Below are 72,089 nucleotides of genomic sequence, written 5' to 3'. Positions count from 1 at the left end.
TGACCTTCTTGACTTGACTTAAACTTTATCTGTGTCTTTTGATTGAATTGCTAAAAGGACTTCGAGTATCTAGTTTTGTTAATATTTACCTTTACTTTTCTCACACATGGAATGCACCTGAACAGCTGGGTGTGTCATAAACATTGATAAATCATGATCATAATTATGTTATGATGCAATGGTTTCCTAGTCTTTTTTTTTAAAACAGCAACGTATTTGAAAGGAAAATAAGAAATGAAGACATTCCCTATTTAAATTTAGCTTTGAACGTTCTGTTTTGCCCCAATATCTAATGAATAAGCTATAATTACGGGTCTTAAAATTTTTTTTTTTGATAGTTTTAAGAGCCAGTCCGCGAAAACCATGCAGAACTGTCCAAATCGAAGGTTGTCATATCTTAATGAAATTTGGTGGGTAGTTAGACTTTATAATATGTTATTAAAAATGACCAAAAAAATTCCCATCATTCAACATTGCAGCCGTAGGCAGCGCCACCTCCTTTTTGCACATTTAAGTGCAAATGCACTAAAAAATTCCAGAAAAATGGTAAAATTCACATTTGATTTATTTTACTCAAAATTAAACTTGCATTTCCATTAAGGTATTTTGAATAACATAAGACCATGTTCTTTCAAAATTGACATTTATCATAATCAAATATGCAATATATCAAAGGGCAGACAACTCTTGAAAATTGGCATGATGCCAATTTTCAAGAATTGCCAAAAGTATTACAAATTTAATGCCCAAAATCTTCCAAGACCAATCTTTTAAATTAATTTTTTTGATTTTATTGAACAAATATAACTCTTAACATTATCTTTGCCAAATATTGAGCTTGAGAAATAATAAATAATTGAGATATGGGGATTTACAAATTGCCAATTTTCGAAAAAATTGCTCAAACTCAAATGGGTTACAAAGTCAAATATAGTACTTTAAATTATAAACAATTGTTGTTAGATATTGAAACATGTAAAAAATTTCTTTGAAATAATAATTAAGAGTGAAAAATATTAAAATTGAAAATTAAATAAAACTAAATTGTCAGAAAATACCCCTAATATGAGGATTAGCATTTTGCCAATTGTTTAGAAATGAAAAAAAAAACATAATGAATTGTATTGGCTTACTTGCAACTTTTCAACAATCATATGAATATATATGTTCCTTACATTTTGTAAGTTACTTTCTTTATAATCAATAAAAGGGAAATTACAAGTATTTAAATTCAAACGGACTCGGTATCATTCATATAAATTTTGAGACTTGAACATATAAAATTTGAGCCATCAGTAAGTTGTTTGCTAGCTGCAGAACTGTAGCTCTCCGAAAAAATATATATTGATAGACTGGAGGGCTACAGTGCCACCTGTATATTTATTGCGCATAAAAAATGCCCTTGGTTCTGGATTAATTCTTCCAAATTCTTACCTCAATTGCAAAAACGGCTAGATTTCAATAAAGTCCATACTCCTTTATCAATTAACGGCATGGTTTACATCCCAGGTGCTTGAGGACAGGACCCCCCCCCCTAATATAGACCCCTGGGCCTGTTAGACTTTTTTCATATAAATTATATATGGATGACACATTTGTGATATAATCTATCCTATCAATTCAGAAAATTTGCTTAAACTTACATTTTATAAAAATATCTACCCTCTCTATATGATTTTTATATAGAGAATGTAGGGTAGATTTAATAGAACGTTTGTTTTAGGTAATTTTTCGATTTGCTGGTATAGATCTTATCACGAATATGGCAATGAAAGATATTTAATGAGAAAAAAATTGAAAAAGCCTAGGGGTCTATATCGAAGGGGGGGGGGGGGTCCTGTCCTCAAGCACCTGTGAAATTTGAGATGACAGTTTTAAGAACACGGAGAAATAAATCGAGAAACAGCGCACTGTAGCTCTCCGGTCTATCAATATATGTTTTTTCAGAGAGCTGCAGTTCTGCAGCTAGTTGTTTGCTTTCTGCCAATTTTAAATTGGTACAATCTTAAAAAAATACTGACAGGGGATATTATACAAAAAGCTCCATAAAGGAGTTTAAGAAAATGAAAGATGCTGGAGTTTACTCTTATCCCACCTCCCGAATCAAACAATTGTCTTCTTTTTTCGCCTGGCAAATTCTTTTCAGGTAAGTTTAATTTTACCCCCCCCCCACCCCCCGACCCTTTCAAAATCGTTTCTACGTCACTGCTATGACTGCAATTTTTGTGAATAAGAAATTTTATGAACATGAATAAATCAACTTTATTTAAATAATGGGGGATTGAATTTCTAAAATATATATTGTTTATAAATTTGTTTATGAAAGGTGATTTAATCTAAAATTAAAAAAAAAAATAATACGTTTTCCGTTCCTCGCTTTAGCAACACCCCTCTAGAACCCTTATCATTTTTCATTATTTTATCCATTTCAATATTAGTAAGTAAATTGTGGAGGGGTGGATGGGGTTAAACGATTGGGTACTAGATACACTCGTATATTTAATATCCTGACCTTGATCGACTGACACGCCCCCTCCCCCAACTGTTTTCAGTGGATACATATAACATTTAAAAAAACAATTTATCTCTGTCTGCAATGGTACATGTATTAATAATACCATTATGGTTATTCAGAAAAAGTATCAAATATTAATTTACACAGCCTTATACAATTTTATTAATAATGTTTTGAAAATAATTTTGGCAAAATTTGATAGCCCCCCTCCCCCCAATTTGAATAAATATGAATCCAGTTGTAACGTGAAGCAGTCACCCATCCAAGGGTTAAACAGGCGTTGCTTAACTTGCCTGAAATAGAGGGAGACTCACCGCATCACCAGAAAGGCTAGCTCACTGGCGGGGCAGTATACGTTCCCTATATACTAACTGTCCGCTACACTTCCCCCGCTCAGGGAAGCTTCGACCCGAAGCTTAGCATGAGTTCTCTCTGAGTATTTGGGCCTCTTCAGCTACGGCAACCAATGCCGTTCCTGGACACGAAGTCCGTACCTGGACCCAAAGTCCTAGTCTTAGAGCTTCCTGAAGCAGATCGGAACCGGACTTCAGATACGGCAACCCCTGTCGTCCACAGACACGAAGTCTGTATATGGACACTAAGTCCTAACTCTAAGACTTCCTGAAGCAGGACACCAGACACCCAGAGTCACTACGCTGCCACCAAGCGGTCACCCATCCAAGGGTTAAACAGGCTCGCCGTTGCTTAACTTGCCTGGAGGGAGACTCTACCGCATCATCAGAAAAGCTAGCTCACTGGTGAGGCAGTATAAGTTCCCTATATACTGTCCGCTACACAGTCTTTTATCATGTTTATAGCCAGTTTTAAATTTTTACCACTTTGTACTGCAAACTAGCAAAGTTTTGGCTGCAGTAACGACTCATATTTTCTTGGACGGGGGGGGGGGGGGGTTTTACCCTCCCCCGAATAATTTTGCCAATATTAATCGTGGAGGGTCCTATATCAGTGGGGTACCTAAATTGGTGGCATATCCTATTGAGCTGATGATTTTTAATGTGAGGTCTGACTTTATCAATATATAGAGCTACATATATAAAGTTTGTACTGCAAACTAGCAAAGTTTTGGCTGCAGTAACGACTCATATTTTTTTGGTGGGGGGAGGGGGGATAGTACCCTCCCCCCCAAATAATTTTGCCAATATTTATCGGGGAGGGTCCTATATCGATGGGGTACCTAAATTGGTGGCATCTCCTTTTGAGCTGATGATTTTTAATGTGAGGTCTGACTTTCCCAATATATGAATGTTACGTAACACAGTAGTTTAAATATGTAATGTAAAATTAAAAATATTCCTAGGAATGACGGTGTTTGGTTAACTCAAAAACACACTAAATTTATGAAACCTAAACAATTTACATGTAGATTGAAATTACAAATTATTTTTGAATTTGTTTAGAGTATGCAATCAAATACCTGTTTGTATTCTTATATTTTCTCAAATGATGACAAAACAAGTTGCTAAGAAACTAATAAAACTACGCGCGTTTATATTGAAAATATATGATTTTAGTTAGTCATTCTTCCATGATTTTTCGCTCCCTCGCTTAATTATTTCATTATTACATGTTTCATATGTGTTTTTCTTTTCCTTTTCATATTCTGATTATGTATATCATATACTTGTCCTCTGACCTGAATTTATATGTTGTAAATATTCTTCATTGTCCTCATGTACCTGAAATGGTTTGAGTGAATAAAATGATCTTGAACTTGAACGGGGTGAGGTGCCTTAAACAAAATATCAAATGTATATTTTGATTAAAAATATGTTATTATTTGATTTAATTCCTATTCAGTTGTACTTGTTAGGAAAAAAAATTTGGATCTGTTAATTACCATGAAATACATGTAGATTCCCCGAGGACAGAACACTATAAAATAGAAAACATACCTACTACATGTATATGCCCCAAATAAAAAAAAACATCTGATGAACTTTTATTTTTTTTCTTTCTATGGAATTCTTGGTATTTTTTTATTGTTGATAATGTAGGTTGTCCCCCCTCCCCCACACTGAAATTGCTTCCTATGGGCCTGTTACATGTATTTGTTTATTCAAGCTAAATTGTTATTTTTTACATTCAAATATCTTAAAATAAGTTTTCCCTCTTTTATAGTGCAATAATGCTCCACAACAATTCCCTATGTGAAGAAAAAATGATCATACATGACTTTCTTCTTTCCATATTGACATACCTGTCACTTTTTACCCAATAATACAAAAGAGTTCCAACAAGGGGAGATAACAATTTAACTCCAGCAAATTGGTAACAAGGGGGTAAAATAAGCAAAAGAAAGTTATATAAAGTATCCAAATCAGTTATTCCTCTTCTAAAAAATATATTAGATTAAGAATCTTCTCTTTTTCTTTAAATATCATAGAAATAATCCAAAAATATGGTAAAAGACTGTTATTTAAAATATGTGAAATTGTAGCAAAATATGGTATTTCAAAGTTAATTTACAGCATGTATATATTATTTCCCAAGCTCAATATTTTAATACAGAGTAGACCTTAGATCATTCTTAAAGTAACAATTAATTTGATTTAATTTCAACCTTGGTCTTGAGAGAAACGAGCATCTAAAAATGGCTAAAAAATCATACTCATTTATTTAGGATCTATAAATAGATGTGAAAAAAATAAAATATTCATTTGAATTAAGTTTTTCCTCATTAATTGTGTTAATTGGACCATGACTTTGAAAATAAAAAAAATTTGAAAATAAACTGATGACTAAAGGTAACTTTTTGACTTGATCAATTTGTATACATTTTCCATTAAATTTTGTGTGATTTTTGAGAAATATGCAAATGAGCTGTTACTAAAAATAAATGCAGGGTTCGACATTTTTTTGTGGATATTCTGACTTCTACCTTTATGTAGAAAATTTTAAGCCATCAAAAATTCCCAAGTTGCAACCTTCCATTTGGACGATTTTTTGAATTTTGAATGGTTTTCTCGCGGACTGGCTCTTAATTGTTTTGAAGTTACTTTGAAAAAGAACGGAAACTTGGCTACACTTTAGCATATTTATGACAAAAAAGGAAAGTTCAAGACAAGACACAACAAAACACGGAAACTTGACATTTTGTCCCAAAATTTCAACTTTTATTTAAATGGTTCCTAACAAGGAAGAGATATGTATATATTTTTAAGACAAAAATATCTGACACGGTTATTATTGATAATTTTACAAAAACCGTTAAAGATATAGTTTCATAAATGCAACAGTGTGTGCAAACAATTTGTGTCACGTGTGTTACTTTCAGAAAATAATGATGCATTGCTTTTATTAACATTCTTTAACTCTCTATCTTGATTGCAAATGTGATTCATTATTAAAACGTATGTATTTTCCTTCGTGTAAGCTGCATTTAATGGAAAATTCGACGTTACAATTTCGGGTCAATGTGAGCGTAATTTTTTTTTATTTTCACTTGTGACGCTACACTTCCTCGCCGTTCATCTGTTGTGACGTCAAGTCAAAACGCATGCTTTAAGTTTTTGGCACTCTGTCTAAAAAGATATCTTTTTTTAAGTTTCATTAGGGTATGATATGAAATCGGTCACGTGATCAAATTTCATAACGCCCACACAAAATTCTAGAACCAGAGGCCCAGGGGCTATATCGCTCACCTGAGAAATTGGTAAGGAAAAAGCACATATCAGGTCAGAACTGAAAGTTTACTGAGGTAAGGGGGTCTTGAATTTTAACCCCCAGGGGGTCATGATTAGAACAAACCAGAATCTACACTACCTGAGGATGATTGATTTCCCTATAAATATCACTGAGCATAGCTTTGAAGAATTTGAAAAGAAGATTTTTAAAGGTTTCCCTATATATTCCTATGTAAAACATTAATCTGCCATTTGGCCCCACCCTTCCACCGGGGGTCATGATTTGAACAAACTTGAATCTATACTACCTGAGAATGATTCCACAAGAGTTTCATCTTTCCTGGCCTAGTGGTGCTTGAGAATAAGAATTTTAAAGATTTTTACTATATATTTCTATGTAAAACTTTGATCGGCCATTTTGGCCTCACCGTACCCCCAGGGGTCATGATTTGAACAAACTTGAATCTACACTACCTGAAAATGATTCCATAGAGTTCCATCTTTCCTGGCTCTGTGGTTCTTGAGAAGAAGATTTTTTTTAAGATGCCTGTATTTTTTCTCTAATTATAATTATCTCCTCTTGGAAAAGGGCGTGGCCCTTCATTTGAACAAACTTGAATTCCCTTTACCCAAAAATACTTTGTAGCAAGTTTGGCTGAAATTGGTCAAGTGGTTCTTGAGAAGAAGATGAAAATGTGAAAAATTTACAACAACAACAACAACAACGACGACACAACGAATACAACGACAACGACAGACAATGGACACATTTTATCAGGAAAGCTCACTTGAGCCTATGGCTCAGGTGAGCTAAAAATGAAATTTTATTTCTTAAACTTATGTTTTACTTTTTTTATTTATGTTATAGAGAAATACAGACATTAATCAGACTTTGAATTTGAAATGCAACTTAAAGTATATACGATGTCATGTGACGTCACAGTCTGAACTTTCCTAATTCCTCTTGCAGTTTGCTCTCCATACGAAAGAATGTATGATCATGTGACCAACTGCATGACATTCAAAATTGAATTTTATTAACATTGTTATATTAGGAAAGAGGCATTAGCAAATGTAAATATGGTGTTATGAATGCAATTCGTTTGCATTCATTTTATTTGCAGAAAACCGTGTAAATGTGAACATATAAAAATAAATTAGATCTTAAATAGGTCAAAGAATCCCTAACTTTACAGTTACATAAAATAAAGGAAATTGACAAATTAGAAAAAAAAAATTAAGACTTATTGCAATGTAATACTGGTTCATTCAAATCAGATATAAATGGACAGTTAGACTTATACATGACACTAACGGAAGTAGCAGTAAGTGTTCTTTATCGTATCTACTCTGACCTCTTACAAAAAATACTATCGAAGCTACATATTCATTTTTTACTAGATTATTTAAAGTTCCCCCCCCCCCCCCCCCGAGAAAATAGCATATAGACAGATGTATGTGCAGAGTTATCAGTTTTATAAAAAATTAGTTGAGCAGAAATATTTTTATAAATAGTTTGTTAAGTTTTATTTTAATTCTTCTGACAATATTATAGAAGTTTATCAATCAAATCAACAAAACATGAGATTGTAATTTTTATGCTTGTCACACGCTAAAAATTAAACAGCCTGAGAGGCATTTCCGGCAAAGTAAAGGGAGAAAAATTAATATGCAATAAAATAAATCTGAAAAACTTTTTGCTTCAACTATAAAAGATAGTTAATTACATTGAAGTACGACTATTTGGGTGAGCAGAGAACTTTGATTCTAGTTAATTTAGCAGCTCGATCTGCCTCTTCAAATTTCAGTAGACATTAAAAACGTCTAGGCTGTGACTTCACTTGACGTAGTATGTTTAAGTATCATTCTGGGAGTCAAAAGTTTTACAAACTTCGTCCATGAACGATTAATTTTATATTCAAGATCCCATATCTATTAAATCAAGCTGTCTTTATTTTAGGTCAGCATTTCTTGTTACCACAAGAAATCAATTACGTATCTGTTGTGCACAACATAACATAACTGTTATCTTGGAAGATAAATTCAAATGACCAAATCTGCTAAGGTGTTGTTTTAAGGAGGCTGGTGGGTCAACAAATTAATCCCAAATTAACCACCAGATTTAACTATTTTTTTTTTTAGATACGGCATCTTTTGCTGTCAATTATCATTTGGCAAAGAAAAAATTCATATATTCTAGTTTTCAAATTTGATCATTTTTGTATATCTTTATATGGAGCTCTCCTTTTAAAGGAGATTGAATTTGTCTAAAAATGGCTGCCACCCCCAGCCTCTTTAAAAACCAATTAATGCTTCTAGTTGTTCGTTGTACTCGATTTTATTAATTCGTACAAAAACCCAGGGGATCAGTTTTTGATATGATTCCCCTGATGTAATGAAGATAGTGTCTCCTTACCATCTCAATTTTTCAATAAGAATTAATTCTTTAAACAATTTTGCCTGGATAATCGGTAACATGGCATGATCCCCGTTCAGTTGTCAATAAATATTTTTATTCATAAAACAATAGATGATTTTGTAATGTTTTTGCTTTACCTGAAAATATGTTATTGTTATAAATAAAACAGTGATAAGAATTTTGTTTTTCTGATAAGCCCTAATCATGGCACCTGATTAGTACCCTAATCTTGGAGTCTAATTAGTGTCCTACATGTAACATAGTGGCGCTTAACAGATGCCCTAAATGTTCTAAGTGTCTTGACACCAGCGAGGCTACAGATTCCCTAATACTTGAAGCTAATTGCCCTAACAATGTGTCATAATGGTGGAACCTAAAGGCCTAACAAACACACCATAGAGAAAAAAGCGTTACAGTTTATTATATATTAAAATCATGCATGGTTGTGTTATCGAAGAATACTGTGGAATCATTTTTATTCGTGGGGGTCAAAGTTCGTGGATAGACAAAATGTTTCTGGTTCGTGTGGACGTAATTTCGTTGATAACAAATTCTACTTCGTTATTTACCTTTAAATGAATAATAAAACAGTTGTTTGTGTATGAGTTCGTGGGAATGTAAATTCGTGGGTCAGGGTTACCCACGAAAGCCACGAATATTGATCCCCCACGAACAATGATGATTCCACAGTAGTGGATGGTTGTAGATATACAAAAAGGGTAGATGGCTGTATATATACAAAAGCAAAAGATGATTGCATATGTGTAATTTCAAAAACAATATAAAGTCATAACTGTACGAAAACAGAAACACGAGATGGCTCTACATGTTTATATACAAAAAAGACAAAACTTGTAAATGTTCGACGCTTTGTGTAAATGATTTCAATATCAACGTTTCATTTGCCTATCTATAGTATGGGTTACATTTCCATCGGCATATTAAGGTTCATTGATACTCTGATAAGAGAGATAACTCTTAATAACATAAATTCAATTATTCCTTGATAGATAAGTCAAGTTGAAGTGTCTTTTTTTGTCTAATTTTGCCTCGCAAGATATGCTATAATTGTTTGTATTATATTTAGAAATTAAATTTCTTTTGGAAATTATTAAGGTTCAAGCAACATATTATATGAGTGAGCAGAGGGTTTATGTACCTTAAGGCTGGTTTGAGTTGTTCTCTCTGTTTAATATGCGACTTTTTTGAAGCCGACAAAAGCGTATCTTCGTTTACAACCTAATTCCTCTTGCAGTTTGCTCTCCATACGAAAGAATGTATGATCATGTGACCAACTGCATGACATTGAAAATTGAATTTTATTAACATTGTTATATTAGGAAAGACATTAGCAAATGTAAATATGGTGTTATGAATGCAATTCGTTTGCATTCATTTTATTTGCAGAAAACCGTGTAAATGTGAACATATAAAAATAAATTAGATCTTAAATAGATCAAAGAATCCCTAGCTTTACAGTTACATAAAATAAAGGAAATTGACAAATTAAAAAAAAAGACTTATTGCAATGTAACATTGGTTCATTCACATCAGATATAATTGGACAGTTAGACTTATACATGAAACTAACGGAAGAAGCAGTAAGAGTTCTTTATCGTATCTACTCTGACCTCTTACAAAAAAATACTATTGAAGCTACATATTCATTTTTTACATTATTTCAAGTTTTTCCCCAGAGAAAATAGCATATAGACAGATGTATGTGCAGAGTTATCAGTTTTATATAAAATTAGTTGAGCATAAATATTTTTATGAATAGTTTATTAAGTTTTATTTTAATTCTTCTGACAATATTTTAGACGTTTATCAATCAAATCAACAAAACATGAGATTGTAACTTTTATGCTTGTCACACGCTAAAAATTAAACAGTCTGAGAGGCATTTCCGGCAAAGTAAAAGGAGAAAAATTAATATGGAATAAAAAAAAATCTGAAAAAAACTTTTTGCTTCAACTATAAGAGATAGATAATTACATTGAAGTAAGACTATTTGGGTGAGCAGAGAACTTTGATTCTAGTTAATTTAGCAGCTCGATCTACCTCTTCAAATTTCAGTAGACATTAAAAACGTCTAGGCTGTGACTTCACTTGACGTAGTATGTTTAAGTATCATTCTGGGAGTCAAAAGTTTTACAATCTTCGTCCATGAACGATTAATTTTATATTCAAGATCCCATATCTATTAAATCAAGCTGTCTTTATTTTAGGTCAGCATTTCTTGTTACCACAAGAAATCAATTACGTATCTGTTGTGCACAACATAACATAACTGTTATCTTGGAAGATAAATTCAAATGACCAAATCTGCTAAGGTGTTGTTTTAAGGGGGCTGGTGGGTCAACAAATTAATCCCAAATTAACCACCAGATTTAACTATTTTTTTAGATACGGTATCTTTAGCTGTCAATTATCATTTGGCAAAGAAAAAATTCATAAATTTTAGTTTTAAATTATTGTATATCTTTATGTGGATCTCTCCTTTTAAAGGAGATTGAAATTGTCTAAAAATGGCTGCCACCCGCCAGCCTCTTTAAAAACCAATTAATGCTTCTAGTCGTTCGTTGTACTCGATTTTATTAATTCGTACAAAAACCCAGGGGATCAGTTTTTGATATGATTCCCCTGATGTAATGAAGATAGTGTCTCCTTACCATCTCAATTTTTCAATAAGAATTAATTCTTTAAACAATTTTGCCTGGATAATCGGTAACATGGCATGATCCCCGTTCAGTTGTCAATAAATATTTTTATTCATAAAACAATAGATGATTTTGTAATGTTTTTGCTTTACCTGAAAATATGTTATTGTTATAAATAAAACAGTGATAAGAATTTTGTTTTTCTGAAAAGCCCTAATCATGGCACCTGATTAGTACCCTAATCTTGGAGTCTAATTAGTGTCCTACATGTAACATAGTGGCGCTTAACAGATGCCCTAAATGTTCTAAGTGTCTTGACACCAGCGAGGCTACAGATTCCCTAATACTTGAAGCTAATTGCCCTAACAAGGTGTCATAATGGTGGAACCTAAAGGCCTAACAAACACACCATAGAGAAAAAAGCGTTACAGTTTATTATATATTAAAATCATGCATGGTTGTGTTATCGAAGAATACTGTGGAATCATTTTTATTCGTGGGGGTCAAAGTTCGTGGATAGACAAAATGTTTCTGGTTCGTGTGGACGTAATTTCGTTGATAACAAATTCTACTTCGTTATTTACCTTTAAATGAATAATAAAACAGTTGTTTGTGTATGAGTTCGTGGGAATGTAAATTCGTGGGTCAGGGTTACCCACGAAAGCCACGAACATTGATCCTCCACGAACAATGATGATTCCACAGTAGTGGATGGTTGTAGATATACAAAAAGGGTAGATGGCTGTATATATACAAAAGCAAAAGATGATTGCATATGTGTTATTTCAAAAACAATACAAAGTCATAACTGTACGAAAACAGAAACACGAGATGGCTCTACATGTTTATATACAAAAAAGACAAAACTTGTAAATGTTCGACGCTTTGTGTAAATGATTTCAATATCAACGTTTCATTTGCCTATCTATAGTATGGGTTACATTTCCATCGGCATATTAAGGTTCATTGATACTCTGATAAGAGAGATAACTCTTAATAACATAAATTCAATTATTCCTTGATAGATAAGTCAAGTTGAAGTGTCTTTTTTTGTCTAATTTTGCCTCGCAAGATATGCTATAATTGTTTGTATTATATTTAGAAATTAAATTTCTTTTGGAAATTATTAAGGTTCAAGCAACATATTATATGAGTGAGCAGAGGGTTTATGTGCCTTAAGGCTGGTTTGAGTTGTTTTCTCTGTTTAATATGCGACTTTTTTGAAGCCGACAAAAGCGTATCTTCGTTTACAACCTATTATAGATAATTGATGGGGAATTGGAAAAATATAAGAATCGATTATCGGTAATAATCGGCTTTGTATAATCGGATATTAATCGATTATAACCCTTTACAACTTATAATAAATAACATTTTCATTTCTTTCAATATCTAATTGCTGTTTTTTAATGTAATAACACAGGGTTTTGTTTTGAAATTCCATTTTTAAACACAAACATTCATGTTTTGGAGGGATGGTGTTGTATTCATGAATTTACATTTATATATTAAACACAATAAGAATAAAATCAATTAAATTTCTAGTCCTTTTTGTTTAAATTTCAGGGTAGTGGTTTCTCATTCTAACATTAACAAAATAGGAACCCTTATATTTATGGACCTTTCTGTACTGTAGCATTTATCACAGAGTTTTTCTCATAGCATAATTGAGACAAAAAAAAGATTGTTGAACAGAATAATATATGCATGTCGAGTGTTAGAGTTCAAAATAATTTTTCTTGAATGATAAATGTGAGGAATATTTGTGTGTTTAGGAGAGAGAGATAGAGAGAGAATGAGAGAGTGTGTGTGTGTGTAAATACATGTTAAAATGAAAACAAATCGTTTTCATGCATATACTTTTTTCTTAACAATTCATTTCTGCCAGTTAAATCACACTATGCTTTACAGACATCCTTAAAAATGGTATGAAAGTACTTTGTCTAAACGAGGGGGTCCGAAATATTTTGTAGCTTTAATGGACAATTTAGGAACATTGAAATTGTAATCCCTACCTCTGTTAAAGAAACAACCCCCATATGATCCACCATCGAGTCTTATTCACGAAAGAAAGGTGATACAGGAAACCAGACTGTTAATTAAAAAACGAGAGGTACAGGTCATTAAATGTTTATTGTATTTGCTGTTTAACGTATTTCATATAGCGGCGTCCCCGTCTTGAAGAATTAAGAGAACAGAAATCATCTCACCTTTTACGAAGTTTTTGGTCTATTCTTCTTGTTTCTTTTGAAGATCTTCCCCCTCCTTAATTGAAATTTCTCACTTTTTCCGAGGTTTTATATTTTTTCTCTCTTTTGAAAATATCAGTTACCTAGCTGGAGCAAAGGCATACGACGTAGTTACAAATCTGATTTGAAGAAAAAGCTACCTCAAATGGACTACACAGAAAATGGATATATTTCATTGAAAAAAATGAATCAAAGGCAGGACATTAAAGTAAATCAACAGCACATAAACGTTAATACAGAGTCTTGGCATTCCAGAAGGAAACACAATAAAGCAGACTGTTAAACAGAGAGTGAGATGTAAAATGTAGTAAATTCATATTTTATTGTTTTACCTATAACATAAAGCCTGACGTGAAGAATTGAGAAAACAAAAATATCCCACCTATTACGACGTTTCTGGTGTCTTTTTCTTCTTGCTTCTTTTCAACATATCAGATATCAAACTGGAGCGGATAGATAAACCATAGTAACAAATCTGATTCATAGAGAACGCAGTATCAAATCGACTGTACACAAATAGAAATGTCTCATCGATAACTGATTAGAAAAGCTGGGGTGCTCAAGTACATCAACGAAACAATAAACGTAAAACTCAAGTCAATTTTATACATAAACAATAGTCAAATCGACTGTACACTAACAAAAAATGACACAGAGGTTGCACACAAAAGTGTATATCAAAAGTCGGCACACAAAATAAAATGTAACGTCGACTGCTCACAAAAGTAAATTGCTGACAAGGCAAAATAGAGAATATCAGTCGATTGTACATACACATACAATGTATATATCTCATCAGTTGAACACAAAAAAGTAAATATCAAGTCACAGAACACTAAGGTAAATATCACATCGACGACGTACAAAAGTAGATATCACCAACTGTACATAAAAGTAATCATCAATGCGACGGCACAAAAAAAGACGATTGCACACAAAAGGGGATGACAACCCGCACTGGTTGAAAAACATGTTTACTGTGACACGACTGATAGAGATAACACTGTGTCTCTTCTTTTTCTCCTTATGAGAAAATATTTCCTTGTTCTTTATCATTTGTCTAAAATACATCTTACTGTATAATTTCTCATGATTTCTCACAAAATATACTAAAGTAAACTATTTTTCAATTTATCCTACTAAGAATAAAAGTATTAACGATAGTAAATTCAGGTTTTACGAAATTATATCGTATTTTCAAAGGAATTTCACATTTTATGCCTGGATTTTGATTTGTTGTTGTTGACTTCTATTTTTGCGTTCGGGTTTTTATTATAATGCTTGTATATAATTAATCACATAATTTTTTTTTAATTGAACATGCCTAAGTTAATTTTGAAGTTCAATATGCCAAAAGTTTTTCCTTATTTTGCTAAAAAAAACTGTAAGACGTGGATAATATTCGTTACACGCTTATACTTTAATATTATAAAATTTTTATACTGAAACTACAGTTTACCAGTATGCTGATACTTTAATATAAATGGTTTTTACTTTTCCATTGTTTGCTGATATTTTTACTTTATATCATTATACTTTGAACAACATAATATGATGATATTTCAACATTATATATTCTGCTAAATTATAATAATTAAGTCAGACTTTAACGTTTTATGCTGATTCTTCATCGGGGTCTGTGACACTTTAACGTTGTAACATGATACTGTAAATCATGTTTTATTCAAAAGAACTTTTTCGACTTATTACGAAAGACAGTGGTGTAATTCTGGCGTATAATAAAATTCCTAAAGATTATACAGGAACAATACATGTAACCACAATTCGTGAAATTTTTTTCTCGCTAATAAAGAATCAATGACTATCTCACGAAAACAATCTTTCGCAAAAATTAAGTGATTCATAGTACCCAATTTATGGTGTTAAAAATCAATTTGTAATGATACTTGGATAAATATCGGGATCACAAGGAAGGATATTGAGAAAAAGAACAGTATTAAATATCTAAGTCCCCAAAACAAAACATAATAGGAGCAGAACAAACACAGACCTCCGACACATCAGAGGTGGGATCAAGTGCCATGGAGAAGTGAGCAACCCCTGCTGACTGATCACTTCCTCCGTGTGCTCCTGTCATGATCGAGAAATAACGAAAAATCCGTCATCAATTTAGTGCATAAATAATGGACTAAAATTACAGGTAGTATGAAAAACGTTACTTAGTAAGGGAAGTTGACAATAGAAAAGTTAAAGTCGTCACGTTTATCATACAGCACGGTTGTAAGGTAACCATTAACGTCTTTTTCAAGTAAAATATCGAAGTATGAAACAGATGTGTCAGACTCTGTGGTATCTTCTATCTCAAGCTCACCAGGATATATCGTATCGACGTAGGAAAGGAAATCACCACTGTTAATTGACAATACATTGAAAAAGACACTAATGGTAATCTAACAACCAAGCTAAATGATAAACGCGATGACTTTAACTTTTCAATCGTCAACTTCCCTTACTTATGCAGCAATATACCTTCATAATCTGCATACGGGTAAATATATCTTAGTTGATTCGATACGCAAGAGCATGCTCTACGTATGAACAATTTCCAAAATGAGGTAAATTATTGACAAGCAAGTTGACGAAACAAGAATATCATCAGTCATTATTTCATAAGTTCTATGGTCGATACAATGACCTTGTCAGCAAATACAATTAATCATTGAGTCAAATGCTGACTGACGCTTTTCATACCAGTTGTTAGTCCATTATTGATACACTGAATCAACGACGTATTTTTCCCGTTATTTGCTGATCATGATCTGGAGCACACGGCGGGTGTGACCGGTTGGCAACGACTGCTCACTCCTCCATGGCACCTGATCCCTCCTATGATGTTTCGGGGTCTGCGTTTGCTCTGCTCTTATTTTGTATAGTTTTATGGACTTTGAGATTAAAATTTGTTCGTTATCTCCATATCCTTCATCAAATTGTTTGTGAATAATTAGCCTTGTCTTAGGAACCATTCATTATCTTGCATAGAGCATGCTGTTGCGTATCAAAACAATTTATAAATATATAAACTCCGTATGCAGATGATGAAGATATATTGCCGCATAAACAACGGCAAAAATTGTTTGATAATTATGAAGATGTGATTGTGTAACTATTATGCCCCTGTATATCAAATTACATTTGACATTATCTGACATTATAGCTTTTGATGAAGGTGACAGTTTCGTAAAAAACAATTAAACCCAGAAGTCAAAAGTATTGTTATTAAGAAGAAGGTCTTTTCAAAAGAAATACTTCTGTGAAATAAGTTTTTAGTGGATTAACATTGGAGGTCAAATTCGAATGATTGTTTTAATGTTGGCAAAGTTATTTCAGTCAAACGTCTTCTTTGAATAATTTGGCAAACATTGCTGACCCTATGAACACTTACACTTTGGGAACAAAATGACGTCAAATCACATAGTTATCCTAAAAGGTTTCATTGTGACTAAAAACCTCTCCCAAACCAAAAGAATCATTGTTTATTTTCTTTTTGTTTCTAATAAAAAATTGTGATGAAATTAAATACACTAAAACAAAGACTTATTTATCTAAATATTAAGAGTCTTTTCATAGGCAAGCAAACTATTAAGCGCATGTGTCACGTGAAATATATACAGGAAAACGGTACTAAGCATATTGTTGTTAGAAAAATGAAAAATTGACACACATGCACGTATCAATCACCACTGCGTTACACTGATGTTTAAACATTTTCTTTATGCAAAATTCATAAATTTCAGCTTTTATGATGCAGTGGACGTGATGTACAGCTGATTTGAATTTTATTCTAATGAAAGGTCCTATTGATAGTCATGTTCGTGTGCAGTTCATTTCTTATTTACGTTTTTGAGGAATAAACTGGGCATTTGTGATTGTGCGTAGTCCATTTCATATTTTCTTCCTCTAGGAGTCAAAATTGATATTCACAATTGTGTGCAGTCCATTTCATATTTACTTTTATGAGGAGTACATTGGATATTTACGATTGTGTGGAGTCCGTTACATATTAACTTTTGTGCTATTCAATTCTAACTTTTGCTTCAAGTTGTTTTGATATAGATAACTGTACATGATACATGTTCTGTTGTTATCGACTTATTTCTTTTGTTGACTTGAATTGAATGCTTACTTGTAGAAGTCAATTTCTGCGCACCATCAATTTTATATTTACTCTTGTACGGTGTCGATCTGCCAAACACTGTGTATTCATTCAAAATTAATTTTTGAAGATCTCTTATTTACTTGTCATAAGCAACCCTTTGGATTGGGAAAATAAATATCTTTTTTTTGCCTTTCTGTGTAATTGATAACGTTCTGCGTGGAAAAAATCATGTGGACCATAAATTTACCATTCACAGAATAAATTCAATGACTCAAAAAGTACAGATTTCAGGAGGTAGGATACTTTATTCTCTCTCTCTCTCTCTCTCTCTCTCTCTCTCTCTCTCTCTCTCTCTCTCATAAGCTGCCAAGAGAAATGTATAAAAAAGTGTTTTATTAAAGGTTTTTAATAAAAGGTAAATTGATTTGATTCGTGCTTTGACAAAGATCCAATGGTAGATTCAGTCGAAGGTGCACGTCATTTTTTTATCCGGTAAAATGAACATTCAATCTTTCATTTTTTTTCCTGTGACATTCTAATGTTTGATGAAAATTATAAAGGAAGAATCCTCCGCTAAGAAAGAAAAATCCTTCACTGCAGCATAAAAAAATTTACATTTACCGGGCGTTTAAAAAAAAACATCATGGCACAAAGGCAGAAAGCAAGCTACATATACATGATTCATTATTGCATTTCTCTAAAATTTCCTTTTCTTATTCCCTGCTTTTTATCAAGTGTGACATCCCAGTATAATTTATCACCCTGTATGTTTCATAGATTTGGTTTGTGTCTTGATTAAAACCTCTTTAGGGACTACTTTTAGTTCAATAGACATCTTCCAGGATGCATCCAACCCAAGAGCAGCGGGAGGAATCTATTTTGAGGCCACACCTTTTTCTCCATCCCTTACATCTACATTGTGCAAGTATGATTCCATGATTCGGAGCGTTCCTTAGAAGAAGTAAGAATGAATGTAATTATGTCCAGTCTTATTAAGCATCCTTCAGAAACAATATTTGTTATGGAACTTATTTCTGACGGAATAGCATTGAAAATAATTTCATTCTGGTTAAAAAGGCATTTTTATTGAATGAAAACTTCGAACATTTTATATATTATATTAAAACATAAAGTATAAAAAATGAATTTGTTACTTCCGAAATTTAACTTATATAAGCTGGGATGAACAGTTTTAATACATTTCAGAATGCACTTTGCAGGTCATGAAGAGTAAACGCTTTTGATTCAGTTTATACAGTTCTCATGATAAATTAAATCTAAGCTTTTAAGATAATAAAAAGGATGCACCGCAAAAATCTTAATTCCATGTGATTTGTAATCTACCGTATTACTTTGGAGAAAATCACTTAAATTCTACACCAAAGTAATAATTTGAAGAAGGTATATATTAGCTTACCACTTGACTTACACTGACAGACACATTGTTGATGTATTATCAATAAATAATTACACAAAATATTCATACTAAAATATACACTACAAATATTCATATGTACAATCATGTTATCTGCGTTCGCTGGAAATAAGATTCACCACTCAGTCTCTCATGTATTTGGATGATTATTTTTTACTTGCGACGATAATATAATAAAAACACCCAAACACAACACAACAAAACTGAAACAAAACAATACAAGAGGCCCTTGGGCCTTATATGACACCTGAGCATCGTGCAACAACTTTCAAATAATTGAATTTGGTTAACGTTTTAAGCTAGATGATATGGCATTCACAACTTTGAAAGAGGCACCATTGCTCATCATACATGTAACTATACACGTAGCAATTGCTTAGTTTTGTTACAAAGATTTAATGTATTTTCACATTAAAATAAATCAATAGAGCCCCGCCCTAACACTGGTAGAGGCACTCTTACTTATCATAACTACGTACTTAGTTTATTTAATACCCAGAAGCAAAGTAGAAGATTCTCAAAGAATTAATGCATTTTCATTATATAATCAATAGAGCCCCGCCCTAACACCAGAAACACTGACCCAGAGGCCATAAAATTCACACAACTTTGGTAGAGGCTCTTTGCTTATCATATCTACGTACTTAGTTAGTTTACCTAATACCCAGAAGGAGAGAAGAGGATTTTTAAAGAATTAATGCATTTTCACTATAAAATCAAAAGAGCCCCGCTCTAACACCAGAAACCATGACCTTGGGGCAAAAAAAATTACAATTTTTGTAGAGGCACTCTTGCTTATTATAACTATGTACTTAGTTGGTTAATTTAATACCCAGAATCAGATAAGAAGTTTTTTGAGAATTAATGCATTTTCACTATATAATCAATAGAGCCAGGACGAAATACCAGAATCCCTGACCCTAGGGTCATAAAATTTACAATTTTTGTAGAATCTCTCTTGCTCATCATAACTATGTACTTAGTTGGTTCATTTGATAACCAGGAGCAGAGAAGAAGATTTTCATAGAATTAACGCATTTTCACTGTATAATCTATATAGCTCCGCTCTAGCACTAAAACCTATGACCCTGCGGCCATGAATTTCACAATTTTGGTAGAGGACTCAATGCTCATTATAATCATGCCAACAGTTTGACTACGTGATACACAGGAGAAAATATGTTTTAAAGATTGCACTAATTTTAGTGGTTTTGGCCCCACCCCTCAGGCCCCAGGGGTGCAGGGACCATTAAATTCAAATATTTTGTTCTCCTTCACCCACAGATGCATTATGCCAAAATTGGCTGAAATTGGTTGAGGGGTTGTAGAGAAGAAGCTGAAAATGTTCAAATGTTTACACACGACGCATGACGCACGACACACGACGACAGACGAAAACAGATAGCAATAGGTCACCTGAGTTTACTCAGGTGACCTAATTAAAATGAGGGAAGCATATTCACTTCATAAAAGAAGATCTTTGTAATTTTTCACCTCCCTTCTCGCCACTAAAATATGTGTTTCGGAAATTGAAACTTATGATGGATACAGACAACCCTCTTGATCTTATGTGCAAACCTGGAAAATAATGATTCCTTTGAGATAGTCAAGTAAAATTAAGAAAATGGTAAACGGATAATTCTTTCATATGTGATGGAAATATTGACATAAATGAGAAAAGCTCAATTATCGTAGTAACAAATAATCACAAGGAAAAACACTTTTTAGTCCAAGCGCTTAATTAAGTTGTGTGTATTATTAATTACATGCTGTGGAAATGCCAAGAATAAATTAAAAAAATAAAATTAAAAAAAAATAAATTAAAAATAAAAGACGATTTCACATTTTTGAACTGTGGAATGACCGATTGAACCAAGTCTTCAAATATTTACCAATAATATGTTAATAGATAAGATACAAGGAAACGTGTTAATTTTTTTTAAATATCAATAAATACATGTAGATGAATGAATGAACTTTAAGAATAACTAGAGGTACTGTGAGCAATGAACTCACTAAATGATACCCTCAGCCTCCCATATGAATATAATGGCAGTGTTCATCTTTTGCTCTAGAAAATCAAAAATATATGTAAGATAAAAAAGTAAAATAGCAGGTGCACAATGGTAATATGTAATTAAGAATCTGTGAAAGGTTAATTAAATTTCCTTCAGTGGTATGAGAGGAGTTGCAGACAAGAGATGGGTACCCCAAAGCGTAACAACGGACGGACGGACGGAAATACCGATTACTATTAAGTTTTTGATTATATGTTAAATATATGATCAAAATAATATAATAAATTGCATAACATAATCTTTAAATCTCCAAAAAGTATCAACATATGAAACTTGTAATTGTTCTCCAGAAATTGCTTTCCGATCTATGTATTTTTCTTTTTTGTGAAATAATTGTTTTTGATTTCATTAAAATATATATTGACACCCACTGATTATTTTTCTCTTCATTTCTTTAGAAAACCATTGGCGTTTATTCGTTCTAGGCATGTTACCTACACAGAATTCTTGATCAGTGCCTGTTCCATCAATGAAACTTACTATGATGTACGTACCAATCATGCAAAAAATTATCTTTTTTTCTTAATTTAAATGTGAATATTAAAAATAAATTGACTTTCTTTGATTGTGTTTAGGTGAATTAACGTCACAGCTATTGCAAAAAATATTGTTTGGTTGTATTTTTTTTAGCAAAAGGTGCGACATTCATTCCCGTTCTAACAATAAAGGAGAGTATATGATTGTTTAAATAATGTTAAGTTAAAAAAAAAAACAAACATCACTTATCGAGAAATGTTTTATTTTCTGATTCGTATGACTGTTCACACATTATTTTAGCTGCAATAATGTAGCCCTCTCCGATTTTTTTTTTTTGGGGGGGGAGAGGGCTACAACTCCTTAATGTCTATAATGGCGAAGATACGGCAATGGATCACTTCCGCACGGATTTTGGCTCAAATTATCAGTAAACGGCTATTTTATTATTATCTTTTACGTGGAATCCAAATATGTAATTATGCAAAACATAAATCGATCCAAAAATATTCACAAAGACCCATATATCAATTATTTTTCGTGAGTATCAACAGCTTAACTTGAATTTATCCGCCATGTTTACTGACCTTGATGGATTGTATTTTGGGACAGCCAATAAGAATTTAGGTTCTTTAGGAGCGGATCTACTAGAAATTCCCTTATTTTAAGCATAAGTATCGCTGTTTGCGCAAAAATAACACTTGAAATGGTTTTATTTATCGATGTTTTTGTAATATACTATAGCACAATCGTTTATAAACATCGACATTTGCTTTATTTGGTTGTTCCAAATTTCAAGCGAAAGTCTCACTACGTCACGCGTGAACTGTCATGGCTGCTGAATATTGCAGCTGGGAAAGACACAGATTTATTTTACATGGTTTTCGAGTTTAACAGGCTATGTTGTTGACAGTGAATAAAAATTCCGTCTTATAAGAAGTAAGTTTAATGTAAAAATAATTTATTTTGCCTCCAATCACCCGTATCAAAAAAATATATTTGCACCATTACGGAGATGCGATGGAATTGTAGCCCTCTCCAGAAAATATCAGATAAAAAAAAATCGGAGAGGGCTACATTATTGCAGCTAACATTATTTATACAGTGATAAAACAACACTTAAAGTAATAATTTAAAACAAGATTTGTCAAAAACATCGTACTTATTATTTTTAGTCAAACACTTTATTAACAATTTGAAACTCATGTAAAAAAAATATTTTTCCTTGGATTATGCTTTTAATTAGGGTGAATAAAACAGATAAACAATCTATGTATTTTTTTATCTAGAGAACGTCTGAGTAGCTTTTCTGACGGGCTAATGAAGACTATCCAATGAAAAAAACATATCTTCTTCCTTGTCAAAAACAATTGATATTAGAGAACTAGGGTTTTAACGGAAATATCCACTTCTCTGTATCCGGATGTGACTCCCTCAAACATAACTGATGATTATTTCGCATCTTTCCCTCACTTAAAAACCTTTTAACATATTGTGTATTCAAAACATATTTATATTTAAATACTCCATTTTATTATACAGTTAAAGTACATGTATATTATTGAGGGAGTTAGCAAGATTCAGCGTCCTCAGGACCAGGACTATAACCTGACGCGCCTATAAATAGTCCTGGTCGAGGGGTACTGGTCTCTTGCTATTTCCCCCAAAGCTATTATCTGCCTTAACTATAGTGTTTTTGTTAAGGCAGCCACACCCGTTAAGTACATGTGCTCCTTGTTATGATCCAGAAAAGAATACATACGTATCTTTGTATTTATAAGAAGCAGAATGTGTGCCAAATCTTATGCGTAATAAGGAGTAAATACTTGTTAAGGCCTTTAAATCGACATTTAAATACACGAGTTATTGTCTATCAACATATATAATTTTCATTCTTATGTCGAAACGAGATATCCTGGTGAGCTTGGGATAAAAAATACAACAGAGTCTGACACATCTGTTTAATCCTTGGATATATTACTTGAAAAAGACGGTAATGGTAATCGAACAAGCAAACTCTACGATAAACCTTATTACTTTTACTTTTCTATCGTAACTTCCCTTACCTATGCAGCAATATACTTTCAACACATACATACGGAGCGAAAGTATTTCAGTTGATTCTATATGCAAGAGCTTGCTGTAAAGGTATAACAAATGTGCAAAACATGGTAAATTATTGCCAACAAGTTAATGAAACAAGAATATCAGCTGTCTCCTTTAAAGCCATCTTTTCGTTAGTTCTATGGTCGATACAATGATTTGTCAACAAATACAATTATCACATGCTGTCAAATGCTGACTGATAGTTTTCATGCTTATTGTTGGTCCATTATATACCGAATTGGCGATGTATTTTGCGTTATTTCCTGATCATGACAAGGAGCACACGTTGTGCTTCTATTTTGTGGACTAATTTATGGACTTTGGTATTGAAAACTGTTCATTATCTCCATATCTTTCTTACACTTAATCACCTTTTAACGTGGTTACCAAGTCTGTTGTGTGTAAAAGACGACCTTTTAAAGCTGATTGAGAGGGTGATATTAATATAATCTTTATTCGTCCTATAAAAACGGAACTTTTTATATCTCTTGCGTATTTACTTTTTTAAAATTTAAAAATCACCTAGGCCTTTAACCCTCAGACTGAATAATTTCTCAAATAGCTGAATACAATGATTATATTTATTTTTTGTACATAATATAATATAATCATATTTGAAAAAAAATCAATGTAAATTTTTGTCGTTCCATTATATAAAAAAAACAACACACTATTTTTACATGAAAAGGCGATCTGTATTAATTGTATGGAATATGGAAGTAACTGGTATATTGAATTGATTACATGTAATTGTATATCATACTTCCTCCTGAAAAGTAAAAATATTTTCCAATTCGTCGTCGTTCTCATCATTTGCGAGAAAATCATATTTCGTAGCAAATTTTCTTACACAAATGTCGTCCTTTTCTGACTGTATTTAGTAGACTTTGTGGATCAATATCTTATGTGATAAAAGTGAACATGCTCGCTGCGATGACTGAAATAAAAACCTCAATTTCGGTATTAAACAGAAATAAAATAATAAATTGTTCATTTTAAATCGAATCTTAAGGGAAATGTTTTCGTTTTTTTTGTTTAATCAATAACAAACTGATCATACATAACAATCGATCGAGCCAAGCATCCGATGACGTTGCTTCAATTCAAAAATAGCAATCACTTGACTAGAGTTTTAATAAACAAATCCTTAAAAGAATTATCTTGTTTTAGTACCTTGTTATAACATGTAAATGGGTGATTATACGATACATACTTTTTACGTCTCATGGCCCGTGAAACTTAGGAGACCTCTCAATCAAGTAATGAATTAAGTTGAAAGACAGCAGAAGCATAATGCTCTTTTCGAAAGGAAATGAGTGCATCTTTCCAGTCATTCTTCCACTCATCAATAGAGTGAAATTCTGTAAGAATAAAAAAGATTTATTGATGTCATCCTCTTCCCATTAATTCTCTTTTATGTTTTTGAGACAGAACTCCCTCTTGGAGTAGACCCTTTTCGGTTAATACTCTTTTCTTACATCATAAATGTAAGTCTAAAAAATAACACATGATTAATATTCAGATGTTAAGTAATTCAACTCTTGACTTGACTAAAGTGTAACCAGCCAGAAAGTTTATGAAAACATTATTATCATAGTAAACTACATGTAAGTTACCGAATGAGCCATTTTCTGCTAAATATCATTTAAGATGCATAGACTGTAAAATATTTTAAGCACTGCATTTATCTGACATCTGTTATTCTGCATTTCAAATATAATTGTATTTTTTCTTTTTTAAGTAGAAGTTGGGATAGGAGATTGGGTGATTATAAATTGTACTGATTATTTATATGTTCTGTTTATAATCATTAAGAATTTGATTTCAAACTACTGACAGTCCTTTTTTTCTGTTGCTCTCCGCACGACTATGACTATTGATGGTCATTAAATGACATCAATGCAAGTGCCTGCGTATTTCTTTAAAAACAAAACGCACAGACAAGACAGGATATGATAAACGTGATGACTTAAACTTTTCTATCGCCAACTTCCCTTACTTATGCAGCAATATACCTTCATCACATGCATATGATTGATTGATTTCATTTAACGCCAAGTCGGCAATATTTCAGTCATATTTTGGCGGGCCACATGCATATGCATACTGAGTGTATATATCTCAGATGATTCGATATGCAAGGGCTTTCTCTACGAACAATTTCTAAAACGAGGTAAATTATTGACAAGCAACTTGATGAAACAAGAATATCAGCCTTCTCATTTAAAGTCATCATTTCGTTTTATGGTCGATACCATGGCCTTGTCAGCAAATACAGTTTAGCATTCATTGAGTCAAAAGCTGACGTACGTTTTTCATACTGATAATTAGTCCATAATTAACACTTGACGACGGATTTTCCCGTTATTTCCTGATCATGATAAAAAGTAGAACACGGTGGGTCTGACCAGTAAGCAGGGGAAGCTCACTCCCCCATGGCACCTGATCCCAACTCTGATGTTTTGGAGGTCCGCGTTTGCTATGTTCTTCTTTTGTTTTGTTTATGGAATTTGAGATTGAATACTACTTGTAATCTCCATATCCTTCTACCTATACTCAGCACTTAAGGCCATCGAACAGTGTGGGTTCTTTAAGGTGCCAACGCCTAACGTTACACAGAACCTATGTTTTTAAGGTCAAATCCAAAAGACCCGTGACTTTTACTACTGATGCCGAGCGTTTAGCTAAAGAACAGGAACTACCTATGTTTACGCGGCGCCACGAACAAGAATTGAACCAGTTACTCCCGATCAGGAAGCCAACGCTCTACACCAAGGTTACCGTGACCAGGAAAACATACATGTAGGAAAAATCTCTAGAAATGTCTTTGTCAAGAGCGGCAAAGCTATGTTTAGTCATGAAAGCAGTCCCTAGTAATGTAGAGTCAAGTTACTTCCAATTCTTCTGGGAGCAGGGTGGGCCACGATGGGGTCTGAATGTTTAACATAAAAATACATAGAAAAACGCTTTACAAATGATATCATCTTCTGAAAAACAGGAAAGCCCTAATTATTCATAATTGTAAGTAAGTATCCCCTGGTAGTGAAGATTCATGTTTGTTCAAATTGTGACCTTTTTGGTTAAGGTGGGGACACAATGGGGTATTAACATTTAACAAAGCAATAAATAGAAAAAAACACACTAAAATCTTCTTCCCAAGAACAATTAAGCCAAAGTATTATGACAGCATCATCGGATAGTGTGGATTCAAGCTATTCAAATTATGAAGGATGGGATCATAGAGGTTGAAAAAAGTTCTAAAAGGATATCAAAACAGTCTTTGAAATTCCTCGTCTAGAGAACAGCAAAGCTGTTATTGTTCATATCAATATATGGGAGCATAATTAGGTTGGGTAGAATCAAGTTTGTTAAAAAAGGACCCCGGGGTAGAGTAGGGTTACAATGGGTGATCAAGGTTTTATGTAGGAATACATAGAAGAGAAATCGCTAAAATTCTTGACAAAAACAATAAAGCCATGATTGATCGTCATTACAGAAGCGTAAAAAGTATAGATATAAGATTATTAAATTTAAACCCTCCCTCTTTAACCCACATTTATATATAAACTTACTCAACTTAGTTTTGCTTTTTGTGGTTCAGTTGCTCAGGTTAGCAATGTGGCCCATGGGCCTCTTGTTACTTTGCATTACTTCTTTAGTCAGAAAAAGTCAATGTATTCCATTTTAAACACAAATTGTGTTAAATACATATCTGCACCAAAATGAATTTCCAATTTTGTTTCTATGGACAAAGTAATTTTGAAAAACATATTTTCAAAAATATTTGATTGATTTGAAGTACCGTAACCAGTGCATCTGTTTGATGGCTGAGCCTCTTGTAAAAATGAGAAAGAAACAATAAAAAATGTATTTTCATTTTGTAATGATATTTTGTCATTATAGTTTTAGACAACATAAGACCCTTAAATGTGCTACATATAATCATTTCAGAATCTAAACGAACCTTTTCCGTGCAATTAGCTTTCTGTGCAGTTAAGAAAAGCACCGTGACCAAAACTAAGCGCATCATTCAGAAAACGAACCATACCATTTTAATGAGTATGTAAACCACTACCCCAATTAAGGGCAGATGACACAAAAAAGACAATAGGAAAATTCAAAGGGTTTTCTGTGTTTAGGACCTCTTTAATAGAACTTTTCAACTGTTAAAAAAATAAAATTTAATGGATCAACATTTATTATGATATACTGTATGTTGCAATATTTATTTAATTACTCTAGTATAAGGAATGTACTCCTAACTAATAATAAAAACTAGACATACAGTGGGGTGAAAGCCATGAAACGACATGGGGATTTTCAAAAATGTATCTCTTCGCTGGGATTGAAAAATCTGTTTTATACATGAAGGATATGGAGATAACAAAAAACATTCAATTTCAAAGTCAATGAAAAATACAAACACGTACCTCCAAAACATTAGAGGTGGGATTCGGTGCCATGGAGAAGTGAGCATCCCTTGCCGACCGGTCACGCCCTCCGTTTACTCCTTGTCATGATCAGGAAATAACGGAAAAAATCATACGGTTCATTTTATTAGATTGACATGGCAAACACATAAATAAATTTCCATCACATTGGATAAAACTAGTCAAACCCACATTCTTTAATGATATGAAAAATTGAGTGATCACCGTAAAAAAAAATCTGTTAAAATGTATGTATGTATGTGAAAAAATAGAATTGTTAGTTGTTTTAATAAAAAATGGCGATGAATACTTTAAATTATTCAATAGTAATAACTTTTAAGGTTTGCTGAAATTTTCTTTTTTCCCCAATTTTTTTTTTATTTCTTTAAAAATGACGCTTTGACATCAATTCGGTTATTCTCGAGTTGAAGAGTGCATCCTGAAAATCATGTAGTTATGATAAATGAGTATATCGATGATGCAATGTAACATATGATACATTAATATCTGACCAAACTGTTTGTTTACGTGATCTCGAAAAACTTGCGCATTAAAAAAGCATCAAATTTAAGTGAATGTACAAATTACCTTTTAGGCAGTCCTTTCTACATATGTATCGATATTCTTTTATCGTATTATGCGATGATCCAAGCAAGAGAAGGTTATTTTTGTCATCATAACCCAAGCAGTATGGTATATTTATTCCATGCTGTTGTGTTAGTATCAGCGAAAGGAAATTACCATCCACGTCAACCAAATGAACTGTGTGGCTCCCTGCATCACAGACCAAAATATTTGAGAGTGGGTCTGTGCAGATTCCACATGGAAGTAGTCGATGTCTTGAGGTAGGTCCTCTGTAGGAGAAGCGATGTTTACCCGAACGTTCTGTCACTACCACACCATGGTGCCAGTCAGACACAATAACATCTCGATTGCGATTCTCCGTGATGTATCTAGGTACGCTATACAGGTCTTGACCTGTGTTGTCGTGCTGCATAGTCTGTATGTGATGTCCTTTGTCGCTGTACAATACTACCCTGCCTTTTTTAGTTTCAATGTTACGCATCCCAACCAATAGATCTCCATTTAATGGGGAGCAGTAGACACAGAACGGTTCCCATGGCCTTTTTTTCTCTATCAGCGTAGACGTTTGTCTTAAATCTCTCGATAGCTTGTAAATGTTATAAAACTTGCCTATGAAAATAAGTTCATCGTTAATATTCAATGTGTGTTCTCCTCTATAACATTGATGTTTTCCAACAATTTCATGATCTGACTCACCGTACCGATTAGTATAATAGAGATTGCCCTGAGGAGTACTGATCCAAATACTGCCTTTTTGCAAGAGTGAAAAATGTATCACGCCGGAATTAACTACCATGAAAGAGTCATGAAACACAGCTGTAGACATAGGTTTTAATGTACTTTCAATTCTTACATGCCTTTTTCCTGTTTCTGAAATTTGAATTTGACTCAGTAGCATGATAACATCTTCCTTGTTTTCTTCATTCATGACCAGGGCGTGTCGTGTTATATTAGGAGTTTCCTTTATCTTAGGGACGCCACTTCTCCTCAGGAAAAAGAACAACTTTACTGGTCTGTTTACCAAGATTTCAATTTTTTGTTCATATTTAACTATGCTGGAAAGTTGATCAAAAATGTTTCTTTTCTGTTGTTTTAAACTTTGAATGAAACGTTTGTGTCTCACTTCAACACCACATATCAAAGTGTCAAGAAGCTCCTTTATCCTATGGGCTTTCTTAGATATCTCTAATTTGTGATCGTAAATTTGTCTGTGACATCTTGTTAAGTCTGATTTGATTTCGTCGAGGAGAAAACAGTTGTTATACAGTATTTCACCTCTAATTTTGCAAATTATTTTTCTGTGTTGTTTTCGGCCTGTTTCATATGCAGTTCTAATTTCCACTATGTTATGTTTTCTGTGTCTTATCCATTTGAGAAAGGAAGGAAATATTTTTGGTTTTCTGTGCTCTTTACATAAAACACACGCGGGAACTCCACAGGAGATACAGAATGTTTCAAACATTGTTTCTGGATGCTTGAAACATGGTTCTTGTTTATATTTCTTACATCTAAAAATCATTTCTTTACGTTTCGTATCATACTCAAAAACGTTTGAGTGTCTTTCACGGTAAATCTCAATATCATGAAATTTGGTTTCTAAATTGAAAGCATGTCTATCTTTACACTTTACACACAATTCTTTTCCACAACAGTAGAATTCTACGTCATTATGACATTCTGAACACAGTCGTACATTACATTGTGTCGTTAAGTTTTTATCCCCATTTCGAGTGGTAAAGAACACCACTTTGTGATATTTATAACACGTGTTTCTAGAATGTTTTTCATTACAATATACACACAGATAATGTTTACACGTGTAGCAGTAAAATTCTATGCACCCTTGACACTTCGAACACTGCCGCACTTTATACTGCGAGGTGAATCCTATCTTCTCCATGTTGTCAAAATTCTATATCATCAGGAAATGAACACTGAAAGGGGACAATTCAATTTGAATTCTGCATTTAATTTTAAATTCCCGATTTTTATATCAGTAGTTATTTAAAAATATACTGTAGAAATTTTAATAAACATCATTTATATTCATATTATTTACTGATTTGCCAATAATACCAAGGAATGCTTAAATAAAATTCCTCATCTCTCATAATTATTTAATGTCTCTTTTAGGTGGAATACCACACCCTTTTTTTTATTTTATACATCTTTGAATCACCCTATACAATGGTTTCAGCATTGAAAGGCCAATGTAAGCTCTTAATCATTTTGATATTTAATTTTGCACGTTTTCAAAGAAAATGTTTAAAACGTATTCATATCCAACTAAGATGTTTTCAAGTTAAAAGTGTGCAGTAAATGAATGCAAGATATGAATTTGAAATAAAATATGTAAAGAAAGGCTTGACTGTTATATATGTGTTTTTAAAATTATTTGTGAATATAAAACACATTATTTTTTAATATTTTCAAACCTAGTTAAACACAATGAAACTATTCACAACTGAGAAGAACATGTTTGTCAATCATGTTTTAAAAAGATGTTGAAGTTAAATTGAGAAAACTTTAGAAAGTCACTATTTTTTTAACCTAACCTGTCAACATTATTTAACTGATCCTGATCAAAATTAACACAAAAAGAATAAGCTATAATTAATTGCCTTTTTCATATATCTACAATATAGAAATTATTTGATTGTCAATGCACAGTGACTGTTATCATTATCGTTGGGATCTGTTTAAGTTTGAACGAGACTGGCAAAACAAATGAATTTCTTTAAAATTTGGCTAATTGGTTTCAATTTCTTGATAAATATGAAAACTGAGTACAGTATAAGTAGAAATTTTAGCAAGAATTTAATTTTGGCATTATTAGCGAGGGCGCTGAGATCGCTAAAATTGAATATCGCTAAAAATTAATTGCGTTTTTTTTTAATAACTTCTTAAATATACAGTTAAAAATCGCTAAAATAACATATCGCTATAAATAAATCGCCAGTTTTTAAGGACAAATCGCTAAATTTGCATCTCGCTAAAATTTCCACTTATACGGTATGATTTTTCCAATTACGACTGATTTTAAGAAGATTTTAACCGAAATTTCAAAAAAATAATATACACAAATTATATGTTTCATTGTCGTATATATTGTTTTTATTTAATTATTTAAATATCTATATGGCGTTTCTTAACATATTTGAATATGTAGTCATGTGATGCATTCATTTACAGATATTTTTTTTTACAAGAAAACATCTGATTTGGATGTAAATAGATTTCTTTTAATTTTCTGTGAAAAAAAAATCAAAGAAAATAAGAGATAATGTCGACTTTTCAATACTTTAACCATTGTTTAAAAACATTTACTCGGAGATCTATGAAATTAAAAAGTTGTTGTGACATTCCTCTTTAAGGACGTTCGATCATGTGCTTTTGAAACGATTTTGGTCTGTGTCACAATTTTCATTTAATTTCACTTTGTTGCTTATGGCGTACCATAATTTCATTCTCACCATATACAGTAGTATAGTGCTGTTAAGACCGGTTTACACGGTAATACAAGTTGTATACAACTCGTCGTATACAACTTTTGTAATATGTTACCTACCTTTACACACGGTAAACAGGTTTATGCTCAATTCTTTGTTATGCGAACAAATAAAACGCCCTAATCATGTTCGATTCAATCGACATAGAAGCATGGGAAGGGGAAAAATTGTTATATTTAAAATTGTATCATCGTCATCATCAACATCAAGTTGATGATGAGTCAATCAAATAAGTCAATCTTGCATACGCTCATCAAGTAATGATAATTAGATTTATCTCTAATATCACACCGTATATAAAAAAAATACTGCGTAATGATGTAAAAGTTTTAAAAACTACGGATCATACTACTTTTAATTTCATAATGTAATTTCCCAGATAGCATGACTATGTTGGGCCAACATTTGTAAAAGGTTGTATGGTTGGCGTTGGGGAAACAACGTTGGGCCAACGTTGGACCAATGTTACCAAGTCAACCTTGTCGACCATGAAGGAATTCCTATGTTTGCCCAACGTTGGTCCAACGTAAGCAACTTCCATTCACTTTAGTTTCCAAGGAAGGAAGGATCCTGGTGTTGGTCGAACGTTGGACCAATGTTTATAATACACCCTTAAAGAAAAGTATATTTACAAGTTGGTAGTAGTATGTTGGCCCAACGTTGGCCCGAAGTTTGTAATATACCCTTAAAGAATGTGTCTTATCAAGTTGGTAATATAATGTTGGCCCAATGTTGGCCCATTGTTTGTAATACACCCTTTAAGAAAGTGCTTTATCAAGTTCAAGTAGTATGTTGGCCCAACGTTGGCCCGATGTTTCTAATACACCCTTAGAGAAAATGTCTTATCAAGTTGATAGTATTATGTTGGCCTAACGTTGGCCCATTGTTAGTAATACACCCTTAAAGAAAATGTCTTATCAAGTTGGTAGTATTATGTTGGCCCAATGTTGGCCCATTGTTTGTAATACACCCTTTAAGAAAGTGCAAAATATCAAGTTCAAGTAGTATGTTGGCCCAACGTTAGCCCGATGTTTCTAATACACCCTTAGAGAAAATGTCTTATCAAGTTGATAGTATTATGTTGGTCCAACGTTGGCCCATTGTTTCTAATACACCCTTAAAGAACGTGTCCTATCAAGTTGGTAGCAGTATGTTGGCTCAACATTGGCACAATGTTTGTAATACAAACGTGTTATTTTGTTTAGGTGTTTAAAAGATGGGATATTTATATAGGGCCAACGTAGGCCCAATTATTATACTGCCAATTAATTGATGGTGTCAAGCATAAACACAATTCAAAAAATAGAATAAAACACTCTTTGGTGCTGTGATCACCTAAGTGCAAAGTTAAAATGTTGAAAATATCATATCTAAACAAGAGCAGTCATCCAATGATAAGCATAGACATAGAAAGTATGTTCAGAATGTGCCAACGTTGTCCCAACGTAAAGCTCAGCAGCTAATTATAAAATTGTATATTTATATTTATTTGTAATAAACCAGATAGCCGAACATCGTTGGCCCAATCTTACATTATGGTTGTATTATCTATGTTGGGTTACCTTCATTGGGCCAACAATGGCCCAACATGGATTATCAATAGCTGGTTATGTATAATGGTGCGCTAATGTTGGGCTAACTGTTCGCATTATATCATAAAATTATTATCATGAGAGAAAATATTTGTTTGGGGATTGGCATCGGCCTAACGTTGGCCCAATATACCATGAATCTGACTGAGCATCATGGGTAGACAACAACCGGGCTACTTGTAATATCCGCGCCATTTTTTATCTGACACGAGCGAGCGTAATGAGACTGATACCTTGCATATCTGCATCCATTTTGTAAGTATTTATAATATGTTTGCCTCGGCACAGCTGAATTAATGTTTAGTTTTTAAACGATATCATGTACAAATCTGCGCAAAGCAGACACGGGGAAGTGCAGAGGCCAGGTGCTGTTGGGTCAACACTGTCCCAGACAGCATGCTAACATTGGGCCAACATTGGGCCAATGTAATCGGTTACATCGGGTCAATGTTGGCAAATGACATTGACCCAATTTAAGTTTGCTCATCGGCCCAATGTTGGCCCGATGTGTTGGGCCAACGTTGGCTCAGTGTAGAGTGTTATTTCTACAGATATTGGCCCAACGTCGCGCCAACATTGGCCAAATAAATGCGACATTGTTTGACCAACATCAATAGGAACATTGGGCCGATGTTGGCAAATGACGTTGGTCCAGTGTCATTTTGCTCCTTGGCCCAAAGTTGGCCCGATATTTTGGACCAACATTGGGCCAATGTGTATAAGCATTTAATTGTTACAAATCTGTATACTAGTATTAACAAATCTGATCGTCTCTACAATAAAAAATAAATCTACAACTAATCCTACTTGAAAGTACAAGCTAGCTAAAATGAATTTACAAGGCTTGTTAAAATTCTTATAATTTATCAAAACAAAATAAATTATCAGTGATTAAATGTTTTGTTTTTATACAAGAAAAATAAAATATAAAATATAAAATGTGTTTTGGTACAGTTAAAACAATAAATAATTTGCCCCTTATTTAGATTGAAATGTGTGACTAGTAAAATACATTTCCGAAGTCTACCACTTAATTTACTTATATACACTTAACGTTGGGCACATGATCAAACTTTTTGAAAATGTTGAATTTGTTGAAGTTAAAACTAAATTTATTTAGTACTAAACATAAATTGGGTTCTTTCAATCAAAATTTGTTCAGTGTAACGACTTTTCTATACATGTATTTTATATGGGGCAACATTGAATCAAAATCGTTGTGATGATGATGATCAAGCGTAGAAATGTTATGCATAAATGCCTTCATCGCGCAAGCTAATCACTTAATCACACAATGAAACAAAAAAGACGGTTATTCCTTAATTGATAGCTTAAACATATAGTGATATACTTGTAAATTTAATCGTATGTTTACTCTTTACTGAGAAAAGTAACAAATGTATTAAGCACCAAATACTACAATTTTAGTGCTACTGGAGATTCTAAAAAGACATTGAGAACACAATCAAAGAATGGCTAAGGTATGCCAAGGGCAGGGATGGGAGAGGAAGAAATGGACAGAGAAGAAAAGAAGGGGGAGGAGGAGACTCGGGAGACAGAAGAGGAGACTTAAGAGAGGGATCAGATGGAAAGTGGCAGTGCCTAGCTTTTTTCTGTTATATACTGTGACAAACCTGTAGTTCTACCCTTTTCTGTGTCTGTTTGTCGGTTACAAACACGATGCAGATGCCAGAACATTTTTTTGTGTAAGTAAACAAAATGACGGGATTCATTTTAGTATTATTTTAAGATTAGGGGGGCTTTGTTTATTTGTTGGACCTGCTTATTGATACCAGCAATTTACTGAACTTGTGCATAAATTTACATCAGAGAGGGAGTATACAGTCATGTAACCCTATGTGTCGCTTGAAGCTAGCATAAACTTTTATTTCTTTATTAATGTTTTCTTCATACACTGAGCAATAAAATACTAGTATATTATAATTTAATGTTATATTTTGATTTCTTTTTCCTCAGTTTTTTTTTTAATTAATCTATGAGATATATATTGAGAATATGTATTAAACTATTAATCTAATATATATAGATAATATTAAAGGGCCTTTACCATTAAACTGTACTACAAAACTAGTATAACCTTAATATATGTATTTGTTTGTCAATTTTGAGGACGAATGGTCAACCAGTGAAGAGCAAATGAGTTGTCATGATGGAGAGCCAATAAGATACAAACCAACGTTGGCCCAAAAATGATGTTTGCCTAATATTGAAAGAATAAGTGGCCCAACAATGGCTCAATAATATCCGTTCGTTGGTCCAGCAATAAGCCAACAAGTTGGTCTGATTAAGGGCCGATGAGCAAATTACCGTTGGCCCAACATTAATTGCTTACAATGGCCCAAATGTACAAAAATGACGTTTGCCCAACATTGAAAAAATACATTGGTCCGACAGTGGCCCAATATTATCTGTTACATTGGCCCAACAATAAGCCAACAAGTTGGTTTGATTAAGGGCCGATGAGCAAATTACCGTTGGACCAACATTAACTGCTTACAATGGCCCGATTGTACAAAAATGACGTTTGCCCAATATTGAAATAATACATTGGCCCAACAGTGGCCCAATATTAACTGTTACATTGGCCCAACAATAAGCCAACAAGTTGGTTTGATTAAGGGCCGATGAGCAAATTACCGATGGCCCAATGTTGAATACAAACGGTGGCCCAACATAAGGAGCATTGTTGGCCCAACAAAGGTCCAATAACATCCTGCTATCTGGGTTGTCATACTAAAAAATTCATACTGTTTGTTAAAATAAAAAAAAACAAAAACAATGATTAATAAATAGTGACATCCATATTAATTCGAAACAAACAGAAATATAATATTTGTCTCTGGAATTTCGGACAGATTCATTTTAATATTTGCGCACAACTACATGCATAATTTAAACTTGTATTATAATATAAATACCAGAGAAAAAAGACTGGACCGAGGGGGTTTGATACTTTATCCAGTTATATTTCCTTTTCTAATAAACGTGAACATTGTAATAATAAATTTTCCATGCACAAATACCACACTAAAATATGAATTTGATTAATCAATTTACTTTCTGTATTTATAAAGATATAGTACATGTAATATACAACACACCACTAGAATATTTTTATTATTCTTTTTTTATTTCTCAAAGTAGAGTTTACCGTGCTTGATTCCATGCGTGGACAATTCTATATTAATGTTTTTTTTACATGTGCGTTAATACCCCCCCCCCCCCAAAAAAAAAAAATCAAAAAAATTGGGAGAAAATAAAATTATTTCTGTGCTTGCAGATTAAAATCAACACCGTCATTATATTTGCGATCATTTTCATTTAAAATACCGGTTATTCTGTGAGATAAAATAATTTTGTTTGAGACTGGTATACACCAGTCTGAATATTTCTGAGAATAAATTCCAGACTAGAGAAAAAAAAATCTCAGATTTGAGGAAAAAACTCAAAAGACTAGTTTGAGTTTGAGAAAATATATACCAACATGTAATGCAATATATCAAACACTTTGAGAGAAATTTACTTGAAAGTGTTTTGAAGCATTCTTGCACAAATTACAGATTTACTCCATGCATAACATATTTATTCTCAAAGAAAGATTTGTGAAAATAGTTTGATATTTCGAAGATTTGAATTGTGACCAATGCATTTTGAACATTATATTGTACAGATATTTCTGTCCCCTTTATTGCAATATGATGCCTTTCAAAATTCCCTTATTCATGTAGCTATACTCTTTAGAAAATCTTATCACATGCATATATTATAAAATACAGTGGACCCTCAGATATCCGGACGCCAGATATCCGGATGTTTCAGTATCTGGACGATCTTTCAACGGAACGAAATATTTAAATGTTATTTTGTCTTATTTAAGTGGTGATTCAGATATCCAGATGCTTTACATATCCGGACATATTGACTGGGAACCAATGCGTCCGGATAAATGAGGGTCCACTGTAATGTATTAAATTTTCTTAAATTGTTTTTGAAAAGAACGATACATTGCATCTTATGAAATGGTCAGTGAAGCATAAATAGATTACACAAATCCTAGGCCAGTGATTGGCCAGAGAAAAAAAAAGTCTCATACAACTTGCTGTAAAGAATAGAGAGAAGTTCTCTTCGAACGCGTGGAATATATGACTTCGGGGAGGTTTAAATGCCGTGTAATAGCGCCGTACACACGGTAACATTTAAGAAATAAACAACGTTATTCAGTGAACATGGCGTTATGAATAGCAATTGCTCTGCTGGCATATTCCATGATGCGCGCTAGCGCATCATGGAAAATATGCCAGCAGAGCAGTTGCTATTCATTATGCCATGTTCACTGAATAATCGTTGTTTATTACTTATATTTGCATACTTAAATTTTTAAAAAGAATATCAGAGGAAATCCTGACTTACATAAGGACGTAGCTTCTTGTCTTCAGTTATGAAAAACATACGTCTTTAAATTCAGTAAACCTGATCAATGGTCCTTTTCTCTAATAAATCACAAACAATTTATAAAGTATTCAAACACTTATCTGGATAAAAGCAGCTCCGTCATCACATTCTCTTAATTTTTGTTTTGATGCAGTTGTGACGTCATCGATCAAGTTATTGAAACCCTCTGACAAAAATCAATAATTTAACATTATGATGAAAGATGAAAATGCTTTTATAATGATTATTATTCCAGAATGCTTTTCTATGATTTTTTTTTTTAGCTTTTCATATTTATTTTTAATAGTTGAAATCATTTTTGATATACTAGTTAATAAAGAAATTTCCTCTTTCTGAGTGTTATAACCCGAGTGTGAAGAGTTATCTTTCTTTGTACAAATATATATAATATGAAAAAATAAAAATGTGGCAGTTATCTACAATTTTAAAAAGTTTTATTTTACAATTAAATACACTGACTAAAATTAAATTTTTAAAGATATAAATCAGCAATTTTAAATAGTCTGAATTTCTTTTTTCTTAAAAATATTATTATAAACTTATTTTTAGTGCTTTTACGAAACAATTCATATATATACTTCTCAACATGGTATATTTGTGTAGTAGAAATTGTTCTAAACAAGTGAGCTGGAGCAATTGCACACATAGCAGAAGCAGTTGCGTCTATAGTGCTATGAACGCAGTTGATGACTACAAGTTCATAGTGGGAGAGAGCAATAGATATGCAAATATTTTGCTGTATACAGCAAGGTCTATACAGCTTGCTTTACCGTGTAAACCGGCCTTTACGGATAGATGGTCACGGATGTCAGACTGGTTTGTACAATTTTTGTCGACGTGTGAGTTCTGAGCAGGCCGTAGAAGTAAGAAGGTGTGTCCTTCATAGTAGAGAAAATGTCGTATGACCTGTGTGATCGTGTAAAATAGCTCTGTGCATTAGTTCGAATGTTTTGTGAGTGTTCGAGAAGCTTTCCTGTGTGGACTGTAATGTAAACTTTAGCAGCGGTGAGTTTGAACTATATATTTTGTTTGCTATGTGTTTTTGTTCTATATTTTTTATTTTATGATTTTTTTTTATTTTACAGTAGTTTGTTAAGCATTTTGTATACAAAATAAAATTACCGACATATTCAGGTATTTCATATGAATAAGTTTTATTTTATTTTATGGAAACCCAGACTTTGAAATAATGTTATTATAGGTGACCAGCAGTGTATGAGCGTATTGAGTGAGCAGGTGAACATTATGGTATACTGAGACATTCGAGGAAATCCGGTGTACTGGAGCATTGAAGGCTACAAGGACGTGTGACTGTTGGACAGTGTCGTAAACATAAATCCATGGGTAACCAACGACTGTGTGTCAAAGAACAGTGAACAGTAACGTCTTGGTTCAACCTCTGTGGTCTCGATAGTCAGTGTCTCCGATTTGCACATTGCAACATTTGTCGGGTCTGTTATGACATTATTATTGTGCACTATTGAGCACTACAATAAACTTGTGTTTGGACATACTCTTTGTCTTTTTTACAAGGTTTAGTTACAGCGATGGAATATTTCCATACCATGTATCACAAATTGTGACTGTCTTGATCTTTATTTCTTAAATGGAGCATCATTTTTTAAGTTTTAACATTGATTTAAGATTCTTCAATTTAAATTAAACTATACCCATTGCAAAAAATTGCAATTTAATTTCATGCAATTAAAAAATAAACAGCAATGTTTAATAATTCTCTAGGGAATGAACTTTTAGTTGGTCACGTGATCAAATCTTATAAAGCCCATAGGGCTTCTCGGTAGATATGACCACGTTGCAACTAAAAGTTCATTTCCCAGCGAACTTTTTAATATTTAAGGTCTTCCGTCTTCACGGAAGACCTTATAGTTATTGCTCTGTTTCTTCTTATTATTATTATTATTTTTCTGACACGATTTCTCGACAACTACTGGATAGAATTACATGAAATTTTCAGGAAAGATGTGCTGTAAGATATTCTTCAAAGTTCCAAGACAATTTTTGGAAATTCCTCTCTGGTGCCAAGTTTTGGACCATTTTCCTGATTTTAAAACGACATTTTGTCCACGATTAAACTCAAAAACGGTAAAAGACATCAATGTGAAACTTTCAGAGTTTATAGATGATTACCAATACTTTCAAGGACGCAACTTTTCGTTCGTTGTCAGTACTTCCTGTCGCTACCGGAAGCCAATTAAAAAAGTCCAAATTTTCAACTTTCTTTGTTTTTCAATATTTTTCTTTTATTTTTGGAATTTTTAATAGATATATTTATATTGATGCTTACTATATAAGTTGTTTTAATATTTGTTAATCTAAACTTTAGATATTAATATTTGAAAATCTGAAGCGGGCCCTAGATGGCGGCTGTCTCTGTCAAGTCCACCATTTCGCGATAGGGGCTTATGTAGTCGGCTGAGTGTATGTTTAAACCATTCTGACATACGGATATTTTAAATATAAAAACTATTTGGACTTTCACGTAGTAGCATGTTGCAATTGAGTGTCAATCTAAAACTTGATTTCTGTTTCACTGCTTAATGTAACTGGGCTAAATTCGATATGTAATGTGTACATTGTATTAAATATACTTTCCTAACGCCGAAATAAAATGAAGATGATAAAAATGTTTTATTTAATTAATCTCATTGAAGCTATTGCACCTCTTTAATAGATCAGTACAAAGAAAAGGTGCGAATATTTATGCCTGGGGTTTGACACGAAATTATAAATAGTGGCCCACCTTTTATGATTCTTAGATAGGTGTACTGTTGCAAAAGTATACACAAGTATATTTAAAGCAGTATTTCCAATAGCTTAATGGTTCATGCGTTGGGGAGAAAAGAGAAAAAAAAGGCGCATTCACGTTGGCGACCTGGATTCACTCCTCCTTGTGATCAAAACTTTGAATCACTTTTTAGTTCGATTTTACAAGTTTTTTTTCCTGAATCGGACGGAAAACCTCTCGTTGTTCGCAACGAGATCGTATCTAGTGTTGTCTATTACTTATATTTACACTTGAGACGAATTAATTTCAAGTACTACTGAATTTTTAACACGAAGGGGCCACTGTATTGTTATGTTGTGATGCATAATGACCTAGAAGTTGTTTGGCCTTGAAAGATCGAATGTTTGAATGTTCATTCATGTTTAGCAGCCCAGTTCATGACATATTTGTTTATAGTGAACATGATGAGCATGGTGAAAGAACAATGATTTCTGCTGAGAATAATCTTCTCCATAAGTTCTTAAAACAACTAAAGTCAAAAGAGGTGATATCGCTTGTTTTATTTTATACAACTTCAAAGGAATTCCGGGTTTCAAAGGTAATTGCGGTTTTAAACTAACTATAGTATTCAAAACTTTATTCAAATCGAAAGGAGATTTATTGTACATCTCGCTATTGAAAAAAAATATCCATATTGTTTATCATTTTATCCTTTTTACACTTATTAACTTAAAAATATTCCAAAAGAAGCTGCACCACGACAGTATTTTTTACACAAAATATCATTTCGCCTTATGATAAGGTCGTGCTACAAAATAAGATTCACACAGAAATGAACATATTTTCTCTTAGATAGGCTCATCTAAGAAAGATATTTGCAAATGTAAATAAGTAGGATTAAACCAGGAACCATATTTTGTGGCAGAAGGTTTCTTTTAAAGAAGAAATTATTTTTTTCATTTGAACAATATACAGTACCGTTAATTTAAGATTCCTTTTTTCCATTACTGGTTGCATGCAAAGATGTTTTTGCAGTGAGTTTTGTTATGCTTATTCGAAATATCTTTGTTATTATTTGGTATAAAAATCTTTCGACGAATTATGAAAATATAGTTATTATATTCTGAAGGTCGAGGAAAAAATTGAGCCAATTTTAATATAAAGAACTATATGCGGTATTAACCAACATTTGCCCCCCAAAATCAAACTTTGATGGAGTAATATTTAATTAAGTCCTTAAACAGGGGAGTATATGCTGACTTCAAAGCACTGAATAATTTCATAAGTAATGACGTCATATGTACGTAATGACGTCACAAACATGACGTAAATTTCAGTTTTTTATGAATTTTGCAGAAAAATGTACATATTTCGTCGATATTTTAAATAAAAGTCACCGAGCGCATGTGTGTTCAGGATAAATATTTTGATATAATGTGTAGAATGATAATATCAATGAAATATGTCAATATTGTTCCTGAACACACATGCGCTCTATAAATTTTAAAGCTTAAATTGTTGAAATTTTGTCCATTTTGTCCTCTTTCTGAAAAAGGATATAAAATCGGACTAGTTTGTGACGTCATAAAAACAGAAATTGTGAATACACTGCTCTGGAACTATAATATTTTCTGTTAACTTATATTTCTCGTACAATTTATTGAATTCAGCACATTTCAGGAAGTTTTCAAAATTTGACTTTTGTGGGGGCAAACATATGCAATATACCGCATATAGTTCTTTACACATATTTAGTAATACCTGAAAATTTACATCATATACCCCAACGGTTGGTGTTCTTTTCTGAATATAAAGGATTACTTAAAGAACTTTATTCGGTAATAACCAATATTTGCCCCCCAAATCAAACTTTGATGGATATATATTTAATTAAGTTCTTAAACAGGAGAGTATATGCTGCCTTCAAAGCACTGAAAATTTTCATAAGTAATGACACTATATTTACGCAATGACGTCACAAACATGACGTAATTTTCAGTTTTTTTATGAATTTTACAGAAAAATGTACACATTTCGTCGATATTTTGAGTAAAAGTCACCGAGCACATGTGTGTTCAGGAACAATATTTTGATATAATGTGTAGAATGATAATATCAATGAAATATGTCAATATTGTTCCTAAACAAAGTTGCGCTCTATAAATTTTAAAGCTAAAATTGTTGAAATTTTTTCATTTTGTCCTCTTTTTGAAAAAGGATATAAGATTGGACTAGTTTGTGACGTCATAAAAACAAAAATTGTGAATACACTGCTTTGACACTATAATATTTTCTGTTAATTTATATTTCTCATACAATTTATTGAATTCAGCACATTTTAAGTTTAGTTTCATGACGTCCCACAACGTCATTTTTTTTCAATGTCCGCTTTTTCTACCACATACACTTAATTAGATGAGATTCCCTGGAGTTGAGTAAGGACTTAAACCCGTCTTGTTTTTATGATTTTACAGTGTCAGGAACAGCAGCTTTAAATACATATAATATTGCAAATGGATTAATACATTGGGAGATATCCTCGCTCGATTCTTTTTAGCATATTTTGCTTGTGGGAGTTTAATATCTTCAACACATGATCAACGTCATTTTTTGACGTGATTGATTTTTCACACCTTGACTTAGAATTAACATTAACTGTGCATCCCTTTTCTCTCTGAACCTCTTTTTCAGTATTAAACAATTACTCTGGGTGTATTTAATTTATCCATAGCTAATTTTAACATTTTCTAGGTCTATACCACTTTTTTCAGGGCCAAAACTTTATAAAATGTTGGAAAATGTAATACCCTCCCCTTTTGACGTCATTTTCAAGGACTTATTCAAGGACATGGCACCTGATCCCACCTCTGATGTTTCGGAGGTCCGTGTTTGCTCTGCTCTTATTTTGTATATTTGTTTATTGGACGTTGAGATTGAATACTGTTCGTTATTTCCATATCCTTATTGTTCAAACACAACATGTAAAATTTACTTTAAATTTTCATAGAACTTTCAGAATGATTGAAAACTTCATATTTTATGAAGCAATAGTGTCCAAATATATACCTGAATTAATAAGATTTTTGGATGTCAAATGTTTATATCAAAAGAGTTTTTCTTTGTTATGCTTCGGTCGAATAAACGCCGTATTCGAGGTTGCGCCGCCTGGACATACCTTAGCTTATAAAAAACATTACTTATTTATTTAAAAATGAAATTTATGATCTACGGTTTATTCTATAGATAGAAAAGATGATGCTTATTAGATATTTTAAAAATCATTGATGTACCTAAAGCGGTTTTAATTTTATGGCGCCAGTCCACGAACTTTTTGATAACCCCTCGTATCTGTAGAAAATAACTCAGCCATAAGTACCTTTTTCAAAATATTGTGCAAATTTTAGATGTAAATGTTGATATTATAGAAATAGCTGGATTTTAGCACCACTAATATCTACTGATATTGGTGAAAAAAAATATCTGAACTTTTTCATATGATCCGGCACTAAAGTTACCTAGATATTGTTATCAATAAACTCAGCTACTAGTACCTTTTGTTTAAAGTTATGCTAGTTTGGAAAACAATTGTTGATATTATAGAACTAGCTGGATTTTACACAGCTGATATTCACTGATATTGTTGATAAAAAACAATCTCTGAGCTTTACCACATGAGCTGGCACTAAAGTTACTAGGATACCGTTATTAATAAACTCAGCTATTAGTACTTTTTGCTTAAAATTATGCTATTTTGGGAGACAAATGTTGATATTCTTAAAGAAGCTGGATTTTTACATAGCTGATATTATAAAGTAGCTGGATAGCTTGTGCAATGAATTCCTTTTGACAATCAATACCCATCCCATGTTCAAATATTAACGCAGGTACGATAAGGCTTCCCAGAGAATATTGTAGTGTACTCTGTGCATGCACTTCTCTTAAGTACAAATGTTTGACGTCATAATTGAAAATGACGGCAAGTCACTGCATACTTGACCTGTAATGATAGGGAGAGTGTCTTAAACTTGACATCTTATTTCAATCTGCATATAAAGATGCAGAGTGCTAGTTTAGAATAAACGTGTTTTTATAATTTTTTTCAAAAATCTAATATACCCGAATAGTTTAGATAACTTTGATTTATTACTCTTGTTTAAGAGTCAGCGTGTTCAAACTACGTACGAAAATGTACGTTTGACATTTACCCTTTTTTTACACCCGTGGACAGAGGCAGAATTCATAATACTTGTATAAAAGAGCCTGGCGCAGGTTATTAATGAGGATATTTAATGTCTGTTTAATGTAGAAATCTGTAAGAGGATTTTTCCTTGTCATTGAGTCCTGCATGGGAAAAATGTATGATGGCTTTGTTTTTAAACAGATGACGATATTAAGCGGAAAATACCGACAGATTTGTCGGTAAGTCGGTAAGTTTTTGTGAAATAAATTGTACCAAAGAAATAATATAAATTTTCCAAAGCACATTTCGGTTTCACAAGGATGCAACGAGTTTATTTATGTGACAAAAAGTTGATGATAATTGTGTTAGTAACCTGCACCGAAGCGATTTACGTGAAACACTCAAAAAAAGAAGAAATGACCGTCACGTGATAAACAAGGACATGTGATATCGTAGCAAATATGTTTATAGCCAAGAGAATTCTCACCAAGAAAACTCTCTTTATGAATTGGGCGTACTTAAGATCATAACTTAAAAATAAAACTCAAAATCAACTTTGCAATGCATTATTACGTTTTAAATTCATTTTAAGCTCCGGGATGCCTTAACAGTACTGCGAAGGTCTAGATGTGGGATATAGGATGTAAACCAGTCCCCCTGGCAATACATTTTACTTATATTACTAGCATTATACGTTTTTTTTTCAAAATTTGACCGGTTAGCTGAATATGTTACCGGTCTTGTACCATAAATTCCTTTTGACAATCGAAGTGTCCCTTCCTTGTTAAAATATGAAGGTCTAGATGTGGGATACAGGATGTTATTCAACCCCCCAACCCGCCAACACCCCCAACACCCCCTTGGCAATGTTCACTTATAATAGAATTAGACTTTTTTCAATATTGACCGGGCTTACAGAAAAGATGTCCAATCTTTGAAACATAAAATCCTTTTGAAAGTACAAAGGTTTCTCCAATACCCATCCCCTGTAAAAATATGAAAGTCTTAATATGGCATCCAAAATCTTGCCACCCCCCACCCCCCAAACCCCACCCCGGGAAATGTACTCTTAAGTACAAATACTGATAATATTATTAAAGTTTTCTTCAATTTTGACCGGGCTATAGCTAAATATTCATCTTTTTGGTCAGGGTAACTGCATTGCTTTAAGGTCTTCACTCTCCTTCTTTGATTGGTGTTTTTACTTTTCTTCTTAAACACGGTTTATAATGCGTTATTAAAGTTTTCAGCTCACCTAAGCCGAAGGCATTAAAAGATCTTCTTCTCAAGAACTTTTTGGCCAGAATAGCTGATACTTATGTGGAAGGTCGTGTAGATTCTAAATTGTACAAATCATGACCCCGGGAATTTGGCGGGGCCACAATAGGGAATCAAAGTTATCTATAGAAATATAAAGGAACAATCTTTTTCGTAAGAAAAAGTGGGCCAGAAAAGCTGAAACTTATGTGGAAGCATCCTTGAGTAGAATAGATTCTTAATTGTTCAAATCATTACCCCCGGGGCCACAATAGGGAATTTGAATTGTCCAAATTAAGACCTTCGGGTTACGATGGGGTCATGATAGGTATTACAAGGGGAACATCTGGATAAGAATCACATTGTCAAGGCTACTCAGGTGAGCGATGTGGCCTATTGGCTTCTTCTTTGAAAACAAATATTAGGACATATACAGCCATTTGAATAGGGGACCTGTAGAACAGCTTGTGGTTTGCCATTCGAATAGTCAATGGCGAATTAGGAATAACCTTTCAACTTCTGATTGCCCGGGAAAAAAATCATGAAGCACAAAACCACATAAAACTTGTCGTAAACAAGCTTTAAAAGCACTCTAGAGTTTCTTGACAAACAAAAATAAAAACAAATAAACAATTAAATAATACAAACAAAACAGAACAGAAAAAAATATATCGCCTCTATCTTTTAAAGGTAATTTGGAGTTATAGACAGTAGTTGAAGACTACTCTCATGCTGGTTTTACAAATTTTGTAAAACCAGCATCAGTCGATCTTTTTAAGATCTGAAAATCACTTTATTAATATAAATTATTTTTATTTGTCCTTTTGAAGCTAAAGAAAATGAAGCACTCACGTTCTTTTCCAAAAATGTATGTGGTGTCTTTTCCAAAGAAAAAAAGTAGGAATATACTCAAAGAAGCTAGATACTGGGTCTGTAGATGTAAATAATGGTGATGAAGTACATGAAGATATTATAAGCAAAGGCAAGGATAAAATATGCAAGAAATGCACCCTGAGTGATGAGGCCCCCAAGTCAATTCAAACTAATTTCACCAACAGTACTTGTGTTCGCAAAATAAATCGAGATATCAATACGAAAAATAAAAAAAAACATATAACACGAAGAAGATTCAACTGATGATGAAACCGAAGATTTTAAAATCAGTGAGATTAGTACTAGTCAGGAGAGAAAGGAAAATGCAGATGATATCAAGCTTCTTGGATACCAGTGACGATGCTCTAAAATGTTCACCAAATGAAAAATATTTTAGATACAAATATCACTACAACAGTTTTATTGAAAAATCTAATGACGATAGTATTGTAATTAGAAGCATATGCTCGTCAGATAGAGGGGTCTGTAATTTTCCCAAGGAATGTAATGATTCAACTAACAGCGAAAAAAACTACTCTTTTGAATTTTCCAAAGACGATATCTGTATCAAAATCAACGAAAATAAGAACGACGTTGACAAAAATACTACATGTACTGATGGGGAGAAGGAAACTTTTCTATTCAACCATGTGGGCCTCACACCTCTCACCGTAAACTTTTGTATCACAAAACTGCATTATATAACACAAAAGTACTCGTCGCTGACTTTGTTACGAACGAAATCTTGGAAACATCATTGCCAAATCATGTGCAAAATCTAAGAAATTGTTTTTATCAGCAATATTAGGTGATATCAGCGGTGTAAAAATTCAGCTACTTCTATAATATATCGACATTTGTTTCCCAAAGTAGCATAATTTTAAACAAAAGGTACCAGAAGATGAGTTAATTAATAACGATATCTTGGTAACTTTAGTGCTAGATCATGTAGAAAAGCTCATAGATTGTTTTTATGAGCAATATCAGTGGAAATCAGCAGTGTAAAAGCCGGCTACTCTCATAATATCAACATTTGTCTCCCAAAACAGTATAATTTTAAACAAAAAGTATTAGTAGCTGAGTTTATTAAAAAAATATATTTTGGTATTATTGCCAGATCATGTGGAAAAGCTCAGTGAACGTTTTCTATTAACAATATCAGTGAATATCAGCGGTGTAAAAATCAAGCTTCTTCTATAATATCAATATTTGTCTCCCAAATAGCATAATTTTAAACAAAAGGCACTGGTAACTGAGTTTATAAATAACGATATCTTGGTAACTTTAGTGCCAGATCATGAGGAGAAGATCAGAGATTATATTGTTTTTATCAGCAATATCAGTTGATATGAGCGATGAAAATATCAAGCTAGTTCAAGAATATCAAGATTTGTCTCCCAAATAAGCATAATTGTTTACAAAAAGTAGAATGTTCAAGTCAGTTACTAGTAGAAACTTTACATGCATGCCATAGCAAGCTACCACTAGCTAACACTATCTAGTTACTATTCACTTACTTCTTGTACCCAGCTACTAGTAGCTAACTTTACCACATGTCGTAGCTAACTACTAGTAGCTTAATTTTCATATCTTATTAAATGTGCCTTCTTTTGATGACTGAGTAGAATCATATTTTGGAAAAAAAATATGGACAGAAATAATTTACAAGGATTCTGTACCAAATGTCCTAGAACAATAAAGTTAGGTTACCAAGGATGGCTATGATTTAGATTTGTTAAACACAAAAAGCATTCGGTTAAATGGAAAAAAATATTTTGGCTTTGAGGATAAATGGTTCAGATAGCTCCAGATTTCTTTAGAATTAGAGCTCTACTCAATAGCTTATTTATAATAATGCATATATTTTGCCTTCAATAAACTATTGTCTTACAATTTGAGACAATGCATCTAAAACTAACATTGAAAGAATTCATAAACTTCAGAAACGGTTTGCTAGAATTATTCTCGATGCAGCACCCGAGGAACCATCAAAACCATTGTTTGAAAAACTGGGATGGCTAAATGTATTTGAATTAGTCACACGACATGAGTGTATTTTATTGTACAAAACTTGTATGGTAAAATGGTATGAGCCCCGAATATCTCCAGGACCTTTTTGTTTTTCATAGCCATGAATCCTATTCCTTACGTTCAGAATTAAATTATAATCTTCGTTTACCAAAACATAGAACACTTTCATTTACAAATTCCATTCAATATTCAGGTGTAAATTTATGGAATAACCTACCATTACATGTAAAATTATCACCAACCTTACCTATTTTTAGACGAAATGTAGAAAAAATTATAATTAGCCAACGTATGTTAATAAATGTTTGAATATGTCCTTTGTACAAGATGTTTGATAACTACTATTGTTTAAGACAATGTCTCTAAATATTGACTTCTTCATTTGAATCTCATTAGATATACATTACATTATGCACTAACGAACTCTACATGTTTTATCTTTGATTTTATCATTTTATGTGATATGTTGTTTTAAATTAGAAGGCCTCGGGGAAGAATAGTACCTTGTACTAATCGGGTTACCTCTAAATAAAGCATTATTATTCTTATTCTTATTCTTCTTCTTATTATTATTATTATCATCATCATCATCATCATTATTATTATTATTATTATTATTATTATTATTATTATTATTATTATTATTATTATTATTATAAATGATATAAACTAATGCTCTGGTGTGTAGAACTGATTCCTTGTGCAAGACTGTATATGGGACCAATTCAGTTACATTTGTTTCATTTCTGGAAATCAGACATCCAAGCCCTGAAGTTTGGAATTGTGCGAGTTTCTACAGTACGTAAATTAATTGTATATATATTTTTGGGCCTTATATCATTAAAAAGAATGCAAAAAATAAATTTCTAGAATATAAAGAAATTGAAAACCTTCTATGATGTTCAAAACTCTGCCCCCCTGAAACCATCCCTATAAATCATTACAAATATTTTTCACTTTAATTTTTTTTTGAACATGTGAATAAGAATGGAAAAATCTTCGCGGTGAAATTTGTTCATTTAAGTCATTAAACATGACTCAAGTTGTTATTTTCAAAATTTTTGACAAAAATGTGTTTGTATCATCTGTTCTTAATCATTCTAAAATATCATTGAACAGGTCATTTCTTTGGGCAGTGTATTTCGCACAAGAAAAAAAACGTATGATTAATAATGGACTGTCATTATTATTTCACCTAAATAAGTCTTTATTAAGAACACAATTATGTCTTAATCTAGAATGAGTTACGTTCCAGCAACGACCACCAAAAGTAAAAAAAAGGACGGAGAAGGTATTCTCTGAGAGTTTATATAATTTTTGACGTGGTTGTAGATTCGATATCATGAGAAGACGAAAACGACGTGAAATATCTATTTAACGCTTCAACCATGTCAATATCACTGTAAGTAATATGTTCATTTTCATTTTCTGTAATATCCTGCAGCGGTCGAATTTCGGACCTATCCTTCGTTTTAAAAACATCTTGTAATAATGTTCAAAAATTTTTAGAACTTTTGAAAATTGCTTTTAATAAGATTAGCTTCTTTATTGTTGTACTTGTTTGCCATTGCTATTTTTCATGTTATTTACTTTGTTGCGTAGCTTTTCAAACTTATCCAAATCTGAATTTTTTTTTTTTGTTTTATTGGCTTGATCTCTTCTACGATTTCTCATACGGTGTACGAATCCTTTTTGCATAATTCGTAATCGAACCTTGATTATCTTAAGGCCTTATAGTTATTCTTTTTGTGAATGCATTTTTAACATGGTTTAAAAACATAGCTGAAAAATTACTCTTCGCCTGGTCTACATCTTTGGCGTTATTAATAAGCGTATTCCAACCTGTATTGCGTATAAGTGCGTTTAGTGTTTCAAAAGGACAAGATAGGGTTACAGCCGAATCTGGCCCCTTATTTGATATAAATATCAGAACAGTGCTAAAATTGTGATAGTTTGTAGTTAAGAAGTCAAAATGATGCTAACTTTAAGACAAGCACTAATTTTGATTCAAAGCTTATATGAAAGCCACTAGAGGGTGCAGAAATAGGACATTTTCCGGAATTTCCCAAAATTTCTCTACAAAAAACAGAACACAAGCTTGCCTATCTGAGATTTTTTACACATAAACTGCATCTGATATCAGTGTTTAAAATATATAAATGTGGTAGATAGGCAAGCGTGTGCTATATGTTTTCCGAAAGAAAATGTGCTGTAAAATTAATGAAAATTAATATAAAAATTAAAAATTTTGAAAATTGACCTATTTCCTGACCTAACTATGACCCCTGTATATTCTAAATCTCAAAACCAATTCTCTTTTTGTGGCAGGGGTGACAACAAGTTTTTATGGATAAACTGTTGGATCATTTTGTAAGACACCCAAAATCGGAGGCCAAATACTGGTCTTACCCTATCTTGTCCTTTGCATTTATGTAAGGCCATATTTCTTGTATGTGATTTAAGATTTATGTGTAATGGAATAGAATAATGATAGGGGATTGAAATGCCTTTGAAATTGTCCAATCAAATCATTTTATATTTAGCCATTCAACTTTTTTTATAGCCAATCAGAGTTCCAAATTATTAACCAATCATAAGTGAGTAGAACAGGTATAAATACATACACCCACAAAGTTTTCTATTACTTGGTGGTTACTCTTGGTTTCCATAACACCTCTTAGGCTAGGTTCTTGGGCTTTGTCATGAAACATCACAATATTGTTCGTTAGACCACTCAGCTCAAGAATCGAAATCCTTATTAGTGTCTCAGTGTCGTGTGTCTTGAGGGCATTTTAATAAAGGTATATCTGTGACTAGTGCTAGTGTGTGTTTTAGGGTAGTTGAAGACTCTCGGGAAACAACAGAATTGTTGGTTATACCACTCAGTCTGCAGTTAAAAAAAATAAGATTTATATTTGATTATTTATTTCATTGTGCTTGATTCTTATTTTATAATTTATTGTCATTAAGTTCATGTCATGTCATCCATGTAGGACCTAGGAAAAATATCATACATGTAACACGAGTTCGTCTTTTTTGCCAATCCAAATTATATATTTTTATTGTTAGTAGATCGTCTGCAGGAAGTTGACGTAAGTTTGTTTGATTTTATATCATAACGTAATTTTTAAGAAAGAAACCTAAGCCAACTCAATTTGTACTTTGAAAACGTTACATATATATGTGCTTTTGTGATTGCTGAGAGATTGCTCTGCGTCTATTTTTTCCCAGAGTCCATTACGTACCTCAGCAGGTACATTTTAACTGATAAAAATTGGGTTTATGAGAGATTTCGTAATCTTTCGTGACTCCGTAAGCTTTGAGATCCCCATTATATTGTTTCTATGGATTTTGAAATTGTTTGAGCTGTTCATTTTTATCATATTTAATAAAAGTTGATATTTGGAACAAATATTGTCAATATAGAATATTGTCTATCGATCAATTACTTCAATTTCAGTAGACCATTAGTAAAATTTCATCCATAAAATAAATGAGAGAATGATATTCATCTTACCCTTTCTAAAGCAATCATATCTCTGTCGATTGTCTAGAGGCGTAACTGGAGTTTAATATACAGTATGCAGCTTGATATGAATTATCTTTCGGTCATATGAATGCACTGACTCATGGACTCTGTTTAGTTTAATTTTCATCGCGCTTTAATATCTTTTAAAATATTTTGTCTAATAGTGTTTACATTTCACAATCATGAAAGAAAAATTACCAACACACACGAGTGTATATATATTGAAGTCAATATCCTCCGCGGATAGGGCAAGTAATGTCTGTGTTTTTGGGTATGTTCAGTACGTTTCAGCGGGGACTCAAAACTGACTAAGTATTTTGTCTCCAAGGAAAATGTTCATCAGGCAGATCTTCGACACTTACAAAAATATAATCGTTCTGACCAAGTTATATCGAGATTATTTTGAGGGGATATAAAATAAACGTTCTTATAGTGGCATAACTGTCTGAAAGATAGTTTGGGGATAAGTACAAACTTTAACCATTTTTTTTTCTAATTAATGTTAAAAATACATATTTAGCAATCGAAAAGGAACTTTCCATATGATTTTCAAGTCAAATGTAAACTTCTGAACCCCTTTAGTCATTTCGCCGATTGTTTAATCAGTAAAATGTCATGACAACTGTCGAAGGGACCAGAGAGAACACTCGTGAACAAAATTAGGCTTTTTGTAGGTATCCATGGCAACAGTCAGTTGCTATATTGAAACTGAATAACGATACACCACACCTAAAAGCAGTGATATTCTCCTTTGAGGAAAGTTTGAAGAGGATTTCCCAGCCATCTCTGAGAAACAGCCCGTATAACAAAAACATGCGTACAATTGCAATATATCGCCCGACTTCCTTCGGAGCGACATAAATGTCACACTGCTGTTTTGATCTCTGGTATCAACCCGAACGGTTTGTATCGTGCCAAACCCATAGGGCTAATACAAGGACCGAAATCAAAACAGTTGTGTGCTGTTGTTCTAATATACATTTAATCCAAAGAAAAAAAGAAACATTTAGATATTTTTATTTTAAAAAATTATATAATTTTATGTTTAAAATAAGAGTTATTTATTTTGATGTTCCTTAAGATGTTGCTTCACAATGAATAATCATACAGAGTAATAATTGCCTGGTCTGTCATCAAAAAGAATAGTCCCGGTGTTTTGAAACATTTCATTTCGAAAAACATTAAATGAAAAATTAAGCAGATATAATGCTTTGAAATTTGAGGGCGAGACAACCCCTTGACGACGGGCCAAGACAGAAATTTATCAACTCCGAGGGCAAGACAACCCTACCTCCCAGGTGCTGCTTTTTTAGGGCTGATTACACCACTAGGTATATGACATACGAATGTTTATCACTGACATTCAGTATCAATGTAATGGGTCAGATTGCATTTGTTCAGTGTTTTTGTTGTAGCTGAAAAGCGTGGTAGGGGGTGTCTCACATAAAGAGTATTACCATAAAAAATTCATTATTTAGTAGTTTTTATTTCAAAAAGAAATACAGAGATGACGGAATATATTCAGATAAATCATTAAGACAAATTCTGACAGACTTGTTACCAACTGTACTTTGTAAAAAATGGTCTCTGTTGGTTTGTTTTTTTTTTCTGTGTATGGCAAAAAAGGAAAACATGGCGAGTCTGGGATGCTTACTCCTGTATAGCTCCTGATTGCAACTCTTAAATTTTCAGAGATCCGTGATTTCTCCGCTCTTAGGATGTATTAATTATTGAAAATGTGTGTACACATTTTTTCTTTAAAAATTTACTACTTTCCTGTTGTTAGTTTTTACTGTCTTTGTATGTTTCAAAAGCTTTATTTTTTTATGGTATTATTTTTTGAAGACGTGAGTCGTATTTTGTTTTATGTGTGTATCTTTTGAATACTTACCTTTTTGAAACAAATGTGCAAATAAGTATATCAAAGCAGGACAAACTCAATTCTGTCGAAGCGGTAGGAAATTTTAGAAGTTGACTAAAGAGAGTGAGAAGAATATAGGTTTCATTTTATATTGTAAAGAAGCATCGTCATCCATGGATTGCTGTTTTAGCATGATGTTTTTTTAGGGGAATATTTATTCAAATGAATTCATGAAAACATGTGAAAATATAAGAATAAAAAGATTGAGGCTACACTTTGAATACTGGGGAGGCAGCTTCCTTATGAACCGAGTTTAATATGTAAAAATGTACCTGTATATTTAACCTATTACAGACAATAAAAAAGTTAACAAGATTTTCCAACAAGTACTCGGAGTGTAGGAAATACAACATTAGCCAATAAACACTTCAAGTAAATGACAATGTTACTTATTAGAAGATAGGTTGAATTTCATTCATAAGATGCACTCTACTTGAGATACACAATACATTAACCTACATACACTCAAAACACTTACACCTCCTTTTAATGAGTGGATACGGAACTAAAATGTGTCCCTGTATTCTACGGTAGACACATTCCTTATTCACATCTAATTGCAAATTCAAAGTATACTCTAGAGTAGAGTCATTCATATATCTTTCAGTTTTAAGAAACGAAATCCTCACATTATTTAAAAAAAAAACGAACAAACTGTGACAGACTCTTTTTCAGACCCATAATTAGTTCTAAATTGGATGATTCAATTATCATATGCTTGTGATATAAAAAAAGTGTCCTTTTAAATTATTCATTAAAAAGATACGCAGGGAGGATATATGTTGCCTCCCATAGAAAAGTAAAATGCAATCTTGGCCTCCGATGCTCTTTATGCCGACCCATCACATTATAATAGAAAATGACTTTAAATCAATGCATACCTTAGCAATAAGTGCAAGAAAAGTGTTATAAACTTTATTCTTATTTAACAACGGGAATAGAATAAAATTCATTTCATACAAATAAGGAATAATGTTCATAAGGTGTAGATCGGATTTTCTTGTTTTACACCCAAAAAATGCTTGGATACGCAATTTGGAAAACAAACTCATAATGACAAACAAAAAAGTGGCAGTCTTTATCAGAAAACATATGGAGATAACGAACAGTATTCAAGATCAAATGTCCATAAAACACTACAAAACAGGAGCTTTTTCAAGGGCCCACATATTTCCGTATCACCCCTCTAAATGTTTACATAACTAATGATATTTAGTCAAATTATATGCTATCTGAAGTACATTGTTGTGAGTTGTGTACTGTTTCATCATGTACACATGTATATGAATAGTAATATTAAGAAACTTCTTGATCATTTCATAGTGGTAAACATGTATGGTTATATATATGGAACTTGAATTTTGTGTATGTCAAGATTGTTCTCAGTTGATTCCACACGCAAAACCATGCTCTATGTATGAACAATTTCTAAAACGAGGTAAATTATTGACAAGCAAGCTGATGAAACAATAATATCAGTTGTCTCGTTTAAAGTCATCATTTCGTAAGTTCTATATTCGAACCAAATACCTTGGTAGCAAATACAATTTATTAAAATTAGATAAACACATCTCAGAATAAAAAGAAAAAAATCTGAAGATGAAATCCTTAAAGTTCAAAAAGAAATATGAAAAACAATAAGTCCTAAGGAAGTGATGGAAATACAGTTGAATTTTTAAAAAAAATTCTGGAGGGATCTGAAACAAATTATATGTCAGTAAATAAATTGCATTTTCGTCAGTAAGATGCTCTCTGTTTCTCAATGATTGGGAATTATTTCATGTTTGCCAAAGGGAGACAAACTTAGACAATTTTTAAGAAACGGGCGAGCCTATACTAAATGTGGTTTACAGATTAATTTCAGGGTGTCTAAGTTTTAGAATTAAATCAACATTAGAGTATCTTATTTCAGACACTCAGTCAGGTTTGGAGAGAATACAAGATTTATTTATGATTTAATGGAATATACTGACCGAAAAAATATACTTGGATTACTTTTGTTGATTGATTTTTAAAACGCTTTTGACACTATATTTCTTGGACTTTTATTTATAAAGTTTTAAAATATTTTTGCTTCGGTGAATATATAATTGAATGGATCAAGATTCTTTACACAAATTTAAGGCTTCTGTGTTACAAAGTGTTTTTTTTTTTATCAGAACAAATTGATATAGAGAGGGGATGTAGACATGATGACACCATATTTGTTTCTCCTGTGTGCCGAAATTCTAGCAGTCTTGATCAAACAAAATAAAGATATAAAGAGTATTATGATACCTGATAAAGAACATAAAATGAGTCAACACGCTGATGAAACATCTCTTTTTTTGATAGTTCACCTAAATCTTTATTCGTTGCCTTGACTACTTTAGTTTAATTTTTTCTCAAAAATTACATTTCTACCGTAACTTCCCCTACCTATGCAGCCATAGATGTATAATTTCATCACGTACATATGGAGCTTACGTATTTCAGTTGATTCGATATATCAAGAGCTTGCTCTAGGTATAACAAATTTGTAAAACATGGTAAATTATTGACAACAAGTTGATGAAAACAAGAATATCAGTTGTCTCCTTTAAAGTCATCATTTCCGTTAGTTCTATAGTCGATACAATGGTCTTGTCAACAAATACAATTATCACTGAGTCAAATGCTGACTGATTGTTTTCATGTTTATTGTTAGTCCATTATAAACCAAATTGGCAATGTATTTTTCCTGATCATGACAAGGAGCACACGGCGGATGTGTTGGTCGGCAGGAGAAGCTCACTTCTTTAATAAACTGTATTGTTTTATGTGAGGACCTTGTTTTAATCCTGTATATTTTGTATTGTTTTATTGATTCATTTAAATGTTCGTTATCTCCATATGTTTCACTTCTTAGAAAAATAATGGAAATCGTCGTTCAGCCTTCATATTCATGATAACTTCATGTATTTCCACACAAGGTTATTGTTTCCACCTTAGAATTTGATAAATGATTGAATTAAACCAGACTGTTATAATTCTTGCTTCATCATCTTATTTGTCAACAATTTCATATGAAAAATTAAGTTTTGATTTTATGCGTTTAGGTTTACAATAGCTGACACAAGTATTAATAAAAATTCCATTTGAATCGAAAGCAGATACCTTTATTGCAATATAACCAGAACGTTTAATATATTTCTGATCTTCCTGACAAGGAGAATTGTCGGCAGGGTATCCTCATTCCTCCATGGCACCTGATTCCACCTCTGATGTTTAAAGAGGTCCTTGTTTGCTGTGATGCTGATTTGTAACGATTTTAAATGGATCATTGAGCTTGAATATTGTTCGTTATCTCCACATTTTAACTTTTAAATTTTTTTAGTTGAGTTAAAGTATTATTTTTATTTTTTTTTCAGGATGCATCCAATGAAGTGCTCTTTGAACAATCCAATATAAAATGTTTAGGTTAAAAACATAAACTAGACTCTACACATCATGAACAAGGTAGGGGTTAGCACACAGTGTAAAGTACGCGAGTGTTCAGATTGCTGGGCGGACGCTGGCTTTTCTTGTTTCACCTGTACACGTGACATTTGTCTGTCGTGTAAACAAAGACATATGTTCCATGACGTTGTGATTAACCGCGAAAAATATAGAAAAATTTCAAAAGAAAAGAAATGTAAGATACACACAGACAGAGGTTATGAAAATTATTGTGAATCATGTGAACTTCTTCTCTGTCCTCAGTGTAGTGAACATGTAAAACATAAATTACTTGATATAGGAACAGCATATATTCAAAAGAGTCATTAAAACAGAGCATTCATTCAAAATATTAAAAGAAACATTTTTCATGATTTTTTTATATCACCTAAAGAGAATAAAATATGATAAAAATAATTGTCACAAAAAATATCCAAACTTCAATCAGAAATATCAACTAAACCACAGAGACTAAAGGACCTTATTGACACTGTAATTTGTGAAGTTAAAATTAGACACCAACGTTATATTAATAGAAAACAACAACAAGAAACTAGGAATATGAACAGACACCTTGCCATGATAGAGAACTATGAACATAAATTTGAACAGTCAACAAAGAGACCGATGAATATTCTCCCTTTTCTAAAGAAGATCCACGTTCCGGAAAGAAAACGATACTCCTTTTCTTATGCATCAAGCTTTGTACTTCAAAAGTGAAGAAATGAACATCGAGAGTATAAATAAGCTAGAAAGAGACTTCCAAATCATAATGACGGGGAAAAGACAATTAAACAATGGCCGTCCATTAAAACTGTTGTCTAAACCCTGTGTTACACAAGACTGTCACGGTGACAGGTGTTAAAGGTGTACATCATATTGCATGTTTAGCGTCAGATCTAGTTTGGATCTATGGTTACTGGAATAATTGACTTTTCATGACAAACTCAGCGGGGGATATACTACATCAACAGACATATGTAGGCAGTCCAACATGGACTTATGGAATACACACAGTAAATCTAGCCCGTGAACTTATTTATATAGATGGGAATTTCAGCATAATAAAGCAAAGTATTGATAACACAAAGTTATCTACACTGGTAAAACATAATGGTATATGGATACCACAGTGTGTATTCTGTTCCCTCTTCAATGAAGATCTACTAGTGGGAATTCATAATAAAAACAGGCAAGGTAAAACGTTATAATAACACAGGACAATGCATACAAATCACAGAACGAAGCAACACTGATGGCAAAATTCTGTATAAAATTCCTACTTACATCACGGAGAATCATAATGGAGATGTTATTGTTTCTGATTTTCATAACGGTGTAGTAGTGACGGATCGTGGAGGAAATTATCGCTTCTCCTATAAAGGGCCTCCTTCGGGATCAGGACTATGGCCTCGAGGAATCTGTACAGATGTACATTCAAACATCCTTGTGTGTGATACGAACACAAGAACATTACAAATGATTGATAAGGACGGCCAGTTCCTGTCCCTGATAGACATACATCAACAAGAGATATACATACCCTGGTGCGTGAGTTATGATGACATATCTCACCGTCTTTGGGTGGGATCATTAAATAAGGACAGAATATGGGTTTACGGATTCAGGAAAAGAGAGACGATTGATAAAAACTAAGAGAATTAGTACTTATAAGATTAAAGTCATTATTACTCATATTTTTCTTTTGATACATGTAAATAGAGAGAAAAAAATGCATAATTGCGAAAACAATCTCTAACTAAAAACCTTTCAACGTTAATGAGACAAAGCTTCTATAGCCACTGATTAACCTTACGATTTTTGTAAAAAGAAACAAGTGTATTTTTCAAAAAAGCGTTGTTTTTCAAATCAGAACTGTACCATCGTAGTTGTAAAACCGACTACTGATAAATCAGAAATATATCAGGTCATTAAAAAACAAAAGGCCGGGAAACCATTTTATTGTTACTCCTTTTGCAATGCTATTGTAATTAACTGTTTTTGTGGTTGATTTAACAATGATATTTCTCCGTCGTTTTATATCATTTTCAATCATATACAGGCGCGACCCATGTAAGTCTGTAAATGACGAATGATACTAGTTAGTATAAATAGATCTACCAAGAGTACAAGAAAAATGCTAGGAAACGCGAGAAAGTGGCAGAATGGTGCTGAAAAAATATTTTATTTCAATAAATTAGATTTTCCGATGTTGATGAACAACATAGTATATACCCTAGAAAACCTGAAAGTAAGTCAGTAAGAGGATCCTAGGCGAAATCCAATGTTGCGGATGGTTTCAGGCCTTGTTGATTTTATAGTACAGAAGGGTAGACCTATATATACAGCGTTACCAAAGAAATGGAATTAGAAGGAGCTTATCTACAACTGAAACGTAAGAATAAAGAACTTGAAATCAAAACAGAAATTAATATAACTGATGCAAAAACCAAAATCATTTAGGAAAGTGTTTTGCGGAATTTAGACTTAGAAGAACCCCTGAAAGATAAATTTCATGCAAGTGACAAACCTGAAACAAAAGAAACTGTTAATGTAACATTGAATCCGTGTTCACCACCATGGGAAGACAGAAGAACATCTCTACATTCACATAAAACATCTAATATTTGTCAACCACAGAGTGCACCTTATGTGCATGTTCCTCATGCACATACGTGTCAACCAAAGAATGTACTCTATGTACACGTCCCTCAGCGTACAAGTGCATTTCTGAACAGGAATTGTGAACATTTACTTTACATGAACCGTTACCAAGAAACGTACCTCAGGACACAAACATCACATATATCCCTACCCCACCTCAGACGCCAGCTCTTCACGTCAGTGATAACCTTGTACCACATAATGTGTCTAGTCAATCATGTTCTACTGTACCAATACAAATATCGATCAATAGCGGCTGTCATAAGAGACAGTGTGTCTATGTTTGATATAAGCTTATTTTTTTCTTTTTATTTATACAAAATTTTATTCACATGGGCAGCAGGCAAAGCCTATTTTAGCCCTCTCCCTATTATTAGCTTATTGTACAGATATTGATAAGAGTTGCCTTTATTTAAGTGTTAGAAGTTATCGTTTATTTCATTCACGCACAGTTGATCACTGAGTTGCTATTTTTACATGTATCAACGTATACTCGTCGAACCCGTTTGATTAGTTTTGTCAGTTATTTCGTTTGGTGTTGGCTAGTGTTTATCAGATGAGGTCTGAACGCTGGGAGTAGTTTACCCATGCTTAGTGATCATTGGCGTGTGACTATTATTAAACCCATCCTGTGTGAACTTTAGTGTGTTCTGTTTCCCTTGCTGAGTGATCTTGGGATCCAGGATCAATGTTTGTAGCGGTGTTGAGAGCAAGACCTTGGGGACGGCAGTATAACTATGTTGTATAAAATGCCACAGCTCAGTAAGTTTTTACACTTAACAATATTTTTGTTGTTAGCTTTATAGAGCAATATTCTGTGTAAAACTGTTAGCAATATAGCCAGAATGTATATATTAATGTTCTAATTCATTTACTTGTTAAAAGGCGAATATGTGTTTTCTTTTGTAATTTGTTTGTAAAATCTAGTAGTTTGAACAGATTTGTGTTTTGAATATTTTATTAGAATACCCTATGAAAATTGTAGTGACCTAATTGTATATAAAGCTTTTGTTTTGAATGGGAGGATGTACGTGAAGACTGCCTAAATTTAGAAATACGGTGGACCAGGAGGGACAATATGGTGGACACTAGACGATGTAGCGACGTAGTGTGAAACTGGTCCGTGACAATTATGACTGAACTTTCAGCCGTATTTTGTTCATTATACATATGTAGCAAAAATTATTATTTTTTTAAATAAATTTGTTGTTTCTTGGTACACATGAGGTCTTACAAAATATTATTTGTTTTGGTTTGTAAATTCTGATTTAAATAATCCATCACAACATGAGGTCAGTTGTGACAACGACCATGGTATATTGACTGTTGCACGGACACTCAACAAGATAATACAAACTTTTGCTAAAAAAGCCGATGGACATAAGATTCTGATAACAGTTCAACACAAGAATTTGTTCAAGTACAGACTCTTACGAAGAACGTTTGAACGTTTGCAATATACATCAGGTGAAGTACACAGAATTGTGTAAGGATTTTTACATCTGGATGCAGAATATGGATTTAAAGCAGCATTTGACGAATTTAACCCCCTTCCCCGCAGTCACGCATTTTAACGCATATACTATTTCCTATTTCTAACGCAAAATCACGCATATACCGTTTCCTCGGAATCACGCATTTTCATGCGCTTTAAAACGTTCATTTTATCTTCAATTTATTGCAAAGTTCCTTCTATTTTATACTTGCTTTAAACTCATAAAATAAGGAAAGTAATTTTCTCATCAAAATATTACATCATAATATTTTTACGCTAAGCTTTAGAGAAACTTTCATATTCATAAAAATTCAGTAAGTTGTAAAGAGTTAAGGATAGGAATGATGAATGCAGTTTCACAATACCAAGCACCAAGCATCACTAAGGTATTTTAGAACTAGGTATGTTTCAACGTAATTTAAAAATAACATACTAAAAATCAGTTTAGCATTTTTAATAGACATGATTTTCCAATCATTTCAAGATAAAGGAGAAGACAGTTCACAGAATGTGCGACCCAATTGAAACTTTTATTTGCTTCGGAGGCATGTCGAATAGATTTACCAAATGTTCGCGCGAATCAAACATTATGGCCCCAATCATCACTGAAAAGTATGTTGATCTTCAAAACATAAATGTATATTAATATATTATTCAGCTAGATGAAGAGCAGACATGTATAAAACAAATAATTCATTAAATTACAAATTTCTTATTCATCAATATGATTCTTTGGCATATTTGCAGAAAATATGAAGAGGCGAGTGAGATGGGGCCCAGTGCAACGCAACTTTCTTTTATAATGCAAGTGACGTCAAAAATATGACAGAAACAGTTTAGCACGCTAAAACATGCAGGTGAATATTTCTCACTGGTTACTTTGGATTTTCCTGTGAACAAAATATGACATTGCATACATGATGCAATGTTTTTGAGCAACAGTATGTATCGTAGCCATTGCTAATGAAATAAAAAGGGCATAGCAATGGAGTTGATTGCGTCAAGTCGAAAAACTAATCAATCTAAATTACGAGTACTTTTTCAAGTTCTAAATTCGTATTTGAATGCTGAAAACAGTCAATTGCAAATACCTTACACAGATTTAAAAGGTCTCTCTTATTTCTTGTTAACAGATCTTGTAAAATCTTTTGAAAATTTTGTTAATAAAAAATGTGTAAAGCAGAAGTTTAGTCTCATTTAATGAGCAACATATATGAAATCAAAGAGAACATACTGAAACCTAATTTATTTCCATATTCATTAGAAAACTCGACCTTTTTAATTTTGATACAATGGTGGTAGTTGGTCACATTAATATTTGTAGATGATGAAGCCTGGATATCGGAGAACCATTCGTGTAAGCAGCCTTCTTCAAACAAAAAAGGTTTTTAATTGCCAGTTCGTCACCAATAGCTAGTTTGTCGGAATGTCGTTTTGATTTTTGACAATACTTGAGATTTCATCAAAATGCCCAGCAATTTCTTTGATGCTTGTTATGGCACTAGACCTGTTCCTAAGATTTCTTTCTGTTTTGTTAAAAAACATGTTTTATATGTTCCTTTACTTGTTCGACCAAATACCGTATAGCAGGTTTTCTTTCGGCCGTAAAATTTTGCGTACGCAAGGTTTTGGCTAATTTGCAGTTGGACATTAATAAGAGTACTGACTATTTCAGCGATCAAAATTGTAACAGACTATCATCTAAACTATCATCTTAACGCCAAAATCAACGCCAATTAAAACCAAAATTAGCACCCCGTTTAAATAACTTCGTAAGATAATACGGTCCACCATTCTTTTATCTGCAGGAATATATCCGTTTAGTTTTCCTGTGTTGTTGAAATATAAGCAATGAAACTCTTCATTTGCAGCCTTGTCTGATAGGATATATCATACTATTATTTTTATTTTTCAAACTTCGCAGAACATCAAGATACGTAAAATCTTAATATCAAATGAACAACCGCCTCCTGGCTGTCGGTAACAATTATGATTTCTTTATTCTCACATTTAAAGACTGTGGAAAAAACAAAGCGTTAACTATTTCTGACAAAATGTCATTGAATTCTCAAGTACTCTTAATAATCAAGAGAAATAAAGCAAATCTCCATTAATTGATGGAAAATAATGTAGTTCACTGAAATCATTTCTAGCATATAAATTATAGCAAGCTTGGTTAAAGATTCACAGAATGGAAAAAATAAAACACTATTTTCAATATTGGACGGACATTTTCTAGTTGCGAAAATAATGTGACGATATTTTCGGATGATCGGCGGACACTTCGTGACGGAGGACATTATGTGATTTTTTTGGGAGGGGGAGGCGAGCATTTCTTGGCGACGGACATAAAATTACTTTTTTTCGGAAGAAAGGTGGACATTTTGTAGCGGTGGAGAAAGTGTAACAATTTTCCCGAAAAGAGGCGGACATTTCGTGACGGCGAACATAATGTGATGGCGAACAAAACGTGACTCAACAGATGAAAAAAATAATATCATGTTTTCTTTTCATATTTGGATAGATTGTTTTTGTTACTTTTTAATATGAGATAAGTATTTCTTAGATGAAAGAGACCGCGATCTTTATTTGTCATTTTACAGATATCAAGATAATTTTTCAAGACTACTCTAAAATTTCAAAAAAGTCACTTCCGGTTTTGAGTTACTTCCCTTTAAACGAAAATTTATAGGCTTTCATTTCCTGAAAAAGACTCAGAGACGGCTAAAGCTGGAGCAGAAATTCTACTGATTTTAGATAATAGAAGGACTGAAGTTGTGCAGATCGGTTTTTGTTTTTGATTTCTCTATTCAAATTGGCGCTATATAGGGGTCAAAAATTCGAACGCTTAAAAGAGCCAAAAATTACTCATATTTTGCTTTTATATTCTTAAAATATATAGAACATAATTTTTGTAGAATCAGATCTTTCAAATTAAAGGATGTAGAGGGGCCAAACGTTTTTTTTCCAGATATCTAAAAAAGTTTTGAGAATTTGTTATACATCAAAGAAGCAAAGTTGTTGAAAATGTCAAACTTAATCTAATGGAGTCGTCAAAATACGTCAAGCGTCGTCACTTCCGGCCAAACCGGAAGTAGTCGGGAAACGTGTATTTTGCCGTTTTTGACAAGTTTTTGGGTAACATATGTCTCTGGGAACTTAAAAATTAATTTTCCGTTCGTCGTCGTCACTTCCGGTCAAACCGGAAGTAGCAAAAATGGCCTATTTTTGCATTAATTTACATAGCTTTAGATGATTCAAAGCATTTTTGGGCGTCTTTTCTCATTCTTGTGAAAAATGAAAGCTACTCTCGGTCAAACAGGACGGAAGACCTACTCGTTGCTTTGCAACGAGCTTTGCTCCAGTTTTCAATACTTTTGTAATTTGTCGATTCTTGAATTTCCATGAGGTTTTTTTTTTATTTAAAGACCAATAATTTTATTCTTTACAATTTCTTACTTGATATAAATCAACTGCACTTCTCCTTCTACTAAAAAAACGATAATTATTAATTGAAAGGGATTGCCTAAGTAATTCTTTGAATTGATTATGTTTGAATTTATATATTGATGTTTAGTGTAAATAAAGATATTTTACATACCCTCAACGTCCTGTTGACCCCTATTCCTTGTTTTATTTCGTTTTGAAACATTCTTTCTTGTTCATTTAAAAACCAACACCTTTTCATTTCGTCGTCGGCTAATTCGGGTGGATTGTGTTACGAAGAAGTGAAATTTACATCTGACATTCTAGAATACTCAAGAACACATTCTACAATATACGTATCAACAACAGAGACAAAAAAGTCCTTTTCTGCATCATAGTGTGCGTTTGTTCTTGAAATAATATTTTTCAAATGACTCTATGTTCCCCTGTCACTGATACCGTCCTCTTTGTATAAAATTTGAAATGCCATTTTCAGAAAATTCATTTTTATATCCAATATTTCAAATTTTACGGGACTTAGGTACTCAAATCTATCTCTCCATGGACGATGTTAATCGCAGGAAGCTATTTGCATTTTTCAATCGAATCTATTTGAACTTATCTTCCTTTGCTAGATGCTTTGCAGTCGAGCATGATCATCTGCAGAGTTGTATCGTTTTTTTTTCTACTCTTTCCCTGCTTACTTATATTGACACCGCTGGGGTCTTTACTGTCGAGAAATGCCTTAGTAGCAAGCCCTTGCTCGTTAAAGTATGACAGTGCGTACGGCGATTCGTGAATTTTTCTCAGTCCCATCATTACATTGGCTGTCAAATTTCCAATTTCATCCCGGATCTTGTCAGTCATCTGTTCCCAAATGCACGGTAACATTCTGGCACATTTTCGTAAGATGAACACCGTTCACGGTAGCCTAGTGGTAGGGCGTTCGCTTCGTGATCGGGAGGCCCGGGTTCGATTCTCGCGTCAAGCCTAATTCGTAGAAATAAAATAGGTAGTGACTGTTCCTTCGCCAAGCGCTCTGCATCAGAAGTAAAAGTCATGGGTCTTTCGGATATGACCTTAAAAACGGAGGTCCCGTGTTACGGTAGGCGCTGGCACGATAAAGAACACCCACTACTGAATGACCCTGAATGCCGAGTATAGGTCTAAATTTGAAGCCCTTAACCGGCAGAAGGTGACGTCTCCATATGAGTGAAAAATTCTCGAGAGGGACGTTAAACAATATTCAATCAATCATAAGATGAACACTAAAGCATTTAAAAATCTTAGCGGTCTTATTCATCAAACTTTTCAACTTGTTTATCCATATTAAAGAAACACCTTGTTCTTTTAGAAACAAGGGAAGTGCTGTTTTACCATAACAAGATCAACAACGAATGGATTGAAGTTTTTTAGATATGAGTCCGCCAAACTTTTGAATTCTTTACCAGAATCCGTTAAAAAATATTATAAATTTTAACCAAATGAAATCAAATGAAAGTAGTTGGTACGGAAATATTTGTAATTGTTTCGCTAGCTGATTATTATTATTTTTAGATACTATATAACAGTGTTTATTTCATTTTCAGCTTGTCAGTTTTAATGTGCTTAAATAATTATGTCATATGTTAATGTCAAGCATCACGGAGTAATATTTATATTTCAGTAGTGCGATGTAATTTTTAAATACTATTACTTGTTTATTATTATTGTTGAATATTATGTAACATTATCATGTACTAGGAAAATATTTTTTGTTGATGTTCCCGACTATGAATAAATTTTATGTTATCTTTTCAAATTATATAATCCCAAAACCTGGAAATAAACATAAACATCGCTGATAATGCTATTTAAAGTAAAAAAAAATGTAATGCACCAACCACTGCTATTTCACACGCTGTAAATGCTACACGACATTACAAACTCATGATATTTTATCAAACTGGTGATAACATTGTTTTCAAACAATACACAAAATTTAATCATTTAATTCTCGTGTTGATGGAAAGTATTTATTACTATGAGTTGATATTTGAATAAAGTTTGATTTCAGGAAATCAACTTTACGATATAAAATCTTTCTTTTTTAAATCTGACACAAAAACACATATTAAAAGTAAAGAAGATGTCCTCTACATTTTTAAAATATAGAAATATCAACCATAATCACAGAGGTTTGAGAATTATGTGGCAAAACATTAAAATTTTAGATGCACAATCTTACACTTTTGTCCTTACTTTACCTGTATTAAGAAACATTTTTTATGTTAAATATTGTTTAATAAAATTTTAATCTTGTAATAATTAAGTGTCTTGATATGAGAACATGTATCTTTTAAATTGTACAAATGCACCTGTTAGAATTCTTTGTGTATGTATCATATATTCATTTATCAGATTAATTAATACCAATAAAATGTAAGGTAGTCTTTTCATATATGAAGGCTGTCCCAAAAAGTCGTAGACAATGTTTATAACTATTCAAACATGCAACAAATACTAACCAAATTTTGAACTTCCATAAAATATTCAATGTTCTTTGAAATGGTTGATTCTTAGATATATATCTTTCATATTAATAATATAAGGACGATTTATATGAAGGCCGATATGGTCTGTCGGCGGACGATCAAAATTTGGAATAATTTACCTATATAACTATTACATTCGCTTTTATTTCTTTAGTAATACGTAAGACATTGAACTAAAACCATAATTAAAATCTATTACTATAATAATAATGTCAAAATTTTATACAAATAGCATTAGAAACAGATGATTGGTGTCATGATTTTCAAAGTGTTGTTGGAGTTGAGTTTGATGAAAATGACTGCGCCAAATGCGTAACCGGCGCACGGAGATCTAATAAATTGTTTTTGATATGGTTCATATACATCAGAGATAGGAAAAAGGAGTACAGAAATTACACACTAGATTTTGTTTAAGAAATTTTCAAATGGCATGGGCATTCAATGAGGGGTTTTCCTCTATACCGAAAATAGCCACTCTAGTAACAAATTATACAAAAAATATAGCTGATATACTGTATCACTTTATTTGTTACTAAACACATTTCCCGTTATATAATTCTGTCACTGGACATGTATCCACGTTTTAAGGTCAGACGAAACGTTCTTTGAATATATGTTTTGTATTTTCTAATATTATATATAAAAAAATATTCATAATTTGCTTTCTGTTGTGGTTTCCACATTGTTTCTAGTATGATTAAAATATGAGTCCAACAAAAATTGTGAAAGTGACCATTCAGAAGATTACCGATAAGGATTATATAAGAAATGTCATCCTCTGGTATCTTATCCAATGCCTGGTAAGGTGCCTCCAATTTTTTTTGTGAGGAAGCTCTTTTAAGTACCCATACATTAATGACAAATTCCAGCGAAAAATTATATTTTTGAGGAACGTGTCGTCTGACATTACATAATCTATCTATTAGTGATATTCCTGTCATCTGAAATGTGCCCATGCTTTTAATTATCTTACTTATAATGATTTCTCTCTATGTATCTACAGGTAAATACTTTGTTCCATGATCCCACCCAGAGAAGATGACTTTTGACGTCATAATAAAGTCCCTGTGGTCTGTTTATCCCGTGTTGGGGTGTAAGTATATGTGATAGAAAATAGCCGTCCTTGTCTATCATTTGTACGGTGTGGGTGTTCACATCACACACAAGGATATTCAATAGTGCGTCTGTACAGATGCCACGTGGTCGTAGTCCCGATCCAGATGGTGGACCAGTGTAGGAGAAGCGATGCCTCCCTCCACGATCTGTCACCACTACAGCGCGATCATAGTCAGACACAACGATGTCTCCATTGCGGTTCTCTGTGATGTAATTAGGTAGTCTATACATCCTCTGACCTTTGCTGGTGTGTTGTATCGTCTGTATGTGTTCCCCTGTACCATTGTAACGGTAAACAAAGGCTGTCTTTGTATTAGTATTATACATCACGACCAGAAGATCTTCATTGTAGGGAGAGCAGTAAACACAGTGTGGTTCCAATTCTTCAGTTTTCTTTATAAATGTAGACTTTGTTCTGAAATCTGTAGATAATTTACAAATGTTACAATCCCTGTCTATATAAATAATCTCACCTGTACCGTTCACGGTGTGTGCTCCATAATTCCATATATACGAAGCTATATCTGTTAGTTGATACATTGTGTCTCCTGCTATGTTTGTCAGAATGCCATCAGTGATCCAAACCTGTTCTGACGTCACACAGGAAATGTGTCTGACACGACTTACACCTGTTAGTTTGACGGTTGTGTAAAACACGGGTGTAGTCATCAGTTTCAATAAACATTCGGTTTTTACTTGTCTTTTTCCTCTCTCTATGATCTCGATTTCTGTCAATAACTTAATGACATCCTCCATGTTGATTTCGTCGGTCGGGGAGAGCAGGGAGGGACTTTTCAGATTAGGGGTGTTCATCTTGAGGACACGTGTTTTCTTTATAAATAAAATAAATCTGATGGGTCTGTTTTCTAGCTCTTCTGATTTATGTTCATATTGTTCTACGCTGGCAAGGTGTCTTTTCATTTTTCTAATTTGATAATGTAATCTCTGATTTAAACTCTTATGAGTGGTTTTAACATCCCATACAACTGAATCAATAAGAATTTCTAGTCTTTGGGATTTTCGTAGCATCTCTGATTGATATTTGTTGTGCTCTTTGTGACAAGTGTTTATATCATTTCTAATTCCTGATAGGATAAAACAGCTGTTAAAGATAGTCAAACTTCTAATGTTATGAATGATTTCTTTGTGATGTTTGCGGTTTGTTTTATAAGCAGTTCCTATGTCCCATATTTCATGTTTTCTCTGTTCTGTACATTTGAAACAAACTAGAGGTATGTTTTTATTTCTGTGTTCTGTACATTTAACACAGACAGGAAGTTCACACGAGTAACAGTATTTTTCATAGGTTCTGCCTGGGTGTCTCACACAGATTTGTTGCTTTGTTAGATTTTCATATTTCTCACAGAAAACCACAACATCATGGTAAATGGTTTCTAAACAAAAAACATGTTTCTCTTTACACTGTAGACACAGGTCATGTTTACATGCTTTACAGTAGTATTCTGTGTCCCCCTGACATTGAAAACATTCCTTTACTTGACACTGAGCACTGAATCCTTTCGAATCCATGATTGAGAGAGTCTAGATCATAAGGAATACACGCTGATATAATAAAATGTGACGATAACAATATCAAAATTTCAGAAAACAATACAAATTTGGAAAAGAATCAGGTTTCATTAACGAGTAAACATCCCGTGATCCGTTGTACGCCCTACTTCTGATTTCTTAAAAGGGGTAATTGGTTCTATCAGAACCAAGCATGCGCATGCCTAGAAAAAGTACAGCGATCGTTCAGCTATCCATTGCCTACCATTTAAAAACTCTCAGGGAAATTTTCAAGATACTCTACGTAATTAAAATAATTTCCGTAGAAAATGTGCCTCCCCTGATCAATCAATCAATCAATCAATTTAATTAGTATTTTTAATCCGTCGCTAAAAAATGAATTACCACTTAGAAAGTTATTTAAGGTATTTAATGTATAACGACCATATTTTGTACCTAGTAAATGAATAGTCCGATGTTTTTAATCATGGTAGTATATTGAAGATGTCATCAAATGAAAATGCTCCACCAAAAGGAATTTTAAAAAATTTGTTATTGTCAAATTAATTTCAAGTAGAATTTTAGATTGAAATCTACGGTCAGCGCATGTTTTTATAAGATATTGCAATTGTAAAAAGCAATTTGAATGTTAAACAAATCCCTTGGTTAATATATGCATAAACTTCCTCTTTATTAAACAATGAAATAAGTGAATTATTTACCGCAGAAATTTTGAGAAATCAAAATTTTTCTTCTTTTCATCAAGCGCAGATAACTCTTCAAAAACTTTAAATATTCAAAATGACCTTCTCCTAATTACATCTTATCAGTCTTGTGAATTTGGTTCATATGTCACTTTTATCGTTACTGGCAATGTGTTTTTAATTGGTTTAAAATTATTTAAAATTGTTCAAAATCCCTTCATTATACATTGAATACTTTAATGATATAAATGAACAAATTGTTAAAGATGATCAAACTGACAACATAATTCTTGAAAATAATTTTAAAAATAATCCATTTATAATTAGAAGACATTGCGTAGTAGGGAGTAAGGAGATGTGAA

General features: G+C 32.8%; 2 protein-coding genes and 3 long non-coding RNA genes across 6 annotated transcripts; 2 read left to right on the top strand and 3 right to left on the bottom strand.

Moving 5' to 3' along the window:
- Positions 1–12,982: 12,982 nt before the first annotated feature.
- On the bottom strand, positions 12,983–14,459 carry LOC134280930 (uncharacterized). The gene is made up of 3 exons (XR_009994992.1): positions 13,870–14,459; positions 13,449–13,574; positions 12,983–13,330 (listed from the first exon to the last, which is right to left on the bottom strand). It is a non-coding gene; the product is annotated as an uncharacterized LOC134280930 (long non-coding RNA).
- Positions 14,460–17,160: 2,701 nt separating this feature from the next.
- Positions 17,161–59,029, top strand: LOC134280941 (uncharacterized). Its single transcript, XR_009994995.1, has 4 exons — positions 17,161–17,898; positions 18,428–18,565; positions 21,516–21,603; positions 58,213–59,029. It is a non-coding gene; the product is annotated as an uncharacterized LOC134280941 (long non-coding RNA).
- LOC134280940 (uncharacterized) lies at positions 24,391–52,927 on the bottom strand. 2 transcript variants are annotated; one of them, XR_009994994.1, is made up of 3 exons: positions 52,891–52,927; positions 24,911–25,058; positions 24,391–24,634 (listed from the first exon to the last, which is right to left on the bottom strand). XR_009994994.1 is itself a non-coding variant. In XM_062763391.1 (3 exons), the coding sequence occupies exons 1-2, from the start codon at positions 29,191–29,193 to the stop codon at positions 24,949–24,951; spliced, it is 588 nt and encodes a 195-aa protein (XP_062619375.1). In that variant the 5' UTR covers positions 29,194–29,452; the 3' UTR covers positions 24,391–24,634; positions 24,911–24,948. The 2 variants fall into 2 exon arrangements, 1 of the variants encoding a protein (XP_062619375.1); XM_062763391.1 differs by lacking the exon at positions 52,891–52,927 and adding an exon at positions 28,716–29,452.
- Positions 59,030–61,572: 2,543 nt separating the features above from the next.
- On the top strand, positions 61,573–62,166 carry LOC134280942 (uncharacterized). The gene is made up of 2 exons (XR_009994996.1): positions 61,573–61,705; positions 61,968–62,166. It is a non-coding gene; the product is annotated as an uncharacterized LOC134280942 (long non-coding RNA).
- Positions 62,167–69,367: 7,201 nt separating this feature from the next.
- Positions 69,368–70,406, bottom strand: LOC134280924 (uncharacterized). Its single transcript, XM_062763376.1, has one exon. It carries the CDS (start codon positions 70,325–70,327, stop codon positions 69,368–69,370), a length of 960 nt encoding a protein of 319 aa, XP_062619360.1. The 5' UTR covers positions 70,328–70,406.
- Between the last annotated feature and the right edge of the window lie 1,683 nt (positions 70,407–72,089).

This window comes from Saccostrea cucullata, unplaced genomic scaffold (assembly GCF_032062105.1).
Source record: "Saccostrea cucullata isolate Sc308-1 unplaced genomic scaffold, CSIRO_AGI_Scuc_v1 ctg318, whole genome shotgun sequence".
Taxonomy (NCBI): Eukaryota; Metazoa; Mollusca; class Bivalvia; order Ostreida; family Ostreidae; genus Saccostrea; species Saccostrea cuccullata.
This window is presented reverse-complemented; position numbering and strand designations above follow the sequence as displayed.

Coding starts and splice junctions, on each gene's coding strand:
- LOC134280924 (XM_062763376.1), bottom strand. CDS start 70,327: ATGAACACCCCTAATCTGAAAAGTCCCTCCCTGCTCTCCCCGACCGAC.
- LOC134280940 (XM_062763391.1), bottom strand. CDS start 29,193: ATGCGTAACATTGAAACTAAAAAAGGCAGGGTAGTATTGTACAGCGAC. Junction 25,059..28,715: donor TAGAAAGGACTGCCTAAAAG/GTAATTTGTACA, acceptor TTATTCTTACAG/AATTTCACTCTATTGATGAG.